We start from the raw sequence: 72,089 nt of genomic DNA, 5'->3' as shown, positions 1-72,089 counted from the left end.
AAAACCTGAAGGATTGAATCGGGGAAAGAGTGCACCATTGTGAATGGATCATTTTTCTTTCAATTTTCCTTCTCCACCTCAGAACTCGTTATATTTCTTTTTTATATGGATTTTACAAGAGAGTGAAAAAAAATCCTTTGTATGAACTCGCAATCTACCAAGCTCTTTCCCTTCAGACTCTATCTAGAAGAATGAAAATCAGCCCTGAGCAGCTCAGCACAAGCCAGTGTCATCTTCAAAGAGTGGTGGAGATGCTAGACTTGCACCTTTGAAAGACTTGCAGGTGCCACTCGAGGTCTGTTCCCTCTCACTTCCTTTCTCTAGACTTCTTACTTTATCCTGGGTGGTCCCAACCCTAATCCAAACCATGCTCAAGTCCCCCAAGGCAGCCTGCAGTTGTCTCACAACAATCAATGAGATGTGGACAATGGTAAATCCTGAAGAGACTAGTCTCACCGCACCAGCATGAGCCACTGCTTCAACACCAGTTTTCCTTTTCTCTGCCTAGAACATGCTGCTGAGGCCAGGAAGAGTAGGAAAGAGGACTAGAGACAGTAGCTGAAGACACAGAAGCTAAAGAGACACCATGGCAGGCATCCTCTAAGACTGAGAGGACAGACATCAGTATAGAAAAGCCACCTTGAATCCCTAGCTACAGATGCTACAAGATGCTTATCATTACTGTTTCTATATGCACAGATAGCACAGGTCCTATTAGAGCAATATTCCTCCTTTCCTCATGAGGAGATACAAAGGTTTTAAGCTTGATGATATCTGAGAAAGACAAATGTCTCACCTCTTCTCTCCCTCTCTCTCTCTCTCTCTCTCTCTCTCTCTCTCTCTCTCTCCCTCTCACATCAAGCAAGTGCATTTACTGGGAAAGAAGATCTTGTGTAGCACCTCCAGAGCATGGTCAAAACATGGTATTAAACTTGGGCTTGATGGTTCTATTAATCTATTTTTGTCCAGAACGGTTAAGGGAGAAAATCACCCACGGCTGCACTTTTGGAGCTGTGTCTCTTCAAAGTCATCTTTGCAGACAAATAGCAGGACTTACTTTCCTAAAGCTGTTCCTAAGCTTCACCTCTTTCTTTTCTTTTCCTTTTTTTCTCCCATTTCTATAACTTTACCTCTACTTATCATATGTCAAAGAAAGTACCAGCGATTAAAAGCTTACTGTGAAGAACATCATGAAGTTGCATAACATAGACTTCAGGAGTGTACAAGTTTATGAATGACAGCAAACCAGGCAGAGTGAATGGATCTGCTCTCTTTTATCCCCTTCCTCAGAAGAAAAATATAAGCAATATTTTTATCTCAATAAGTCTTAAGTATAACAGTTAAAAAGGAAGTACTGTTTGAGAGGATAAGGAAGTAGGATTAGAAGCTAGCCTGGTCAATATAGTGAGTTCCAGGATAGTTTGGGTTGCATAAAGAGACCCTGTCAAAAGACATATAGAGAGAGGTAGAGTGGTGCAGGACAATTGTCTATATTCTGTCAATTATGTTTTAAATAAATACTGGTTGGCCAGTAGCCAGGCAGAAAGTATAGGCAGGACAACCAGACAGGAAGTAAAGGTGGGTCAATGAGAACAGGAGAATTCTGAGAAAAGGGAAGCTCCCTCTGCAGTCCTGTCCAGACACAGAAGAAGAAGGATGTGACGGCCTCACTGAAAAAGGTATAGAGCCATGTGGTTAAAATATACTAAAATAATGGGTTAATATGTTATGAGTTAATAAGAAGCCTGAGCTAATGGGCCAATCTGTTCATAACCTAATGTAGACCTCTGTGTGATTTCTTTGGGACTTAATGACTGCAGGAACCAGGCAGGATAGAAACCTCAGACAATAGTAGAGAGAGGGGAGGAAAGGAAGAAATGAAGAAATGAAGGAAGGGAGGGAGGGAAAGAAGGAGGGAAGGAAGGAAAGTATAAGGAAGGAAGAAAGGAAGGAAGGAAGGAAGGAAGGAAGGAAGGAAGGAAGGAAGGAAGGAAGGAAGGAAGGAAGGGAAAAAAGAAAGTAACTAACTAAATGGAATGGAGGTATTGGCTCTGTCTCCCCTTCTGCCCTTCTGTTTGTTCTGGGTAACTAAATATAAAACCACTGTAACTTGAAGAGTCCAGTTACCAGCCAGTGAGTGGGGAATGTGATGTGAGTTTTGTTTCAACCATATTCCAGCACAGAGATATGAGGGTTTCTAAACTAAATTGATATTAATTTATCTCACTATGGTTTTGCCAACTCTACACTTGAAAATACGTAAGTTCATTTATATATCTCTACAATACAAGAGGGAGAAAATTCAATTTACTTATTACATGTTATGAAAGATGCCTTAGCAATTGAACTAAAATAATCTGAAAAAAATCTAACAACTTCTTAGCCTTCCTAATAATCACTCCCTCCACATCCTCCAAGGAAACCTAGACTATCACTCCTGGCACTGGGCTCATCTATATTTTTATAGCTGTGTATGAGACAGCTGACTGGGGTCACAAGAGGCACAGTGTCTGGTCATTGTGTGTTCTCATACATAATAATCATATTCTCTAGAATCCGCCCATATCACTCTTCTTTTCATTCTAGAGCTGTGAACAATGTCCTAACTCCATTATTCTACCTTTTCCTAAAACTGTGTAAGAGATGAGCTTTTTGATTTTCTATTTAATTGACAGAGCATCATAGGACAATGATAGAAATTAATGACAGGCTACAAGCTATCACAGTCTATGCAGGCATTTATCCTCCAGCTACCATCATGTTCAGTGATCAATCTTGTCACCTGCCCTGTGGCCTTGTTTCCCCACCCCCTTTTTGTCATGCAGTGTATTGACTGTTCTGTCATATGGTATGGATCTAGCTGTATTTTCTGTTGATGACTTCAGAATCTGAATCTTCCACTACCACCTTACAATCAAGTTACAAGTCAATAGTTTGAGCATCTCATTAGTTATCTTTCTGTGGGGGTTTGGGGGCTAATCTCTCACCATTCAATCAATATGTAAAAGGCTGAGTCCCTAGACTAGCTTTGTTCTACATCATGCCATGTCTGCCAATGACACCACAATCTTCTGAGTCATGCGCACTTGAACATTTCAAGTCATTTTTGAAAGAGATAAAGTATAAGTGTTCTATTTTTGCCAAAACATATATTCTATAAATCAAAAAAAAAACCCAGGTTTTCTCTTGAGGATTTCTGTCAGGCAATTCTTCACAGTAACATTTATGTTGATTGTGCCCTCCCTTCCCTCACCCCAATGACTCCTCCTCATGCTAAAGCTAAACAAAGATCCAAAATTGAGGGGTGTTTATGAGTTTCTTGTTTGTTTGCTTGCTTGCTGTTTTGTTTTGTCATTAAGGTTATTCAGTCTCTGTGGCAATACTTGGCTCAATACTGCAATATAACAATTATCAGACATTATACAAATGAATGCACATGGCTGTGCCCAGAAAAACCATCTTTACAAACAGGAGTTTGTCGGGCACTGACCCATGACCATATCTCTGTACTGTCCCGGACACTATGCAGTGGGGTCACCAGCCTACCTCTAAAGAAGTCCCGCCTCACATTGCTCCATCTGTAAAGAACCATTGATATATCAGTATTTTTCAGACTGTGTTTCCAATATATTGTTTTTTTATGTTGAATCACCACTCTCCAAACAAATATAATATAAATGTCTGGTTTGTCATGTATATATGCCTTCAAATCTGGCCCAACTCAGCATCCATATTTCTTATAAAATTGGGATGATAGAAGGGGCTGATCCCCAGACCTAACTAATTATAGGGAAGCACTCTATTATTGAACTCTATCCCCTGTCCTCTGTTTTATTGTTATTACTTTTAGGAAGAGAACTTCACCTGTGGAGGGGTGAGGGAGATCAATACAGAAGGAAAAGAGGAAGAGTGACAAATAACACCAAGCTTTTTTGATAAAACCTCAAAAAATCAAAACTGGACACAATGCAAAGATGAACTTCTAAGAAACGGAGAGCTCGCCTTTCTCGGGGTTGAAACCCTTAACTTGTTATCCAATACCAAGTAGTAAACCACGAGACCATCAATATAAAAACAAAAATCAACTCAGTAGATTTTGTCTACATATGTGTCCATACAGAGAGATAATGGTAGGTATAGATGCAATAATAATAATTTTTAAAAAATGAGGCTATGAATTTTGGAGTAAAGGAGGACATGGAAAAATCTGGTAGGAGGAGACTTGGGAGGGTCTGGATGGAGGAAAGGGAAGACGGAAAGTTCTGTGATCATATTTTAATGTGAACTGGGTAAATAAGAGTTTAAATTAAATTTTATTTTTTATAAGTCAGTGAATCGATGTATACTATTTTAGGTTGAATGAATCCCTCCCCAACACTTTGAACCTTTTTTTTCTTATTCTGCCCTATTCCTTTTCCATTTACTTTTCCAAGACTGCTACACTTCTACTTTAATAATGTGTGTGTGCATGTCTGTGTGATTTTTTATAATATACAAAATTTGGTAACCATAAATGAGATAAAACATTCAATGTTTCTCTCTCTGAGACTGGCTTAATTCACTCACTATTATTGCCTTCAGTCACATCCATTTTCCTTCAAACAACATACTCACACTTCTTTATGACCTGAATTCTCTTTACATTGTCTTTTTATCTTGAGGCACAGTCTCTCTAAGTTTCCCAAGCTGGATTTGAATTCATTCTGTATCCCTGGCTGACCTTAAGTTTGGAGTTCTCCTGCCTCGGTATCCTGAGTAGCTCCTTCACCCCTGGTTCAGCTTGGCCCTTTTGTGCTTTCCTCTCTGGTGTAAGAAGCAGCAATGTTTTACCACACTGTGAAAAGATTGCCCCATTCACTCATTTACCTCCTCTATTTATGTTGTGATTCTGTTTTGTCTTTCTTTCCTCCACCCCATCCAGTTTGTTGCACAAAGCAGCATCTACCTTTTTCTATGGAATTTTGCTATCAAACTCACTTATTTGTTCAGCAAAGAGTTTCAGAGAGAACAGAAACAGGAATGTATGATTCTTGACCTACAGGTCAGTGAAACACCCACATAGAAAGCAGCACCTAGTGTAAAGCTAAGGCCAAGGCAGGCTTGAGGTTTCCATCTGTTTTTATTCCAACTCTCTTTAAATTATAATACACTGTGAAATGAACTGCTTTAAAGCCTCAAACTTTATGTGTTCCATAATGTATTATGTCAAATACAAATTCATACTTTAATATGTATATATACACCGACTTTCTGGTATGTTCAAAGGTCTGTAGATATATGCAAACTTTATGCATTTGCTACCATTCCGTGTGGATGAACTGTCTCCCTAAGTATGCCCTGTAGAGTTCCTAAGTACAAAAAAAAACAAGCCATCTATTTCCCCCAGAGAACTGAAACCGTTTGACTCTACAATGCCTAACTACCTGCTCTTACGACTGGGAGCACCTGTGTCAACATGCCTTTTCCATCTGTCCCAAGATATTCGAGCCTGAGCAAGAGAATAAGCCTGCACTATTTGTTTCAGAAAATTCCTAAAGACGACTATGTGCAAGTCAACAGTCTCATAGCCAAGCAAACAGCTTCGTTCTTAAGACCATACAGACCCCCTCACCTGGGCAAATAACTGGCTTAAGAAGCAAAAGTTTATCACACTCTGTTTTCCCATTCTCCCCTTTCTCTACTCCTCCAATAGAAAACCATTTTTTTTCCTTATTTATTTATTTAAAGAATTTCCACTTCCTCCCCTCCTCCCAATACCCTCCCACTCCCCCCACTCCCTCTTCTCCTCCCTCACCATTCCCAAGAGCAGTCAGGGTTTCCTGCCCTGTGGGAAATCCAAGTTCCTCCCCCCTCCCTCCAGGTCCAGGAAGGTGAGCATCCAAACAGACCAGGATCCCAAAAAGCCAGTCCATGCAGACGAAACAAGACCCAGTGCCATTGTCAACGGCTTCTCAGTCAGCCCCCATGTCAGCCACATTCAGAGAATCCGGTTTGATCACATGCTCGTTCAGTCCAAGTCCAGCTGGCCTTGGTGAGCTCTCATTCGATCAGTCCCCTTGTATCAGTGGGTGAACGCACCCTTTGCGGTCCTGACTTCCTTTTTCATGTTCTCCTTCCTTCTGCTATTCATTTGAACCTTGGGGGCTCAGTCCAGTGCTCCAATGTGGGTCTCCGTCTCTATCTCCATATGTCCTCGGATGAAGGTTCCCTCTGGTTCTGCTTTCCTTGCTCGCGATCTCCCTCCCTCTGCTTCTCATTTGGACCTAGGGAGTTAAACCAGTTGTGGTGACGCACGCCGGTAGGATTTGCTGAAGGAGGTAGAGGCAGGAGGATCACGAGAAAACCATTTTCTTATACTACTTGTGTAGTCTGACTCAGTTCCTGTCTTGAAAATCCTACTAAAACTACCAGAGGCCATACACAAAGACATGGCAAGTTCTTTTGTGATCTCCTGCCACAATCAATTTCTCATTTGATCTACTCCTATGACAAATTTCTTCCCTGATAGCTTCCTATAGGAAACGTTTTGGTATTGGCTTTCTTGCTGTCTTTGTTTGTCTGCCTAATGCTGTAGGGTATCGGTTGTTAATTGTTTTTTATTACTTGATTGTTTTGTTGATTTATTTGTTGACTCTAAGTTGGTTGATTGTTGGTTGGTTCGTTGGTTGGTTGGTTGGTTGGTTAGTGGATGGCTGTCACTTGGTTGGTTTGTTGAATTGTTGGTTGACTCTTGGTTGGTTTGTGGCAGTTGATGCTTGCTTGCTTGGGGACTGAACACAGGACCTTGCACATGCTAAGTGAGGGCTGTACCACTGAACTCCAAGCTGAGGTTATAATTTAGTTTTTAACCTCTGACTAGACTTTCCCTTCATGAACAACTGAGGAAGCCCTTATATCAATTACTTCCTTACTATATTTTTGTGTTCCTGGTCATTGGCCACCTACCAAAATGGCCGCATAGTCAGGGACCAAAACACTAACAACAGGATTCTTTCTTAGAGTTAAAAAAAACTGTTCAAAATACTCATAATACAAAGAACCCACAAAATCTATCTGATTCTGTACCTTTGCCTATATCGTATATCAGAGTCCTAGCTTACTGCTACTCTGCCTGATAAACCTCTGTTTCACAGCTCCAATTGTTGAAAACTGTTTGAAAATAATGATCTTGGAAGTTAGCTCAGTCCATATAGTGCTTGTCATGGGAAAGGATCAGAGTTCCATGTTCAATATCTATTAAAAAAAAAGCAAGGCACAGTGGTACATATTTGATACCCAGCAGTCAGGAGGCAGAAACAAGTAGATCCCAAGGGATCTTTGTTCTAACTAATAAGTCCTATGTCTCAATGACAGACTTTGTCTCTAAAGCAACATGGACACCTCCTGTGAAGTGACCCCAAAATTCTCCTCTGCCCTCCACAGTCACATGCACACATGTGTATGGAGGTGAACATGCACCTCCATACACAAACATGCACATGGATTATGCACATTCATTCACACAAACTCACTGAAGTGTCCTGCTATTAAAGGATCTTTCAATTTTATAAAACACCCACAATCAGAGATCTGTCAAAGAGGTGTCCTTCCTGTCTGCAATAAGCATGACAGAGTTAGCTATGCTCATCGACAGACTATTGTAAGGCTTTATCTAGGACTTAAGGCCAGCAAATCTTCCCTCCCTATTGTATTGCTCAGTGTGGGAAATTGACGGGCATTGGATTTGTACATCTTATCTTGGTTCTTGTCCTGAGAGATCCACTCTTTCCTCTGTAAAAGAGATAAACCATCCTGGAATTTCTAAGCTCTCCATCCCTTATTTAACATAGGGGTAGATTATTCATCGCAGACCTAGTCCTGACAAAAACAATAAGACACTTTGAAAATATATTTAAGGTACTACTGAGTAGTTCTCAAATTAAGAAGCTTAAGACAACATGAGAGCACCAAGAACACATCCATCCCCTGACTAGACATGGAAGGGAGTGGGAGATGCTGTGCCTAGCACTTTGGACGAAGCTAGCTTTGTTGTGTGCTTTCCCACATGCTGTGTGGATCTAGTCATCCCTTGTTTCTTGAAGCCCGGCTCATCAGAACTGATTAGAAAATGAAGGAAATGACTCTCAGGGGAGAGCTGTGGCTTCTTTTTGTCCGAGTGGGCATCATTATCTCTTGTGAACATTCAGGGCCCTTTTCTTTGATGAGGCAGCTGCCCTACCTCAGCACCATGACTGAAGCTTCACACTCTAGCCATATGTAAGTATTACCATCACCCAGTTAACAGATGGGATACACCAGGTGAAATGGAGGTCCTAAGAGCAACTGAAGGTGTACCAAAGCTTTTCTTTTGTCTGCACCTCCTGCCGCACTCAGAATAATATTTAAAGACAACCTTGCAGCTCATACTGTCTGCAGAATGAAGCAATGCATCTCACATCATGTGTTTAGGATCACTCCCTCTCACATTATGTGATCAGGATCTCCCCAGGAATTCAGAAAGCCCAGCTTCCTAGCAGTCATTTGTGAAGTTTAACTCAGGCTTCTTTCTAGAGGTGGTTGCCCTCCTTGAGTTGGCTGTCTTCCTTGAGTTGGTTTTCTTCAACCCTTTTTTGTTGTCCTTTCCCCCCCCCCGTTATTATTCTCTCATAAATCACATACCAACCTCAGTTTCTTCTCCCTCCTCAGCACCTCGCACTCCACTATATCCATTCCTTTATTTCTCTTCAGATAAGAGCAAGCCTAGAGAAGGAAACACGTTTCTGTTTCCAGAGACTTACTCTGAATCCTTGATTTTCATCTTTGCTTTGCTTTCCTTGTATCCCTAATGGGAAGTGATAACAGAACACTCATCGAAAGATATGTTTATACAGATGAGGCCACATTTCCAATGCACAACCTATATTTTAGATACAATATTTATTTTTGTGTGTATGAGGATTGCATGAATCTCTGTATACAGTGCCCATGGGGGCTGGAAGAGAGCAACAGATCCTGGAGTCCTCTACCAGAGGAGCAATTCCCTTAACTGCTGAGGAATCTCTCCAGACCCATGAGGTGTAGCATAATTTTTTAGCCAGACATATTGTTCGATAGAAGTAATTAAGAACAAAAAGGACACAAACAGAACATAAACACCTTTGGTTGGTTGCTTCAATACCTTTAGGCAATATCCATCTGAAGCTCACCTTCATCCACGATCATAATATAGGAAGTACGTTGAATCGGAGGCTCCATCAGTAATTGAAATTCACCCATGTGTGATGCTAATGTTTTCAGATTCCGGAATTCTTGTCCAAACATTGAACATGTCTCCATTAAAATGTGACTAATAGTTACAAAGGAATGAGGTCATTTTTCAATGCTGAAAAAGTTCACTCAAAGGGGCATATTTCCACACTTGGGGAACAATAGAACAGGAAAATGCAAATCACTAAAACAGGCTGACATCTTCATAGAAAGGAGAACATTTTCCATAACTTCACATGAAAAGGTATCTTCTCATTTGAAAGCAGCATTGTGGGTTTAAAGTGACCTCTGCCCTCTTTATCGTGGGCACATAACCCCGTTCCCATTCTAGAGGCTGGGGACCCTTAAATAGGAACTTCCAGGACTGTTGAGACCACAGGGAGCCTCCCTCCTTCTAAGCAGAGTTTCACTCTCTGCATCAACTATTTTATCATCATCGGCACCTGAGGGCATCTGTACCGTCACTGGATTTTGAAGCTATTTATTCTCCTCTCATCTCCCAACATGAATTATTGGTTAGCCTTGAGGATAAGTTCAATGCACAGGCAAAATGATCAATATAAATTTAATAATATAAGCAAAAATAAATTTATTGTGTGAGTGGGGAGGTATCCATGTGCTATGACATATCTGTAGAAGTCATAAGACACCTGGTGCAAGTCAGTGCTCTCCTTTCACCACGGGGTTCCTGGGTATCCAAGTCAAGTATCAACCTTGGCAGCAGGTAGCTTTATTCACCCAGTCAACTCAATAGCCCAAAAGACACAGTCAAAAAAAAATACTTAAGAACAATTTAGTGATTTTCTTGCATATATCTGTATTTTGATTATCACAGAAACTGAAGAAAGCTGTGGTCTTCTCTTTTCCCTCTAACCACTCTTACAGTATGGAGTTCAACTTATAGTCACTCCGGAGAAGCCCACGAAGGCCTGGGACATGTGCCCTCTCTGCTGCTTCACCAAGATCTTTGCAATGGGGCTCTGATTTTAGGATGGTATAAGGTGGGCATAAAACATGGTTTAAATATCACCAAGTATTTTTCTAGGCAAATGATACTGAAAACATGACAGCTCAAAATAAATGTGGAGCTTGAGAAATGGTTCAGTGGTTAAGAGTACCGGCTGCTTCCAGAGGACACAGATTCAGTTCCCAGCATACACAGTGCAGCTCACAAGCATCTGAAACTACAGTTCCTGAGGATCCAATGCCCTCTACTGCCCTCTCACAGGCCCTCTCACAGGCCCTCTCACAGGCCCATATACAGTACACAAGCATATATATAAGGCACTCACATATACAAATAAAATAAATATTTTGTTTTAAATGAACAAAACAGAATGTATGTGTTTCTTATGTTCTGTTTTAGCTTTCTACCTATCTGTCAATTATAGAGACAGGCAATTATTGGCATGGTACAAGTCCTTGTGGATGGGGCTGGAAACGTTAAGAAATTACAATTTTACATAGATGCTTAAAACATTTATGCAAGAGTAGAATGCTGTTATAATCACCAGGTGATAGCAGGTTTTCATCATTAAAGTTTATCTTCAATTTTTTATCTTATAGTTTATTTATAACCAAAGGGACCTTCTTTGCTTGTGGAATGACATATCTATATGATTTATTTGTGTTGAAGGTCAAAGACTTTATTTGATGCTAATAAATAAAATTATTAAGTAAGCACAAATTCTTACTAACCACTTATTTGTTTATTGATTACTTCTGAGCACTGTAGATAGATTGAAGCACATATTGAATGTATATTATATCAATTGCTTTTGCATTTCACTTATTATTTTACCTAGCAGAAATATTAGGAAGGAAAAGGTTTATTTTTTACTCACTGACTCAGAGGGTTTTGTCTATCATGGAAGTCTGGGGAGCAGCTCATGATGGTAGGAACATGTCTGGTGTGTTCATATCCATACAGACGGAGAAACAGAGAGTGGAGTAGGGATCATGGGCTAGTACAGACTTCAAAAAAAAACTACCCTTTGTGACCCATCTCAGCCAGTCAGGTCTTGCCCCTGAAGATCTATAGCCTCCCAAGATGTCACCGCCAGTTAAGCAAGACATATTCAAAACAAGAGCCTGTGGGAGACATTTTAGGTTCAAATCATAAAATTATATCTTATAGTAACTTTTTCACCAAATTATTTTCCTTATGAAAAAATTAAATTTATATCATTCCAATATTCACTTTACCTTTCCAAAAATAGAAATTTAAGTCTTAAAGTTAATCCTAAACATCTCTCATTCTGAATACTTGTATTTTCCTGACTCATCTGGGAAGCCCTCACTTGGCAATGTGCTTGCTGGCAACTTTCCTTTGGAGCTATATCTCACATGTTAGAATTTCTTCAGAAGTTCCCAAATTAAAATACCTCAATTCAAATTCATTTCCTACGATGGCCAGCAAGACACACCAGTGTATCATCACCTCTTGCCCACTCCTAACAAAAGGCGGCACAAACAGGATGTCTTGCTTCACTGTAAGCTAGAATGGATTCGGAAGTCTGTAGCCTGACTTAACACTGGAAATGAGCCTCGGTTTCATTTTTAAGTGTTCCTCGCTCCTTTTCATGAGGTACTTTTTAATACACTTACAAACCTATCTTGAAGTTGAGGACCTTATAATAAACACCAACCCCAGATTTCAACTCAGATTCTTCTGCTATAGCTAGAGGTTACTTTAGAAGCCTGGAACAGCCAGACAGCAGAGCATGGAAGTCAGATGCTCCAACTGAGGAACTTGCTGAGTCCTCTTGTTTTGTGTCGAAGGAAACTGTGTCCTCATTACCATGAGATCCTGTTGAGTTTGAATAGGACTTAGTTCGGCTGCTCTCGGTTTCACTTGAGGTAGCCTTACTCTGCTACTTAACTCCTTTCTCTGTTCTCCATGCTATAGCCTGGAAAACTACTCCCCAAATTGGAGAATGCCAAATGCATCAAAACTTGGCTCCCTCCCAGGTGGCAAAAATTGTTAGAGTCAGAGGACCAGGGCAAACTGTCTGCTGTAACATGTCTCCTACACATAAAAAGGAAGCTGTACCCCCTAAAACTTCAACTGACATGCCAATGTGAATGGAGGAGTTAATTCTAGCAAGGCTTTCCTTCTAGATGAAGAGCTGAGAAAGGGAAAATCAGTCTTCTCCTAGAATGAACCCTGATAGATTAGCCAGTTCCCAAAGGTCATCTCTAAATACATATGAGCAACACCCACTGAACTCAGCAAGTTGTATTTATAAATATATATGTGTATATCACAATATTAAGAGACCATGACAAATAAGAGACCATGAATTTGAAGACTTGGGAAGGGATACAGAAGAGGGGGGAATAATGTAAATACAGTACTCCTATATGAAAATTAAAAAAAAATGCCTTTATAAAAAGACTAAAAAATGCATATCACCACAGAACCTTCATATGGCGGTGGATGGAGATAGAGACAGAGACACATATTGGAACACTGGACTTAACTCCCTAGGCCCAAATGAGAAGCAGAGGGAGGGAGATCGTGAGCAAGGAAAGCAAAATCAGAGGGGGCCTTCATCTGACAATGGATGGAGGTAGAGATGGAGACCCACATTGGAGCACTGGAAGTCAGGACCGCGAAGGGTGCGTTCACCCACTGATACAAGGGGACTGATTGAATGAGAGCTCACGAAGGCCAGCTGGACTGTGACTGAACAAGCATGAGATCAAACCGGACTCTGAATGTGGTTGACATGGGGGCTGACTGAGCCCCCAAGGTCCAAATGAAGACTGAGAAGCCATTGACAATGGCATGGCACTGGGTCTTGTTTCGTCTGCATGGACTGGCTTTTTGGGATCTTGGCCTGTTTGGATGCTCACCTTCCTGGACCTGGAGGGAGGGGGAAGGAACTTGGATTTCTCACAGGGCAGGAAACCCTGACTGCTCTGGGGAATGGTGAGGGAGGAGGAGAGGGAGTGGGAGGAGTGGGGGAAGCGGGAGGGTATTGGGAGGAGAGGAGGAAGTGGAAAGAGTGTTTTCGGATACTTGAATAAACAAGTCTAATGGAAAAAAAAAAGAATGTTTAAGCCATTTTCAGGAGAAAGCCACAATCCACAATATGTCTTGGCCAATCCCTGAAGTGAAAGAATTCTTTTAGCAACCAAAGACAGAAACAGGAGGATGATCATTATCATTTTTTACTTTGTTCACTGTAACATAATTAGCTGCTTATTTCTTAAATTCCTTGTGTTGATAAACCACATCTTATTTAGTGGGTTATTTCTGGTCTCTTTCAGCTAACTTGTAAAGGATCTCGGGGATGAAAGACAAGACTAATGCTGCCTCCATTGTCTGGGGTTTTTAGACTGATAATGTTGAATAAATTTGACTTAGAAGGAAACATAAATAAATAAAAAAATAAAAAAATAAAAAGACTGAAAAATGTTAGACCTTTCCGGTGTGTGTGTGTGAGAGAGAGAGTCTGTCTGTACGCATATATGTCTGAGTGCATGTGTGTTCAAACTCAGTCTCTACAATCCAAAATTCATCCATCTACACTCACATCTAGCAAGATTCATTAGTTCCCCCCAATGCTTGTGTAACCTGCTTGTGTAAAATGCCAAACACCCGAGTTGTCTAAACCTTCCTCCATCCTGGTGAATTCATAGTGCCTTCCTCTTCAGTTCTCAGAAGGTGTGTATGATGTTGCATGCTTTCTTCAGGTCTTTCTAGGCTACACTGGTCCAACTGTACTGCAAAATTGAATCGGCCAGTCGGGAAAGCCCCCATGTCAATGTTACACACGCTAAGCTTCCTTACCAGACACCTTCTTTCTGGGGAAGTTATTCTGGGAGCAAAGATGAGCCCAAGATTGCAGTAATGAGTTGGACAGTAGAGAAGAGGCTGAGGCTGTTCCAGAGACAGTGGACAGTGAGTGCCATCAGTGCATAGTAATGACCACAAGCTCAAGTGCTCTGATAGTCAATGAGTGGGGTGTATCATCCGTGAGTAGCATAGTCACTTCAGTCAACATTTCACCCAGAATCCTTCCAATCAATCTACCTGGTTTGTCAAGGTAATGGACAAAATGTGAGAAAATGAACAAGTCACTTGTGGAGGCACTTTTCCTCTAAGCTTCTTGTTTTGTGATAATTTTTGCCTTTTCTCTGTATTAATCGTGTCACATAGAACAAATGCATGTATAATAGAAATAATATCAACTAGCTTTTCAGGCTAGTGCAGATCCTTCAAGTTGTCATCCTGGTGAACAGATGTCTTCATCTTTTTCTCATAACCAGTGCCATATCTTGCATAGTCAGCAAAAGCACTGGGCCATTGCCCTTCCCTGACAAGGGAACTACTTGCTTACTGAGTAAATGGCTGGCCCTGAATGGGGCGCTTGGTAGCCATTTGTCTTTTGACAGCAAGTGGAATGGCATCCAAAGTTCTCTAAGTGAAAACACTTATAAATCAGAATTAAGTTCCAGACTAATTCTCGAGCAGCACCATATAAGAAAGGCCAACACTCCATTAAGTGAGAAAAAAAAAAGCATGCAATCCTCCAATACCTAGAAAGCCATTTAAACTTCTCCACAATAAGTTGCCTGTGGGATTATTCCATTTTACCTTGATCTCAGATGACAACGTTTGCCTTTTCTACACATTAATTACTGCTGGAGTTTCCTCTTCTCTGTGACAGCAAATAGCTCATTAAACGATCAATTCCAGCACCCTACCACTTATCTCATTGGAGGCATTTAAAACAATTAGCTCATCTATTTGTTCCCTTTAAAGAATACCACACATGGCTCCCCGTGTCTGTTTGGAGGAATTATAGTGAAAAGTGCCAACTGTGGGAAATAAAGAGCAGCGTAGCACATAATGGGGTAAATTTCACAGCCAACAAAGGCTAGACCTGAGGGAAACCTTGGATGACTCCAATATCCTCCCCAAAATCTCCCTCCCAGGTGCAGGATACAAGAAAACCAAGAAGAAAAGGGCTAGAAAAGCCACATTTTCCCTAATAAGGTACAGCCGGTTCTCTTGTTCAGCATTTAAAGCTGTAATTCCATTCAGTATCATCTTGGAAGGATAATGAACCATGAAAATGGGCATCGAGAAAAACAAAAAGAACTTTTGTAATTGAAAAGGAACATGAAGGCTAAGTACCGTTGAGTTCTGGAGTCTCCTCCATCCCATTTGGGTCTGTTGAAATGGTTCTGAGATAATCCAACCATTCTAAATGAAGCTTCTGTTGACAAGGGCAAGCATTTTGGGTGTACCCTGAGATAGTTTTAAATCTTTTATTTTTATTTATTTTATTCTATTTTATCTTTGATAATTGCTCTTTTCTACACACAAGGCTGCACACAAAGCACGTAGTTTCATGGGATACATGTAGGAGGAAACATCCACCTTAAAATTGGCTTTCTTTCCGAGCCTTTAATTGCTAAGGGACCTATATAATTCGCCTTGCCTGAAAAACCTCACATTTTCTTGGTCTCATTGATGTCAAAGTTAAAAGCTTCTATTTCTCCTTCCAGGTCAGTCCATCATCTGCAAACACCTCTAAAGGGGACACTGGCACACTGCAATTCATTTTTTAAGTTATAGAGAAGATTGCTCTGGGGAAAAAAGATGCTTACAAAGTTTGAAAGGGTTTTCCAAGGAAGAAGAAAGATGTATTGTGAGAAATCTGAGAACCAAATAAAGGCCAGGCTTCCTGGTAAAATGTCTCCACAGAATGACGGAGGATGTTCTAGAGAGGCTGCTCCGTCTCACATTATTTCTTCCCCAAAGCCAGGACCATCACCTTTTGGAATCCTGGATGATTTTAGAATTCAAATAATTCTAAAAATCAAAATATACTGAGCAATCTTCAGCCTAATATCCAAACTATTTGTTAATGTTCCAAATGGCAAATGAGAAGTCGCTGAGACCAAGAGGAGGGGCAAAAACAAACAACAGAAAACAACAACAGTCTCTAAACTCCAGGAGGCAAAGAGAATGTGAAGGTAAATCTAAGTCATATCATCCTCTTGACTTAAGTTTCTGTAACGACAAAAGTGCTTTTTAGACAGGTTTTCATGTAATCAAGGCTGATTTCAAACTCACTGACCAGCTTAAAATGGCATTGAATATCTAAATCTTCATTCTTCTGCCTCTGAATGCTGGGATTAGAGTCATGTACCACATGTCCAGTTCATATAATTCTGGCGATGGAACTCAAACTGAGCACGCTAGACAAGCACTCTACAAACTGAGCTATAGCTCTAATCTTGAGGTTTTTTGGTTTTTTTTGTTTTTTCTTTTTTGGTTTTTTGAGACAGGGCTTCTCTGTAGTTTTGGAAGATTCTTATAACCTTTAAAAGCAGAAATATGACTTGTCTCCAGGTTTTTCTATGTATCAGTCTTCAAACTAGAGCATAAACTAAAAATGGGCGCTTCTTATGTTGGTCATCAATGTCTTGGCTGTGGCAACGGGGCAGGAAGAGATGAACTGAACAGATATATCAGTGTCAAACTGCACTTGAATTTTCTTCAATGTCTGTCTATTTGACACAGAAAAGTCCCTGAACCCTCCTAATGTTTGACTGTTTAATCTTAAGCTTTTAGATCTGATCACAGTATATAAAGAGCTGAGAAAGCACCAAGTTTCGAGGCGATGTTTCTGAGAGAACACAGCACGGAGTTGCCTGAATGAAGGTGATTTGGGAAATGCATTCCTCCTTCCGATACTTGAAAACGGAACACTGTTCTATACCACCTTCCCTACCGGCCACAGTTAGTTATCTCGGTCTCTGACTAAGGTTATGCAGAAGCAGGTAGGATCAAGGCAAAGGCCTTAAACTCCTCAGTAGATTCCTGAGGAGATTCATGCTGCCTAGGACTTTAGCTTAAAGCTATCAGTTCTCAGTTAGATGAGAAATTGGGAGATGTGATTTGGAGATATTTCAGATGAATAGAGTCATGGGAGGTGTGGGTGTGTTCCTCTAATAAAATCAGAATCTTCTTCATAAGCATTTGAGTTGTCCACTATGCCAAGTTAGTTTTGTAGTGTTTGAGTGTCTGTTCTATATTTGTGTTTCTATTTCAACGTTTTTTGACTACCCATTTTTAATGCTTTTCATTAGAGATTAAAAATAATAACTCTTGTTTTTAAATTTTCTACCTTTTAAACCACAAGAATAAACCATTCCCTTCTTAGGATTTGTTTGTGTGTGAGTGTGTGAGTGTGTGTGTGTTGGGGGATGTATGCGTGTCTGTGTGTGTGCTTTTGGAAGACAGACGTCCATCTCCCATATCATTTTTGAAGTGTTATCTACTTTGGATTTTGAGTCAGGTGTCTCTCAGTAAACTGAAACTCACCAAATAGTTTAGACTGGCTGCCAAGCAAGGCTCAAAGATTGTCCTTTCTCTGCCTTCCCAGATGTGGAATATAAGCATGTACTCCTGAGCCTTTTTAATACTTAATTTTATCATTTCTTTGTATATAAGGAAGAAAGGAGTATGAGTATATGTTTGCCAGCGGAGATGCCTGATTAAGGCTTCAATTTATGTGCATTTAGAGCAGACAGTTGTAAACTATTTAATGTGGATGCTGGAGACCACTTGGACCCTCTGCAAGTACAGCAAGCTTTCCTATCCAGAGTCACCACTCCAGCCCCAGCGAACTTTCTGATGTGGACTCTGGACCAAATTCAAGCCCTGATGCTTGTAATCCAAGCAGTTTATTGACTATCTCCCAAGATTAGGCTAATTTTTAATTTAAGAGTATACTCACCAACACCCTCCCCCCCCCGCCACACACACACAAAAGGCTCAGGGAACATCACTAAAGAGAAAGTGGAAACAATATGAAAAGCTAAAAATAGAAGAAATGTCACCAATATGTTATTAACTAGGCTTATGACCTTAAACAATTACTTATTCTCTGTAAGATAGTATCCTCTTATCATTTTTGTAATGATAAGAACTTTATTCATTTATGTGAGCCATATGAAATTATAAATTGAAAAATTAGGAAATTTTGAGTTATATTAAATTTAAATAAACTTATTGAATTTAAGAAACTAACTTGGTTAGGAAATATATAGAAAGGAAATTTTGGGGTAAAAATTCCTAATTAATTTTTCTTTTATTAAAAATACATTTTATCATACACAGTATATTCTGATTGCAGTTTACCCTCCCTCTATTCCTCCTACCTGACACCTCCCCTCCAATCCATATCTTTTCTGTCTCTCCTTAGAAAACAAACATCTAAGGAATAACAATAAAATAAGTAAAAGCAAAAATGGAAATTTGACAAAACAACCAAAAGAAAAAAGAAAAAAAAGTCACAGGAATAGCACAAAAAATGAATGTAGATACAAAAACCCACACATTTGCACTCTCAGGAATCCCATAAAATCACCAAACTGGATTATTTTTGTTTTAGTTTTTATCATTAGTTATGTTTTATTTCATCCTAAAGATAGTCTTAATGAATCAGGAAAAATAAATAAATACTCAAATAAATGAGCTGTACATAGGAGTTTAGATTTGAAGCAAAAGAGTTCAATTATGAAACATGAAAATATCTGAATTGTCTCTTGGTAACAAAATTATGGTAAGTTATTCATTAAAATACATGAGATTAAAATGATAATCTTTTGATTTCATTGCTTTAGTAGTTTTCAAGAAAAGAAAATTTTTAAAAACAACATTTAAGTTAGTTTAAATGTAAAATGGTTACCAGGGAAACCATTTTTATATCTTTAACATTATTGGATATAGAAATCTTTAGATTGTACTGTTAAAGGTATATAGATGCTCAATAGAAACAATAATTGTTGAAAATTAGCTTCTTATCATTTTTGACATTTTATTGTCTCTTTGTGGATGACACATCATGCATCCTGATCCCATTCATCTCCCTGTCCCTTTGTACCTGATCTCTGCCCTTGCAACCTCCACCTGAAAATGAAATTAAATTTAAAAAACAAAAACAAAAAACAAACAGACAAACAAAAATCTCATTGTGGAAGCTGAAGTGTGGCACAGTGAGTCACTTAAGTGGGAGATCTGACCTAGCCGGCTGTAGCATGTGTCATCATCTCGAAAATAACATTTAAAATATTTTTTTTATTCTTGAACATTTCATACACACATACAATTAAATATACTTGCCACATTTTCTCCCTTCAGTTCTCTCCTCATTGCCCTCAATAAGACCATCCTAACTTCATGTCTTTATACATACGTAACTTTTTCAGTCTAGTTAGGGCTGCACATGAGTAAGTGATTGGTTAAGTCAATAATAGATTGGACAAGAATCCAGCTTTTCTGACCATACAATCTGCACCCACTCTCTAACAAGAACAGGATAGACGGCCTTTATTTTTTGCTTTCTATGGTGAACATATACTTCAGCCATTTCTACAGATTTGACCCATCAGCTTATGAAAGGACTATTTCCCAAACTGAAATTTTCCATTCCTACTGATATTTTTATTTTAAACTGTGACAACAAACACCTTTACAATCTTTTGTTCTTTCTATGCATAATTCAGATGGGTGACTCAGGACTAGCTTCTGACCTCTAGACAAATAACATACTTTTTTTTTCTTCCCCACAGTGCTGTCTGCATATCTTTGCCATTGGTTTCCAGCCATTGGAACATCCAGATCTGGAAATAACTCTATTCTGATTTGGCCAATTACAACTCCACTTTCTTCTGCTTATCATTCTCATGTGCGCCACCAGACATGACTCTGGCTAGCTGCGATGTAATGAACTGACTCCTGAGGAACTGCTGGGAAAGACGCTGCGTTGAGGCTCCCTCATCCCCCATTACAACTTATCATCCTGGAAGCCTTCTAAAACCCAACTCTTTTTTATAAGCATTAGAAAAAAATGATGTTAATAAGACTGGAAAAATCCCACAAGTGCCTGTCTACCAAGTCCCAACTCAAAGATTAGCATCTTTCTTTCCACCAATTTATTTTTAGAACTGTACTTTTCCAATGTGTTGTTAGCCAAAGACTGAGAACAGCGGGGTTAATGCTGCACATGGCAGAGCTAGCCCATCTGTTCAGGTTTCTATCCAACCATGTCATTTTATGAGCTCTCTCTAGGAGACTTTTGGTTATCCAATTTGTAGTACTCTCTAATATAAACAGCCTGGTATCACTTGAGAAGCTCAGCGAGCCAAGCCAAATGATGTGAAATTGCTAACAGCAAGTACATTTAAATTAGAAATGTTTCAAAGTGCATGTGTTATACATAATTCTCTCCTCTTAACATTTTGGGACACAGGTAATGCAGGTCTATAATGGGAAATGTTGGAAATAAGAATAAACAGAAGAAATGTATATACATATTAATAAATTCATTTATAAATATATGTACTTACATATATATTATATATACATACATATATACATACATACATTCCTTGGTCCATTTCCCTGAAAAAGCATTGTCAGCACATTGGTACATACATTCCCAGGTTTGTATCATTCTTATGTAGGACTCAATGAGAACCAAACCTGCTGTACATAATATTTTCGGTAAGTTGATTTCGAACTCTTGACCCAAGGTAGGCATTTTTCTCTCTAAGCGTATGCCTGTCATTAATGCTGGATATGCTCATGCCACATCTACAGTCAGGAATTTTAAATTTTGAATTTTAAATACAATGCAAGTGTTGGATAGCCTTCTTAATACGTGCAAGTTACTATCCCCACTACAAATGAAATTTTCCTCAAGAAAGATTAAATAGGAATAGCTCTCGAAACTTAAGCTCAAATACCTCCTGGGCAGTGTCTACCACTGAGGAATAAAGTGTGTACTAAGTACACATCTTGATTTAAAGATGAATACACGAATTGGCATGTGGATGCTTCAACACAGCTAATTAGACCAACCATGCCATCCCTTCCTTAACCTCACGCACACGCACATCTGCTTTGGGACCCTTCCGAGCTCGCGAGCTCTCCTACCACAGGAGTAGTGGGCTGTGAGGGTGAGAACTCTGAAGGAAAGCCACGTCTGAGAAGACAGATTGTGTGGCGGACGTGCAAACAGACAAGACACAGTAGAAGGTAAAATCACAAGGCAGGTTCTCTCCTTGATATGAAGGCTTATTACAGTTGTATTTACCTACAGTCAGAAGACAGGGAGTAAAACGCAACCAGGTCCTGGAGGACCATATTTCCCATTTCTGCACAAACCTCTTAAGTCCAGGCCACACAGATATGAAATTAGTTCTAAAAAAAAAGTATTAAAAGCTTTTTCCTCTGACAAGAAACATTTAATTAGAGCAGCACAGATAGAAAGCCTGCGGCAATCCTCTCTCTAATCTACACAGAGGTCCATTTTTTGATGGAAATATTTGTGCTGATTTCACAGTGACTTCCTGGAAAAAGTTGACATATTTCATGGTCATTTCATGGACTGGAAAAAATGTACACACAGTGATTTAATTATGATTTCATAATAAAATCTCAGTTTCCAAAAAGCTGTGTCTGTGTGTCAAGATGGAGGCGGTCTCATCTGTTACATCAGTGTGATTTACATTTCCAGTAAGCAGCTTCCATTGGGCCTGCTTGGATCAACTACCACTCACCCTTCAAAGACAGGCTACCCCATTCGAAAAACATTAGAGGCATGACCAGCAACAATTGTGGGCAGAGGAAGCACTAGTCACTGCCGTCTGTTACCCTGTTAACTGCCATCCTCTATTCTCAATAAATGAAAACAAAAGTGAAGAAATTGTGGACAGAAATATATGAGCCACATGATAGGAGAAGAAGGGCTCAGCAATTAAGAGATCTTAGATCCTGCAGAGGAACCATACTTGGTTGCCAGCACCCACACTAGTTGTCTTTCCATCTAAAATGAAGGATCTGATGCTTCTGTACTACACACACACACACACACACACACACACACAAACACACATACACAATGAAAATAAAGTAAATCATTAATAAGAAGAAGGACCGTTAAAGGCATTATTTTTTTTAATCATATCTGAAATTTTCTTGTAAGGTGGACTCTTGGGACAGGCAACCGGCAAGGGCTAGTTTTCCCTAGATCTTAAATACTGTGTCAACTCCTACAAGTGTGGGAATCCAAATGCAGGAGCAATCACTGGGTACCTGTAATTAGCAGATACATTCCCTAGTCAGGTCTTTCTCTAACAATTTGGCCTAAAGCACTGGTCCCCTGCATGCTGTATGCATACTAAGATAGAGGGTTATTTCTTTACAGAGTCAGAGAGTCCTGTGCCTTCTGAGCAAACAAAAACATTGAAGAAGAAAGTGAGACTTGCTATCAAATAAAAGAGTAAAATGTAAGATAATAAGAGAATGTCCCCTAGAAAATGCCAAGTCTGATATACAGAACATATGTCTCGCTAGGAACCCAAATAAACTCATAAGCAAGGTGTCATTCTTGTTAGTGTTTGAGATTGCTCTGTTTGCTGCCCGGGAAAGTCATCCTGATGCATCTTTCACCAGTCAGTCCCTTGAGGAGTAACCTTAACTTCGCAGTGATTTTTATTCTTCTATGGTATAGGCATTTATCACTACAAATGCCCCCTTAAGCGTGGTCTTGCTTCATCCGTTAACTTCAATTGCATTGTTTCCGGTTTTTTCAAGGTAAATTTTCTTTTCCTAGTTTCATCTGTGACCCATTGGTAGTTGAAGAGCATAACATTTTATGTCTATACATTTGTGAATTTTCTCATATTGCTGCTTTGATTTCTAATTGTATTTTGTTTTTGTCTAAAAAGATACGTGTCAAGATTTTAAACCTACAGGGCCAGTTAGGGCACCCTCTCCACTATTGCTTAGGGGCTGGGGTCATCCTTATGGATTCCTGGGAATTTCTCTAGTGCCAGGTTTCTTGCTAGCTTCATAAAGGCTCTCTCAATCAAGACATCTCTTTCCTTGCTCTCCATCTCTGTCCTTCCCCCATGTTGACTATCCCATTCTCTCAAGTACTTCTCCCCTTCATCCTCCTCACTCTTTTACATTCTCCCTTCTTCCTCAAGCCCCATGCTCTGATTTTCTCAGGAGATCTTGTCTATTTGCACTTCCCAGGGGCATCTCTATGTTACTCTTAGGGTTTTCCTTGTTATTATCCTGTAGTCACATTAAGGACTATCTTAAATGTCACCATAGAACCTTCATACAGCAACTGATGGAAGCAGAGAGCCACAGCAGAGCACTGGGTTGAGCTCCCAAAGTCCAGTCGATGAGTGGGAGGAATAGGAATATGAGCAAAAAGGTCAAGACCATGACGAAGATACCCACTGAAATAACTTACCTGAGTTAATGGGAGCTCACCAACTCTAACTGGACAGGGAAGAAATCATCATAAGACCAAACTAGGCCCTCTGAATGTGGGTGACAGATTTATGGCTGGGGCAGACTTCAGGGCCACTGACAGGTGGCACCAGGATTTATCCCCACTGCTTGTACTGACTTTTTGGAACCCATTCTCTTTGGAGGGATACCTTTCTCAGCCTAGATATAGAAGGGAGAACCTTGAACCTTCCCCCAAAGCAATATGTCTTATCTTCTCTGAGGAGTGGATGGGAGCTGGGGGAGGTAGAGAGTGAAAGGAGGGGAGGGATTGGGAAATGAGATTGGTATGTAAAATAAAAGATGATTTTAAACCTATTAAATTCGTTAAATTTGTTTGATGGTATAACACATAACCTATTCTGGATAATACTTCGCTCCATGTATATTTAAAAGTGGGTATTCTAGGATGAAGTGATGGATCAATGGTTAAGAACATTGACTGTCTCCCAGAGAATGGGAGTTCGAATCCCAACACATACAGGGCAGCTAACAACCATCTGTAACTACAGCTCCAGGGAACCCGATACCCTCCTCTTGTTTCTCCCAGCAAGATACAAAGACATACATACATGTATACAAAACACCCATCCACAAAAAGTAAAAATAAATAAATCTAAACTATTTTAAGAGAATGGGTAGCCAGCTGCTATTGAATGGAATGTTCTGCACATATTCACGACAGGTCCGTAGTCTAGGGTGAATGTCGAGTCTGTTTATTTATTTTATGGGTGTATAGTCAACTATTGAAAATAGTAACTTGAGGTTCTTAATTTTATATTACTGAATTCTTGTCATCAAAATGTTTAGAAATTATGTTATGAATTTATTTTCCCTGATATTGCTTACATTTAAATGTACAACCATCTCATCTTTTTGGTGAATCTACTCCTTCATTTGCACTTCTTTTGAAATGCTTTTATATTTTATGCAGCTATTGACATAAAGCCTGTTGTGTGATGATGATCTAGTTTTGCTCACGTTCATTGCCCATTTACAAGAAATATCTTTTATTGCTTCCCAACTTGACTCTTGATGTGTTTTCACTTGTTAACCAAGTATCTTGAAAGGGGCATTCTGGGAAGTATAAGAAGGAAAACAAACAAAACCCAAGCTAACAAAGAGAAGAAAATATCTAAGACTGGACAAGAAATAAATGAAATAGCTGGCAAGAAAAAAGTCAATAAAACTGAGAGTGGTTGATTTTGAAATAATAAGAAAAACCAATAATATACCTTAATCATAAAATGAAAATAAAAGCAAACTACTAAAATAAAATTAAATGTGGTCCTCTTATTCCCGATGATGATATAATACAAAGGATGATAGGAGATTCCTAGGAACAATCAAATGCATTGGATAACTCCAGACACAACAACCTACATTGTTGGATCTTGAAATAGAAAATCTGAACAATCAACTAATGTAAACATTGAGACAGCAACAAGAAGCCTCTGTCGCAAGGAATGGTTGAGTTTCACAATAGTAAAATAGACCATGAATTTTCACAAAGGACATTCACAGCACTAAGCTGTGGAATAGACAAAGGCAAAAAGTCTCTAATTTTTTTTTAAAAATGTGATGTTTTTCCTGGATGGTTCAACGCAGAAATCAATGAACTTTATATGTCACGATTAATAAAATAAACAATAAAATTATGGTGTCATTGCAATAGATACAGGAGCATAAAACGAAAACATTTGACACAATCCCTCCACTCTGAACACATCGGGTATGAAGAAAGTGTCCCTGAACATAATAAAGACCACATATGGTACACCCTTGACTGACACCACTGCTTAAGACGAATATTTAGTGTTTCCTCTAGGAAGAAGGGTGCCTACTCTCACTGCCTTTTTTCTAAGTTCTTTATGGACTGGAGGGATGGCCCTGAAATTAAGCACTTGTGGACCTGGGTTCAGTTTCTAGCATCCACATGCAGCACAGATACCATTGAACTTGCTGGAGGAGCTCCAAGGAGGTCTGTTTAAAGATGTTGGAACTCTGGTCCCTGTTGTGTCTCAGAAGGGATGAAGGAGGCTGCAGCAGTAGCAGGTGCTTCCCACAGGGTACCGGAGTGACAGTGGCTGCTTTTACATGTGGTCCTAATCTACTCCCACCCCAGCCATGACGTCAACAAAACTCGAATTCCATGTGATACAATCCTTCTTCTGTCATTCACAGGTACAGCATGCATGTGGGTGCGTGTGCACGTTGTGTGTATATGTATGTGTATATGAAGGCAAATACATATCATAAAATAAAATAAATATTCATTTTTTAAAACACTGCAGTGGTGTTTCATGGATAATGCACTTTTTTAAATATGAGAATCAATACAGGCAAAAAATAATTTTGGTAGTCTTGTATTTTTTTAATGCATGGCGAGGATGCACAGGTACTGTATGTTTAAAGATGGACAAAGGACATAGTGAATGGACCACAACTCAGTAAGTCAAATCTATCTATCTCTAGCCATACTTCCCAGGGCAAGTTCATCCTTTGTTTCCCATAGATACTCCCTAGAGCATGGCTTTCCATGATCCTCATCTTATCATTGGAATAATTAGATATGTGAAATTTTGAAAATTCCTAGCCCATAATTTTTTTTGTATTTTTATATGACATTTTACCTTTCGTCGGTGAAAAGAGATGAACCTATACTACAAGCATCACACTGATAGATATTCAAGGCCTGATGCCTAACAGGAGAAAAACACAACTCCATATACGGGATAATACTGGACTTGGCTTTAAGTTGAATTAAAAACATACATATGTCGCCTATGGATATTTGTGTGAATGTTAAGATTTAAAAATAAATGGGGACAGAAAGGACACAACAAACTCATGATACTCTTCAGCTGACTAAAAGGAAAGTGTTGGTGAGCTGATTTAAAGGTGATTTTCAGCACAATTTTAGATCTTCAAACCATATGCGGGTGAATGTCTTCCACTTTCCAAACATCAAACAGATAATTTGTGAGAAAAGGCAGTTTCCATGCAAAAAAAAATGCATTTACTAAAGTTGTTTCTTCCCAGCATTCTGTACTTTTATTTAAGAATAAGTCTTTCTGGCCACCAGAGATCTCTCTAACTTATCAAGTGTCTATGAAATCGATGGGAGGCAGGTGTTTAAAGGGTGAAAGCTGGCATTCTGTTGTCCACTTCTAATAGTGATGAAACATCAAGTGTCTTTTGCTTTGGTTTATCAAAACAAGGAAATAAAGAGAAGACCAGCTCTGAATTAAGCTTGAAATAAAGAACCACTCCTAACAGCTTAATTTTTAACTTTACCTTTAAAATATGTATGTGTCATGTGTGTATGTGTATACACACAAGTACATATGTGTGTATCAATGTGGACACACCCACAGAGGTCACATTTGATGTCCTGTTCTATCGCTCTTTATCTTATTCTCCCGTGATATCTCTCATGATATCTCTCCCTATGATATCTCTAACGAGTCTAGAGTTAGTCTGGCCAGAACCCCAGGGATCCTTTCTCTCCACTCTGCACAACATTGTGGTTACAGGTGCACTCAGTGCTACACCCAGGGTGGTTGCTTGTTTATGCTTGTGTTTGTTTGCTTTGTGTTTGTTTGTTTTTAACATGGGTATTGGGAACTCATACTTAGGTTCTCCTGCTTGTTCAACAAACAGTCTTACCCCCTGCACCATATTGCCATCCAGAATGAAGCTGTGAAGAGTTTGTTTCGTCTTTAATACTGTGAATAGATGGTCTGGTGTCTTACTCATTGAATTATATCTGTTACCATCCAAGTCGTGTTTCCTGAGCAGGAGACCCACAGATCAGAACAGAGACTATAATAGACACTACTTAGGGTGCTTTGCAGAAGACATGGACAGTGATGGATGCTGGGGTTTGATGAAGAGAAACTCCAAATTTAGGACAGTGAATCAGGTGGTAGCCATGCCTGAGCTTGCTATATTAAAGGCACAGAAGGTAGCCAAATTAGTGAGGGGGAAGAGGAGGAGAGGGCAGCAGAGGAAAGAAGGGGAGGACAAAGAGGAGAGAAGGGAAAGAAGAAAAAGGAGGGAAGCGGGGGAGAAAATGAACAGGAGTGGGACAGGGAGAGGAGAGGGAAGCATGGAAGAAGAGCGTGAAAAGGGGAGAAAAGAAATAATTGGGTTGACAAAGTTGACTTCTGCAACATTTCGCCAATGATGTCCATCTTTGCTTTTCTTTGTTTAACAAACTTTTGAATTTACACATACATAGAATACACAAATAGATTTGCCCTTTTTATTTATTTCGTTTCTCAGTCTCAAACAGAATTTTTTCTTATGAAAAGTACCTTATTTTGTTATCCTGTTAAACACACCACACCACGCACAAATATTACTGACTTCCCACCTCTTCCTAAGCAGTGGCATACACTGAATTTTCATACATCAAAATTAGATTCAAAAGATTAAAATCTGTCTTGGTGAAACATGTCTCAATAAATATTCTGTAGAATGACCGGGTGTTATTTCACAAAACCCATGATGGGTTGATTTTCTTACGGTGATATGAAAGATTCATACTTCTTTTGTGGCATGGTGTTCCTGGGTGTGGCTCAGGTTGTTTACTAGACTGGCATAAAGACTTGTGCTGCCAACATTCATCCTTCTTGTCTCATCCTGAAATGTTCATAACTGGATCTGCAAACTGCATGGGTTCATTTCCACTTTGCTGTAAATTACTCTCAACAGACAGGCACTTCATTTAAAACTAACCAAATAAAAAATGATGTTTTTCATTAAATATTTGGATGAAGACAGCCCCTTTCAGTGACATAATGATAAGAGACAGAGTCAAAATACAAAATGGCAGCACAACAGCAGACTATTCGTAGCAGCTGAGATGTTAGCAATATTGTCCTGGTTAACGTTCACTATCTCAACTGAGACGCTGCCGAGATCAGATTGGCCCGTGCACATGTCTGTGGGGATATTGTCTTAAGTGCTAGTTGATGTATAAGGGCTCAGCCAACTTTGGGCAGCACCATTCCCTGGGAAAGTACTAAGCCTTTATTATTTATTATTTATTATTTAAAAGCACGAGCCAGTGAGCAGACCAACAAGCAGAGTTCTCCAGGTTTTCTGCTTCAAGTTTCTGCTGAAGTTTCTTCCCTGACTTCCTCAATAATACCCTGTAACCTGGAAGTGAAAGCCAGACAAGCCTTCTCTTCTTCTCAGCAGCATTTGCTTTATCTCAGCATCAGAAGTCAAACTATAACAGGAAGCCTGTGTTAAAGTAGGAGGTGCAAAGGAGTCTCCGAACTTTCTAGAGATCAGGAGCTGCTAAAGTTGGGTTAGAAATGACAGTTTAAGTTCTGTTACACACGGACTTGAAAAGGGACTAGAAATGATGTCATCTGGAAGCGTCTATGAGGAGTTGTTATGAATGTAGTACACTATTTTTTGTGACCTCACATCTGCATCTGGCTCCTATCTGCCACAGAAGGGATGAGAGTCAGCTTTCCCAGAGCAGGGAGCTCAGCTACCAACTCTAGGAGAACATATCCGAAAGCACAGAACTCAACAAGGCCCTGTCATGGCCATAAATCCCAACAGGGGTCTTAGGTGTCCCTGACAGTTATGTGAACAGAAAGAATTCAGCCATTCTACCTAAAAAGTGAAGAACCGGTTTAATGCTGGAACAGTCTGAATCTGCCATCACAAAGAGCCTCACACTGTTGGACCATGAACAAAATTCTGATTGAATTGTTTATATTCTTATAATAGCAAAACAAAAAGTGTCAAGGAGATGGCAGAGAATAATTAACTATGATCACCTTATTTATTTTTTATGAGCAAAATCTTTTTATTTTGGTGTTTCTAGGGCATCTGGCAAAGTTATATACATCTTAAAATATGCAAGCCTCTCATAACGTCTCATTTGTTTATTTATTTTTAATTTAAAATTTGTTTTTCATACAATTTATTTTGATCATATTCTTTTCCCCTTTCAATCCCTTCTAGATCCGTTCCACACCCCTAACCAACCAGCTTCATATTCTTTTTTTTTTCTCAAAAAAGAGAAAAAGAAGTATCTCCCCCGTCACTTCCCTGCATCATACTCTGAGTCTGCCTGTATTTCAAAGCAACTTTTTATCCTGACTCACATTCAGTGTGTATGTTCTATGATCACCTTGTCTTGCACTCAATCATTTAAAATATAATGCTCAATAATTTAAAATATAATGGGCTCTCTCTATTTCCACTTCAAAGAGACCTTTCTAAGATCAAAGCTTTTGTCTTTTCATATGACTCTGCTTTATCAGTGGGCATCTATCTACTGGATCAGTTATACTTTTTATTGAAGTTTTCATCTTAACTTTTGTGTGTTTATGGGAGTGTGAGTGGATGAGTGGGCTGTGTGTGTGTATGGTATGCATGCCTGTATGTACCTAAAAGTACATGCCTAGGCAGGTACGCAGAATTCAGAAGAGGATATTAAGTGTCTTGCTCTGTCATTCATAATATTCCCATGAGACAGGGTCTCTCACTGATCCTGGAGCTAGGATGGCAGACACTAAACTCCAGTGATCTTCCTGTCTCTGTCTCTGGACAGATTAGCGATTCCAGACATGTGCTACCATAGCCACTTTACTTGGGTTCTGGGGATTTGAACTCAGGTCTATACAGTTGCAGAACAAGCACTCCTATCCTCTGAACCATCTCTGAAGCACCACAGTCACATTCTTGAAGCGCTTTGCTTCCTAGGAAAGGTCAACATCAATGTCTAGCTTGACATCACTGTCTTGAGGGAAGACTCTGTACTCTAAGCTATGTGTGATTTTGACCCCAAGCTACAGATGCAATGCTTACACGAAGGCACAGTGAGAGCAATTTACTAGGTCATGGAGAATACATCACATCATAAAATGACCAAGTAATTTGCATTCACATATATAATCTGTCATTAACAAAGCTGTTTATTTGTTTTTATTTTGTGCATGGATGTTAATACTTTAAACCAATGGTTCTCAGCCTGTGGGTTATAATTTTTTTGGGAGAGGGTCAAAGAACCTTTTCACAGGGGATGCCTAAGATCATTGGAAAATCACCAATATTTGCATTGAGATTCATAACAGTTGCATACCTATAGTTAGGAAGTAGCAATGGAATAATTTCATGGTTAATAGACCACCATAACACGAGGAACTGTATTAAAGGGTCACAGTGTTAGGAAGTTTGGGTAACACTTCTTTAAACACTTTTTTCAATCAAGGAAAGCTGCAAAGAAGCAAGCAGAATACAACCAGAAATGACAGTCAGCTAATACCTCTGTGTGTGTGTGTGTGTGTGTGTGTGTGTGTGTGTGTGTGTGTGTGTGTGTGTTTTAACAACAATCATTCTGATTAGTCACTGATCCTACAATAGCTGTAAAATAATCTAAATATTCACTTTCTGGTTTTTATAAACATCTCTATAAGTAGTACTATACAAACAGGGTTGGCAAATGGAAGACTTACAAATGTGAATCAACTCACGAAAAGCTCTCTCAGTGTTTTGGTTGAGTTTTGTTTCAGAGAAAGTTCACTCTACCACAGGTTTCTCAGGAATGGCTGCTTCAGGGATCAGAAAATGTTTAACCCCCATCCCTACCCCTCTATGTACCAAATGCCCACTCCACTTCCCAGCAGTCTAACAGTGTGCCAACTTTGCGAAGCATCCCTGAAGAGCAAAGTCTGTCCTCGTTGAAAGTCACTGACTTCCAGGTATTGGCTACTCTCAAAACTGATCATCATCTGCTTACGTTTCTGTTTGGAAGACAGACAGACATACTGAAATCTGGCCTTTTGTTAGTTTGCATGTGTTTAAGCTTTGTTGCAGTCTTCCATGGCTCTCTGAGGTGAGAAAAAAAGCAAACAAAATGGTAATAAATCAAATATTGTGAACTGATAAGTGCAAATTCTAAACTGGTGGTATTGATACAGGGCTTTGAAAGACCAAAGTGGAGCTCCTGATATAAACTACAGTGACAGAAAACTTTATCACGACATTGGAGTTGAGCACAGTGGTCTGAGGAGAAGGGAACAGATAGCAGGAAATAAAACAATGACAATGGAGGAAAAGAAAACAGGCTCCGGGAACAGACATCTTAAGAGGAAAGCAGGATACTGGAAACATCACAGTTCTATGTGACAGAAGTATAAGTGGTTGGGTTCACAGGAAGCAAGGGAAAGGCCAGCATCAAATCCCAGCAGGTCTTCAAGCAGGAAGAAACACTCAGGAAGAGGTGAGAATTTTATGGATAGCTTTGGTTAAACCCAGGGTTGTTGCTTTCAACTTACATTAGAAAAAACATCACCCTAGCTTCCAGGTCAGAAACAAACTCAAGAGGGCAAACGAGTGTCCTGAATGAACGACAAGGCTGTGGCTGTGGTATAGGTGAGGAAGGTGGTTACAAATGTGTCCTGAATGAATGACAAGGCCATGACTGTGTTATAGGCGAGGGAAGGTGGCTACCTTGCAGAAATGTATGCCATAGGGAGGAGGGAGAGAGAAATTCAGAAAATGTTTAGGCAGTAAAACTGACAAAATTTATAATAATGATGCCTACACTTTGTGTTGCTGAGCTATGCACATTCGGTGCCAGAAAGATCTGCTCAATGAAGCAAGCCCAGCACTCTATTATCCCAAGCACATCTACCCAAAGGGAGACCCTGTATTAGCTTGTCCTTCTGTTGAGTGTGTCGCTGGCGTAGTTTTGCAGCTTTAGAGGAACTTTCCACAATGGAGATTGTGATAACAACTGAATTTGTGTCAACTGCTTGTTATTATTTGTCATGGTTGTCGAATGATGGCTGGCCAGATGTTGATGAAATGTATGCCAAGTAAGTAGATCTTTTCTCAAAACCTGCAAAAGATTAGCGGGAGTAAGAAAGTAGGCATTTAACTTGCTGGCAGACAAGGAACAATATGCATCACAAACTTAAAACTTTCATTCCATTGACTTAAGAAACACCATCAGGACCTTTATCCTTAAGCTATGCTGTGGTCCAAATGTAAAATGTCCCATAAAACAAGCTTATGGTTTTGTGTACTGGGGTCCTAAGTTGTCATGTGGTTTGGAGGATGTGGAATCTTCAGGTAGAGGAGTCGAGCTGGAACAGTGGGTCACTGTGAAGTGTCAGGGTAAGACATAGACTTTATGGTTTTAGTCTGGCCACATTTCCTGCCTGTTTTCTTCTTCCTGTTCCACTTAGACATGCAGAGATAAATGGAGTCAGAGCCACAAGTCCCAACAACGAGAGACTGCCACCATGTCTACCCTGTCACAACAGACAGCATCTCACACTGTGAGTCACAATACATCCCTCTTTGTGTAAGTTGCTTCTTGTTATGTGTTTGCAATACAAGATAACATATAGAGAAGTTTTGAGGCCTTCATTCCAGTAAATCTGGAGTTCTGGGTTGTGGGAATGATCCTCAGACCTTGAAAAAAAAAAAGAACATTTTTCTTTGAGCCAAGAGTTAATCACATCCACTCTTTGGAATATCAGCCAATCGTTTAGAACTTCATTTTCAAGATAGAGTTAAAGATAGGTTTGGAGAGATGGCTCAACAGTTATGAAAGCATATACCTCTGCCATTAAACCTAAAATTGCTTCCCAGAACCCATGCCCACAGTTACTATAGCTCCAGTGGATCTGATGCTCTTTCCTAATCTCCACATCAATTACACACCTGTGACATGTATACACATCAATATATATGCACATAAATAGAAATAAAACAAATGGTTTATTTTACAATGATACTGAGGATTCATTGAGCAGAAATCCTACCATAACTTTAATCCTCATATATATGACAAAGGATAAGTAAGAATTCTGCCCACGATTGTTGTGAGTTTGTGTGTGTGTGGTGTGTGTGTAGGAAACTCCAACTGTCTTCTAATTTCTCACGCCATTGGCAATCTTTCCAATATTGAGCAAAATTTCATAGGCTTTTAAGTTTGTACACAGTTGTTGCCAAAAGTGTTCAACCATTGATGTTTTTAAAAAGAAAATAAGTGAATGAGAAGACAGGATTTGTCTTTCATTTCCAGCATTCTTTAATCATCAGAAATCATAAAAACACTAGAAATTTTTTTAACAACATAACATGCTTCCAAAAAATTTGTCTAGTTTAAGAAGGATCTAAGTCTATCAGGTTGAAAGTGGACAGATTGATGTTGATGTCTTTAATCCATTTGGACTTGAGTTTTGCGCATGGTGATAGATATGGATCTACTTTCATTCTTCTACAGGTTGACATCCAGTTATGCCAGCACCATTTGTTAAAGATGCTTTCCTTCTTCCATTGTATACCTTTAGCTCCCTTGTCGAAAATTAGGTGTTCATAGGTTTGTGGGTTAGTATCCGGGTCTTCTATTCGATTCCATAGGTCGACTTCTCTGTTCTTATGCCAATACCAAACTGTTTTCAATACTGTAGCTCTGTAATAGAGTTTGAAGTCAGGGATGGTAATACCTCCAGAAGTTCCTTTATTGTATAAGATTGTTTTGGCTATCCTGGGTTTTTTGTTTTGCCATATAAACTTGATTATTGTTCTCTCAAGGTCTGTGAAGAAGTTTGATGGGATTTTGATGGGGATTGCATTGAATCTATAGATTGCTTTTGGTAGAATTGCCATTTTTACTATGTTGATTCTCCCAATCCAAGAGCAGGGGAGGTCTTTCCATTTTCTGGTATCCTCCTCAATTTCTTTCTTCAAAGGCTTAAAGTTCTTGTCAAGTAGGTCTTTCACTTTCTTGGTTAGAGTAACCCCAAGATATTTTAAGCTATTTGTGGCTATCGTGAAAGGTGAAGTTTCTCTGATTTCCCTCTCCGCTTCTTTATCCTTTGTGTATAGGAGGGCCACTGATTTTTTGGAGTTGATCTTGTATCCTGCCACGTTACTAAAGGTGTTTATCAGCTGTAGGAGTTATTTGGTAGAGTTTTTGGGGTCTCTTATGTACACTATCATATCGTCAGCAAATAACGAAAGTTTAACTTCATCCTTTCCAATTCGAATCCCCTTGATCTCCTTATGTTGTCTTATTGCTATTGCTAGAACTTCAAGCACTATATTGAAGAGGTATGGAGAGAGTGGACAGCCTTGTCGTGTTCCTGGAGGCGGGATTCCCTGAATGTGGCTGACCTGAAGTCTTTCTAAAAAGCCATTGACAATGACTATGGGACTTGTTTCCTCTGCATATTCTGGATTTTTGGGGATCCAGTGTGTTTGGATACTCACCTTCCTGGACCTGGAGGGAGCGGGGAGGAACTTGAACTACCCACAGGGCAGGAAACCCGGACTGCTTTTAGGGATGGAGAGGGAAGAGGAGAGGGAGTGGGGGGAGTGGGAGGGTGTTGGGAGGAGGGGCGAAAATGGAAACTTTTATATTTTATAAACTTAAAAAAAAAGAAGAAGAATCTAAGTCATATGTTTAAGTGCTTAATTGAAACTTTGAGTGTCAATAGACTTATCATTGGAAAAAAATGTAACCTACCTCCTTCTAATGAATATTTCAGAGAGACGTATGCATTAATTCTTTTTTTTCAGTACAGTCCACTGTTCTTCTAAGATGAAATATAAGATGATCTTGGGATTAGTCAACCTTTATTTTTCTAAAATTGATTTTATTGAGCTCCCCTCCCTGCCTCTCCCTTCCCCTTCAAGCCTCTTCTATAGTCCCCATGCTCCCAATTTACTCAGAAGATCTTGTCTTTTACTACTTCCCATGTAGATTAGATCCATGTATGTCTTTCTTAAGATCCTCATTGTTGTCTAGGTCCTCTGGGATTGTGATTTGTGGGCTGGTTTTCTTTGCTTTATGTTTAAAAACCACTTATGAGTGAGTACATATGATAATTGTCTTTCTGGGTCTGGTTTACCTCACTCAAAATGATGTTTTCTAGCTCCATCCATTTGCCCGCAAAATTCAAGATGTCATTATTTTCCTCCCTCGACCGAGTAATGAATAAAGAAAATGTACATTTACATAATGGAGTACCACACAGCAATTAACCTTTCATAAGATGTCTTACAGTATTCAAAACTAGTACTATAACAAATCATAGTGAATCAGACAGTAAAGACATGGTCTTGTTGATTTTCTCAAAGTTCTGTTGTACACACATACATACAACACACACACACACACATTCATACATACACATACAACACACACAAACACTCATATACACACATATAGGCATAAACACACAGATAAACAAAACATTTCTAAATGTCTACATTACTTTTTTCTAACAGTCACAACAGTTGGAATATAAGAAAGTGGGGGGACTCGGGGGAGCGGGAGGGTATTGGGAGGAGGGGAGGAAGTGGAAAGAGTGTTTTCGGATACTTGAATAAACAAATCTAACGGAAAAAGAAAAACAAAACTGATTCCACAAAGTTGTCCTCTGACCACCATATATGTACTGTGGTATATGTGCCTGTTCACAGATGTCATAGATACACACAGACACATGCACTCACATAACAATACTAAAAAATAAAATCTAGAAAAGAGAAAAAAAAGAGTATTCATAACGATGCTTTGACTCTGTAGTCCATTAACATAACTAGACCCAGAATGCCTTTGGCAGTTGAGTGCCTATGCTGGAGCCAATTATTTCTCACTTCTGTATTTCAACCACTTATATTCTTACTGCATTTAACTTTCCCAATTGTGTGATTGCAGTCCTACATGCATGTGTGAGTGTGTGTGTGTGTGTGTGTGTGTGTGTGTGTGTGTGTGTGTGTGTGTATGTGTGTGTATCTGTATGGAGCTGGGATCTGGCCTATAGAAAAGAAACTTTTGGCACACCAGTCTACTCTCCTCAAACTTATTATAGTTTCTATACCAATGCAAGAGAGAGAGAGAGAGAGAGAGAGAGAGAGAGAGAGAGAGAATGAATGAATGAATGAATGTAGAAATGTAATACAAACTAGCATCAGTTTACATAAATATTAGGGTTGAATGTTCAAATATCCCACCATCCATAAGCTACAGCTCTAGAAAAATCAGCTGTGTGGTTTATAGGCCTGTATGTCAGGAGGTTAATGAATGTAGATTCCATCAAGAGTATAATAGAGGCCTAGGAAAATGAACACTTAAAGCAAGAGAAGAATGATAACCAAGATCACAGCCAGGAATGGGGAAGGTATCTCACCTTCTCTAATTCAGGTGGTAAAGAACTTGATGAGACAATTCAGTGCACATGGGGAGCACCTTTTGTTTAATTCAGCACACCAGTTCAAATGCTAATCTTTGGGTTATTCCCCTAACACAGAAATTCTGAAATATTCTTTTAAACAGATTTCTAGGCATCTCTGTGTCCATTCAAATAGAAAAATAAAATGAACCACCATAGTGCTTCTTCAACAGTTCAGTCTATTTATGAGTGTCTGACAATTGTATTGATCATTTGGATGGTGTTGTTGAAATTCTTGTATTACGGCATTTTCACTGGGTTGATGCATCACTTAATTATAATCTCCAAGGATTCATGAGACTTCCAGAACAGAAAAGATGTTTTAAATTCAAATGTATGATTTACATAGATTATGTCATGTTAATAAAAGAGTACTCCATCACAAAAAAAGAAAAAAAAAGAAATTATATGCTATATTCTGCTTAGATATTAGACAATATATATCTTATTTTAGCTCTCTCTTTAAGGATTATTATGAACCAATATAATATGCAAAGTTAATAGAAAAATATTATCTCTTAAATCGCTATCTAGATAACACCATTAATGATTTATAAGATGATCATTTTGCTTGTCTGGTAATGGGCATTTATAGGGAGAGATATTTGAAATACCAAAGAAGATCTAGTCAAAATTAAATTATTTATAAAGTTAATTTCTGAGAAGAAATATTACATATCACACACCGATGAAAACACAGTGCTTAATAAACAGTTTCATGACACTATAGATTGGCTAAGGTCCAGAAAAGACACTTATTTGTTGTATTCATTTATTTATTTGAGAGGGACAAATACCATAACATGCAAGTGGGAGTCAGAAGACAACTTTCAGGAGCTGAATCCTTCTCCTTCCACCATGTGAGTACTGAAGATCAAACTTGGCTTAGTTCGACATGCTTGTTTAACCATTCAGTTGTCTTGCTGGACCAAAGTCAGCAGTCAAGCAGCTAAAATACATGCCTCAAACTCCATTCATTCTGCCTGAATTATACCTGTCAGAAATATTTTGACAGCAGATCAACCAAGGGGAGGGGAACAATTTCTAAGCTGATGTGATAACCATCAGAGCAATGCGTGAAATCTTCCTGCTACAACTGAATTCAACCTGGCTCCATTTCCTTGCAGAGTCTCGGGATCCACCACATGCTGCCACCACCCGGTAACGTCCCATAGTGATAGACTCTCTGTTGTCACCCGAATAAGGAAAAACTGACCTTCCTGGGCTTTTTCTGAGGACTAAGCAGGTTTCTTTCCCTAAGTTCAGTGGCAGTCTCCCCAGTTATGTACCAGTACCCACAAAAGAATTAAAAGTAGCACAACATGACCTTTTTTTCACATTAAAAAAATGTGAGATTTTTTTAAAGACAAATCTCACATGTGACCGGATGCTCATCTGTGGCCTGATGCTCTCCGATGTTCACGCTAGCCTGAGTTGTGCCAGTCCTCAGGGCTCAGCCCCCAGTGCTAGATGAGAGGAAAGGGTCTTCCACATCCCTCAAGATGTTTGCTTCAACTTTGTTGTTCTTGTTGCTCTTGAAGATTAATTTAATGAATAAAGAGAATGGTCTGTCAAAGTAGCCATGAAGAGCCAAAAATGGTGGCACAGACCTTTAAATCCAGCACTTAGAAGGCAGAGGCAGGCAGATCTCTTTGTGGTCCAGGCAAATTTGATCTACATAACAAGACCTTGTCTCAAACTGACAACATGTAGCCATTATAATAATTGCTTTCTACAACAAAACTACAATTATGAGGTCAATATTAAATTCTCTGAAATAGACTCATTTTATAGGATGAGATGGGATTAATTAAACATTTTAAGGCTTTTTTTTACTAAGCCAGTTGTGGTTATACACACCCATGATAACAGCACTGAAGGGGACAAGGCAGGAAGGTCCCAAGTTCAAGTGCATGGTAAGGCTCAGGTACATAGTGACACTTTGTCTGAAAAAAATGATATAATGAGAAGAAGAGAAGAGGAGGGGACATGGGAGGAGAGGGGAAGGCAGGGGAGGGAGAAAAAAGAAAGAAAAATGCCTCTTGACACAATGACTAAAAGTATAACTTGAAACTTAAAGAGAAATATGAGTATTAGAAATGCTTTCTATGTAATAAACAGCTCAGTTTCTGATGGTGGAAGATAAGTCATTTAATGGAGAATTAAATTGTTGGAAATTTCACATATAGCCTCTACAATCAATTTCCATGGATGAACTTGAAGCACTTTAAGTTGTAATCATATTAGCAACATATAATTAAGAAGTTTCTCAATTGAGCTTAAGATGCGTTTTATTAATTAAAGAAACGGCTAGCTGGCTGACTTACAAGTGAATGAGAAAGTCTCTTTTGGAATGAAGAAAGACAGATGACAGAGAGAGAGAGGAAGAATATACTGAAAACAAAGAGAACTGTGTAACTGAGAAATCCCACCCCCCAGAGTTGGTGGAGACATAGTCAAATTCTCCTGATGTGATGTCTTCTGACATCACATTCTGCAGTTTCTCCAAAACTGGCAACAAAGAGTAATAGAAACTTAAGCAAAATGACAAGAATTAGGGCTGGCTACATTGAGTACCAGGGGAAAAAAAGAGACTAATTACGATCATACAAGGGACAAGAGGAGGGCTTCTGAGAAGACAAACTAGGAAGGGGCTCTGAAATCTAATAATACCTCATCCTTGGGGATGGAGGGATGGCTCGGTGTTTAGAGAACTGCCACTCTTATGGAGGACCTGAATTCAGTTCTGCAGCTCATTCCATGCCACTGGCCTTCTTCAGCATCTGCACTCATGTGCGCCTACATAACTACACACAGTCGCCTGCCCATACACATAGTTAAAACGAATAAAATTGCCTCCCTATTTCGCAGATGAAGCCATGCCGCTTACATTCAGTTCTTGCTGTAAACCTAGAACAGTGGTGAGGGATGGAAATCCAGTCCCTCCTTTCAGAACCCATGCTAGGCGGCAGTTATCTCAGATGATGGGTGTGATGAGGTACAGTTAACTAATCTCAGTCTTGTAGCTCTAATAAGTACAAAAGCCCAGACTGCAGTCAATGCCATCAGGTCATTGGCCTGCTCTCCTCTGGCCCTAAACTCCAAAGATGCTGGGAAGCAGTTGGCCCAGGTCAACATTTTCTTGTATTTGCTGTGAAGGCTGAAGCGAGGCTTCCGTGAGAAGAATTTCAAGGGCAATCATTGGGAGTATTCTTGAGGACTCAATCTTAAAGAAAATTGAGTTACCATTGTACAAAAGTGCAGAAGGAGAAAATCCTGAAAAATAGCTAGTTTGGGGAAAAGAATTCTTCCCTTGTAATAAAGGATCAGAGGGTAGAAGTCTGAAAAATTGAACATCTTATGTTCTGATACCTCTCAAGTTTCTAAGAGGAAGTCTGGGTGATGCTTCTCCCATCCATCCTCTAAGCACCATCTCGTTACCATCATTCCCTGCAGTAAACCCACGGAGAGTCTAGCTCAACCCCACGCGATCCTGTTTCAGCCAGCTGCGGCTCTTATTATGAAATAATACAGGTTGCGTAGTTCAAAGAGATTAGTTTTTCATGGTTCTGGAAACAACAAAGGCCTAGATCAAGGTTCGGGGAAGTATAGATGTCATTTAAGAACTTCTTTCCTGGGAAGGCCTTAGGAGACTCTTGCCATAATCTCATAAGAAATTTTCTTTGTGAATGAGGAATGAAAAAGAGTAAAATGGAGGAGTGTGTGTGTGTGTGTGTGTGTGTGTGTGTGTGTGTGTGAGAGAGAGAGAGAGAGAGAGAGAGAGAGAGAGAGAGAGAGAGAGAGAAGAAGAAGAAGAGGAGGAGGAGGAAAGCAGGAAAAAAGCAGAAAGAAGAGAGGGAAGGTTGTAGAACAGGAGAGAGAGAACCAGCTACCAATCTTAGAACATCAGGGCCCCACCCTTATTATCTCATTTAACATTATCGTCTAAAGTGAGCATCTCCAAATAAAGCCCCATTAAGCATTAGGCCTCCAACATATGGGTTCTGAGGAGACACCATTCAGTCTATATTCTTTATATACACAGGATTTCTGTTTTCTGTTCATACACTCCTGGGAACAGAATTGCCAACATCAAAATACCTTACAGAGAAATCTTCAATATAAAGTGAATAATGTTAATTAAAAACTCATATTCTGAAATAAAGAGGGGCTTCAAACTGTTACTCAGAGAGAAATGCATTACAGCCTCTCTCCCTGTGGTTACCAGAACCAATAAAATCAAAATGAAATGAGGAAAATAGCAAAGGCTATTTCTCTCCTTAAAATACAGGAGCATTCTAAAAGACTAAAAATGGGGACAAAATAGTTATTAATCCCACTTTAAAATTCATTCCAGGAAATAGAGATATTGGCAGGAGTCATTCCCATCTACCTCCTGAACAAGAGTAAAGGACAAGTCTGGCCCATGAAGCTGATGAGATCCCTAAAGGAAAACATGTAGGTCTCTGATTTCTGCTCCGTAACCACACTTTCAGGAACAATCGCAGAGATCTAACCATTTTATAGCATAATCAAATTTATATAAAGATGACTTTGTCCCTTTCTATACACAGATTCTTCTACCACTGAATATCAGTAGCAGCAAAAAGGAATCTAGACGTGGACACAAATAACCAAAGGCAAAGCTGGCTCAAGGTAGCCTAATGCCCTGTGTGAGTCTCTCACTGAAGAAACAACACAATAAAGATATGGAAATAGTCCTATCGTTTCTATTGCTGTGATAAACACTGTGACCTTAGACAACTTAGAAAAGGGTGTGTTTCTGCTTAATTCCCACATCACAGAAAGTCGCTAAGGAAAATCAAGATAGTAACCAAAGACAGGAACTGATGCAGAGGTCAGGAAGGGATACTTACTGAATTACTCCTCATGGCTTGCTCAGTCTTTTTCTTGTAGAATCCAGGACTACCTTCCCAAGGGTAGCACCCACAGTGGGTCACACACTCCCACATCAATCATTAATCAAAAATAAAATAAAACAAAAATCCACTCTATAGACTTGCTTAAAGATCAATCTTATGAACTCATTTCTCAATTAAGATTTCCTCTTCACTGGGTGTACCCATCATAGTCTTGACCTCTTTGCTCATTCCCCCCACTCTTCATCTGGACTTTGGGAGCTCAATTCAGTGCTCTGATGTGGATCTCTGCCTCTGTCTCCATCAGTTGCTGGATGTTCTATGGTTATTGTTCTATGGTGATATTTAAGATAGTCAACAGTCTGACTAACAGGGCAAGGTCAGTTCAGGCACCATCTTCTCTATTGCTAAGGGTCTTAGCTGGGATTGTACAGGCTTTTTGTTAACCTATTCTCTTTGGATGGATATCTTGCTCAGTCTAGATATAGTAGGGAGGGCCTTGGACCTTCCCTAAAGCAATGTACCTTGCCCTCTCAGAAGAGTGGATGGGGGTGTGAGGTGGTAAGCAGAAGGAAAAGGAGGAGTGGAGTAAGTGGGAACTTGGATTGGTATGTGTAATGAAAGAAGATAGTTTATTTTCTATTTAAAAAATAATAATGAGAAAGATTTCCTCTTCACAGGTGTGTCTCTAGTTTTTGTCAAGTTGACACAAAACTAGTCAACACATAAAGTTTTACAGTTCCACAAGTTGACTGGCACAGCTCTCAGTGATTTAACCCAAGACACTGTAGTAAAGCTACAAACATCCCCCTGTGAAGGATCTGTGGGAAACAGTTTCCTTACCTTGGAACTTTTAAGGACTAATCACATTTCTGAACCCTTGGTCACCTCCTCTGTTTTCAAACTAGCAATTGCCCTCCAAGATCATCTTACAGAGCATCACATCAACCTTCCCTTCCAAGATTTCTTCCACTGCTAACATAATATCTACAATGGATCTACTCAAGATAGCCTTCCTACTTTCAAAGTAGCAAAGCAATAAATCTTAATTTCTTTTGTCTAGTAGTTTAACATACTTCCATGTTCTGGGGCTTAGGATGTGAACATCTTTGGGATAGGACAGCATTATTCCTATCATAATATTTAATCCAATTCAAAATAAAAACTAAATAAAACACTTAGGTTGTGACTGTATGACACGCTCCATCCAGAGTATGCACACACTTCTCTGGTTGAATAATAAACATTAAGTGTGATGTACCCTGATTACCATACAAGACAGAAATCTAGATGCATCCTAGTGGAACTAAATAATTTCAAGGAAAATTATGCACAAATCATTGAACACAACTCAGGCAAATGAGAAGCAGACAAATAGCAGCACGGAGGCTCTGGGAACAATCCGATAAAACAACTGTTCTTTATATTATAATTTATCTCTTTTTGTTGATGTACAATCCTCATGCATGGTGATGTGATTTACAGACACTTTCAGTCAAAAACATGTGAAACTTCTGGTTAGGAAGCCAAACAGAAATCACTTCATACCAGCAATTATTTGCACTCAGGGAAATAAAGGAATCTTGAATATTTTGTCTCTCCGTCAACTCATTCTCTGGTCACAGAATCAAAATGATCACAACCCCCCTCCCCCAGAGAACTCTTCTTTTCCTTCAGACCCATGAGCTCTACCGCTGGACTAGGTTTGCAGCTATGACCATCTCCACAGCTTCACTAAACAAACTAGGCTAAAAGGTGTCTACCATATAAGCTACAAAAGCTTCCCCAACTAGTTCCTCTGGGCAGTGAGTGACAGTTAATGCAGAAACTCATAATGGACCAAAATGCAGAGAATAATTGCCTGCAGAGTTCTCTGTAATGAACAGAACATAACATCACATCTCCTCCCCACAGGACTCAGGGACCATCTCAGAGGAGAAGGAAGAAAGACTCTATGAGGCAGAGGTCATGGAGGACCAGAGTAAAACATTGACCTCCAGATATGACAGAACCAGTGCATTCATGAGCTCACAGCTGCTGTGGTTGCCTGCACCTGACCTGCAGAAGATCAAGGCAATCTGCATGTGAGCATAGAAGGAAGCAGAGCCCATGAGTCTGCAATCTACACGTGAGCATAGAAGGGAGTGGAGCTCATGAGCCTGCAATCTACACATGAGCACAGAAGGGACCAGTGCTCATGAGCCTTCAATCTATAAGTGAACATAGAAGACAGAGGAGCTCATGAGTCTGCAGTCTACACATGAGCACAGAAGAGAGCAGTGTTCATGACCCTGCAATCTTCACATGAACATAGAAGGGAGAGGAGCTCATGAGCCTGCAGTCTTCACATGAACATAGAAGATGACCACACTTTGTGGATGGCCCCACATCCAGGAGCAGACAGCAGCACAAATCCTTTATGAGATGCATAGCCAGCAGAGATTCTTTCCCATTTTTTAAGTTGTTTCAGTAATTGATATCTGTAGACACTTTTCAATTTAAGCAATTTCATTTATCAGTTCTTGATTTTATTTCCTGGGAATCCTTTTCAGAAAGTCCCTACCTGTGCCTATGTCTTACAGTGTTCTGACTCTGTTCTCTAAAAACTTACTAATACAAGGGTCAATATGATGATGCAGATCAGGAAGTAGGTGTGGGCTCAGGATAATGAAGAACTGGAGAAAGGGCTTGGGTCAGGAATCTGTTGTATAACAAAACATACTTTAATAACTGCATTCACTTTTGTTTTCGATAATATTTAAAATATGAAATAAGAGCTTAAATAAACAAAAAATAATGTGTAACTAAACAGATTGAAAAGGAAAGGTCTGAATAACTCAGCAGACAAAGGTGCTTGCTACCAAGTCAGTCTAAGTTTGATCCCCTGGACACCCTTGCAGGAAAGAAAACATTCCTGCAAGATGTCCTCTGACCTCCACATGTCTGCAAGGCATAAGCATGAGCATGCACACACACACACACACACACACAAATAAATAAAAGTGATCACTTTTTAGGAAGGAAAGTTATAGACAGAACTTTAAACACAAAAATAATTAAAATATAAAACGTTTTAAATAAAGTAAAAAATATTTCCACAATATCATAAAACATATAAAAGTCCTATAATAGCACTGAAGGTTCTGGACTCCTCTCAGAATGAACAATAGGCAAACTTTGCCACATTTTAGCATAAAGCCCCAAAGATCACAGAACTTACTGCTTTGCATAAAATTTCAAAGTTTATGAATTCTTCCCAGAAAACATACCTTAATTTATGAACCTCAGAGGAAGAATTTCTGTTCTGGTGAAAGAAAATGAGCCACAGTTCACACCTGGAATTAAGTAGTGTCTTCTTATGCTATAAATAAGACATTAAAAAATAGAAACACCTAAGTGTAGAACCATCCACACAAAGGGTTGGAAGTTCACTGTAAAGAATTTCGTAGATATCAGACTGTAGGGAAAGACATGTGTACATGGCGGGTGGGGGCAGGCAGGGGACAGTTATTGGAATTAGACAACAGTCAGCCTGATAGTCTCTCTGCACAATTAGAAACTGGTGTGAAATAGGAGAGGCTACAGCAGCTTTGCACCGAGCCCAGCAGTTTCATGCCCCTCTTGCCTCCCTACTGACGTGGGCATGCCTGAATGTGGGGGTGTGGATGCTCTGGCAGAAGCCGGAGGAGGACATCAGGTTCCTACTCTATGTGTCTCTGCTTTATTCCTTAGCACAGAATCTCCCACAGAACCAAGAGCTGGGCTGGCTGCCAGCAAGCTTCATTGCTTCCCCCTGATTCTATCTCCGACAGTGAGCAGGTTACAGCTCCTTGCAAGACCACGCCAGAGTTCTATTTTTAGGAGAATGCTGGAGATTCAAACTCAGGTACTCATGCCTGTACAGCAACCACTCCTAGCCACTGGGCCCTCTCTGTGGCGTCAGGACACTCTGTCACATACGCAGTAATCCCAGTGACTTCGGGATGCTCCATGCTCTGAAACTCCAACTAAGGATCGATAAGCTATGGGAGAGAGGCGGGGTGGAATAGGTTCAGGAAGGAACTTTGCTGATTTTATCAGTGGGGCTTTTCTGGAAACACTTTGGAAAAGAAAGTGTGGATGAAAGAATGAACCTGAGTTGCCATGTAGGGTGTAAATGAGCTCAATCCCTAGGGGGTTTCCTTCCAGAATCTGTGAGGCTACAGACAGATTCATCCAGTACTTTTCTTTTTCTTTCTTGTCTTATTTTTCCTAGTGGGAATTTAAATTTTTAATCCAAATGTATTTTAATTGTCACGTAGTAATTGATATATTTGTGGGGTACAGTATGGGGTTTGAATGCCTTGTGCAATAGTATCTCACAATCAAATATGGGTGACTGACAGACCTGTTATCTTGGCCAGGAATCACTTCTTTATGTTTAGAAATTCCATTTTTGACAGCTTTAAAAATAAAGACATTTGTTAGTTCAATAAAACATAGTCTCATGGGTTCCAAGTTGGCCTCAGACTCACTGTGGTTTTAGACTTTGTGATCTTCCTGCCTCCACCTACTGAGTGCTGGGATTGCAGGCCTGTGTTACCATGCCTGGCTTATGATGCTGGCTCTCAAACCCAAGGCTTCGAACATCCTAGGAAAGCACTGGGCCAACTGGCCCACATTCCTCTCTTTCTATTTTTGTGACCTGTATTTAAACTTTTCTTATCTTGGAATGCTAGAGCTATTGTTATGGTTAGGGTATAAAGTGATGTGCACACATGTTGTGAGTGCATGAGTGTGTGTGTGTGTGTGTGTGTGTGTGTGTGTGTGTGTGTGTGTGTCGATTACTCAGAGACAGATTTTTAAAAGGGAAGTCCTACCTATCCTGACTCCGTTATCCCTGAGGATTCTGAGGACAGAAAAGCATAATTTATTTCACATGGATTTGATCCAAAGAAAGAGACGTTGACTAATTTCCGTACTCAAAAGACAGTGGGGAGAAAACTAATGACCTCGATGAGTGACTTTGAGCATCTGAAATCAGATATTAAGACAGAGTGGTGCAACCGTGGTTCATCAGAAGATGCGTCAGAGAGAGGTCCAACTGCTCGCTCATATCTGCCATGATGGATGATAAACTGTAAGCACCAGCAGCACAGCAAAGAAAGAATCATGGACATCTCATTCCAGGCTGAATCCTAGTACACAGCACAGAGTGAGGACTGTAATGGACGCTCGATATTTAAATGAATGAGAATCTGCTAATAGCTAAGCCATATCCCTGGATGTATGCTTGAATATCAGGTGTGGAGACTCAGGTCTTCTCCCCATTTTAGGTCTGAGCTTGTTTTCCTTTGTATGAGCAGGACACAACAGCTCTCTATTGACCCTGTCCTGTGAACTGTGGATAGAAACTCAGGTCAAGGCTGGAGCTGAGTAGCTACGCTAGCTCACAGCAAACCCTGGGGAACATAGATGCTGTTGACACCTGACTTATCCTGTCTTGTTTAGAAAAAGTAGCACATGCCGTAGGCATGGGGACAGCCAGATGTAGCTGAGGAGCAACTGACTCAGTTGCCCACTTTGTAGCTGCTGAGCTCAGTCCTGACTGCAGGCAAATCCCCAAATCAAGTCACACCAGTTTGATAACAGCACCTCAGTGTAAAGTGCTAAATCCCATCATCTCACATGGAAGGACAGCAAAGAGGAGAAGCTGGCTTGGGTTTCCATCCAGGACTGGGTCCTTGCTTGACCTGAGACAAACATTGTTGTCTGTTTGCTTGGAATAGTTCAGTTAATACTTAATGGCTCTGATTCAGTGCTAACGGTGCCTTTCAGCAACTGTCGCAGCTGTGAAAGTCTGAGGACCTGAGTTCAGATTCCCTGAATCCACGTCGAGCCAAGCACAGGAATACCCATCCATATCCCTAGAGCTCCTCCCCCAAGAAGGGGAGACAGGATAATCCCAGAAGCTCTTGGGTGAGCTAGCCTGGCATGTACAGGCACAGTGAGCAAGAGATGTTGTCTCAAACAAGATAGAGTGAGGGCCAGCACCTGAGGTTATCCTCTGACTTCCACATGCATGCACACACACACACACACACACACACACACACACACACACACACACATGCACAATCACATATGAGCATACCAAACACACATACGCAGAGATAACTTTTAAAGTTTCAATTTAAGTGATGTTTTATGGAATGCTTTGAATATAATTCTTTCTACTAATTTACAAAATATATTGGACTCCTAAAACCCAGTACCTCAAAATGTACTTTTCCTTGGATATAAGATCTTTATAGAGTTAATGGCACTGAAACAGTCTGTTCCTATGACCCTAGCTTAACATGACTTATGTCCTTTGGTTTATTTTGGTGAGAGAGAGAGACAGAGACAGAGACAGAAATAGAGAGACAGAGAACATATATACTTGATTCATAGACTCAGCAAGCCATGTGGACCTGAATCTCTCACTATGTAGCCCCAGAGTGGACTCAAAGATGTCCATCCTCCTGCCACTTTCCTTAAGTGCTGAGATCCCAAGCACAGAACACCATTCTTGCTCTCATTAATATTCTTACAAAAGGGAGACAGTGAACATGGCTAAAATGCCAAGGTAAAGAGACAAAGGAATGGTGGCCATGTGTATCCCAAGAAGGGAAGCCTGGAACTGACTCTGATCCCAAGTCCCAGATGTCAGTCCTCTTGGCATCTTGAAATCTAATTTCAAGACCCCAAAACTGTAATGTAGTTATGCTGTTTGGATCACTTTGTCTGGAGCTTACGGAAAATTAGTGTTCTCTGCTCCCCCCCTCCCCCAAAAAACCCCACAGGAAGGTCCAGCTCCAGAGCTGTAGAGTTTGAGAGTTAGGAACCACTCAGAGATGTCTACAGTTTATTTTTTAGGACTCTTGTTCATATTATTTTTAATTACATGAAAGATAATTAAGCCATAATTGTACGTGGTTTAATTGACAATTCATGAACATATATGTTTGTGGAGTATAGTATTCATATTTTAATATATGTGTATGATGTAGAATGGTTAAATTAATTAACATAGTCATCATCTCATTTACCTATCATTTTTAAGATGTTATTTTTATTTTTAACTATGTGTATGTGGAGGTGGATGCATGGATGCAGATGCCCTCAGAGACCAGAACAGGGCATTGGTCATGAAACTGGAGTTACAGACAGTTGTGAGCTACCTGATGTGAGAACAGAACTTGAGTCTTCTAAAAGAACAATAAATGACCTTAACTGCTCAATCATCTCTCGAGTCCAGTCTACCGTTTCTTTGGTGAGACGCTTGGAAGTTCGCCTAGCTATTTTGAAATATGTATTATTATTTTATAAGACTTTATCTTTCTGTTTTATGTATGTATATGTGTGTTCCTCTACGTGTGTGCACACATGTGACACATGTGTGCAAGTGTCTGCAGAGACCAGAAGACAGCGTCAGATCCCCTGAAGCTGGAGTTTCAGGTAGTTATGAATGGTCCAAAGTGTGTGCTAGGAACTGTATGCAGATCATCTGGAAGAGCAACAAGTGCTTTGAACCACTGAACAATCTTTTCAGTCCAGAAATATCCATTGTTACTGATTACAGTCACCCTGTCCGTGCAATGGATATAAAAATTGATCACACTACCTCAGCGTCTGTACCTTCTGACCAGCAGCTCAGAGTCCCTCCTTCTACCCAGCTTCTAAGACTGCCCAGCTCTGCAACCACCATTTCTATTTCTGGTGGTTCAACTTCATTAGATTCCACAGATAAGTAATAGCTGGCATTTTCATTTCTGTGTCTGCTTTATTTCACTTAGCCCAATTTCTCCAGGATTGTCTCCATCCAAATGCCCTCTTTTGCTAAGGAATATGCCTTCACTGTTCATTTATCCATCCATCCGCTGATGGACACCTACCATTTACAACTTGTCTCTTGGTCTATTTTTAATAATGCTGAAATGAACAGAGGAATACAGTTACCCCTTCAAGAGTACTCAGACTTAAAATTTAAAGTTTAAAGGATAAGAAAGTTTCTTCTTACATTTTAGGGATCACAGTGTTTGGTTTTCTTAAGAGCTACTTTTCTGTTTATGTCTTGCTTTCCCCTAAGTCAGCTCTTCTCTCGATGGATGTGTGATGTGTTCTTTAACTACCCTGCAGGCATCAGGAAAAAAAAAAACCGAAGTTACCTTGATCTGTCTGCTCCTTTATACTTTCAAATTATTTCTGGTAGATTCTAGCTTGGTAATAATTGCAAGAAGCCAAAGGAAGGAAGTGATACACATCTTAGTAATCCTCAGCTTGGATTTAAGTAGGATCTGGGTCTAGGCAGAGAAACTATTGAAGCTTAATGTAGAAGATAACTGTTAACCTTGTCTTCCAGCAATTCTATTTTCTTTTTAATGCATGCTTCCCTCCCTCTGTGTCACGCTGTTGCTGGTGCAACTGTCAATCACACTGTCTGTCTCTCCAGCCTTAGAAATGGACATGGAGTGTATTATTCAGCAGGGAAAACAATAACAGCAAAAGCAAACAAAGAAAAATGAAGTGCTAACACATACTACGACGTGGATAAATCTGGAAAACAGTATGAGAGTAAGAAAAACAGACACACAAGGTCACATTTTGTATGATTCCCTTTGTATGAAATATAAATCTATAAGAATGGAAAGCAGAGCAATAATTATGAGGAATAGGGAGAGTGTCAGACAGAAATGCTTAATGGGTGCGGGGTGTTTGGAGTCACGTGGAGCTGGTGGTAAATACCACACTGTGGAAATAATAAAGACCACAGAACTGTGTAAAGTTGACAAAGTTTAGGTTGCTCAAATTTTACTTCAATTAAGTTTTTAAAATACTCTTGTAATTTATCACTACTGAGAAATGATTTTTAAAGATTCTGGAAGGAGGTGTATTGCAGTGTAAATATGGAGGTTGGAGGAAAACCTTGCGGGAGTCCGATCTCTCACTACGTGGGTTCTAGGGGTTCAGTGACTTGCCAAAGGACATAGGTGAATACTACAGACCTAGAATGCAGACACTAGATAAGTAGGGTTGGATAGAGGCACATCCTAGCTTCTTTTACATTCTGCTCAAAGCCTTAACGAATAACTAAGCAGTGGGGACATGGTCTCATAAGAAACAGATGCCCTGCTACTTCTTAAGGAAATGAGAGATAGATAGTTTGTATCTAATTGTCGCATGACTCGACTTTCTTACCTACTCTTTGCTCACATAAAGGTCTTCATCCATAAACAAGAGTTTCATATTCTGGTTATTAAAAACAAACAGAAAATTAATACACATCTAAGAACAGTATCTAGTTCTTGGTAAGAGTTTATTCTTGATTACTGCAACACGGGGTGTTCATAGCAAAAAGTCCTGCACTGTTTTCTAGATTTTTCATTCGGATTAACCATGTCTTCCCAAGATGGTTCAGTATTCTTTCTTCTCTGTGGACTTCCATCCTATGTCTTGAGTTACTATCTGTATTGGTTACCTGTTTTGTTGGGAAAAAATACCACGACTGGAGTTATTTAAGGAAAAAGAGTTTATTTGGGAAAGATCTATAATAGTGGAGGAAGAAGGCACGGCAAGCAGAAGCCATAGCAGGAAGCTGGGAGTTGACCTCTTTATCCAAGAACATCATGCAGAGGAGAGTAAGTTGAAAGGGAGGTGAAGCTATGAACTTTCAAGGCCCACTTCCAGTGACGTACTTCCTCCCTCAAGCCTCTAGTGCTTAAAGATTCCATAATATCCCTTGACAATGCCACAAACAGGGTACCAAGTGTTCAGACACATGAACCTGTGCGGAATAGTTAGAGTCAACATGGCAGCCTAGAATCTTCCAGGAAAAGTAGAAATTGAGGGATTTCCCAGATCAGGCAGCCTATGAGCATGTCTGTGGGAGATTTACTTTTTGGGCCGGGGGGTGGGGATTTGATATAAGATGACCATGCACTTCTTGTGCAGGAGTTCTGAGATTTGAAGAAGGCTAGCAAAACATAAGCTTATACGGAGGGAGCAAACACCACTTCTGCTTTGTGTCTGCTTCAAGTTCCTGCTTGAGTCCTTGCCATGACTTTCCTTATTGATAGATTGGATCAAATAAACCATCTATTTCCCGAAGTTTAATTGGCTCACCATCTTTCACAGCACCAGAATGAAGCTGTTCATTACCAACAGACAATATCCGTCAAAAATACTAACTGGAAAACTGCAGAAATATGCAGCTTAGGCAGCTTAACTCATGCCATTTTGAATAAGATGTGTTTTGTAACTCCCTCTCACCCAGTGTGTTACCTGCCTGTTACTCACTTAATAACAACCTCAGTTATCAGACTGTCAAGGTACTTGGGTCCCAGTAATCCTTATCTTACTGAGTAGTACCTCCAGGGCACATGAAGGATGTTGAAGGTGTTATTGGAAAGCCCTTAAGAAAAAATAAAGAGTAGTTCCTGACTTAATAAGGATAGATAGATCTTGTACATGAGGTGACTAAAATTTACAACATAGTAAGCTATGCTCAGAAAGACTGTGTGTAACTTCTTATCACAGGAAAAATAGTTTCACAATTATTTATTATCTCTTACTCTGATGAAATTATAGTGTTATTAAAAGTGAGGATGGCTCTTTTGCTCTTCAGTCTTTCAAAGCCTTATAACTTGATGGAGGAGGGTTAACTGTCTATGTGTTACTTTCATTGGTTAATAAAGAAACTGCGTTGGCTTTTGATAGGACAACAACTTAGATAGGTGGAGTAGACAGAACAAAATACTGGGAGGAAAAAGACAATGAGGCAGACGCCATGACTCTCCTCTCCAAGACAGCTGCAGGTTAAAATCCTCCTAGTAAGCCACCACCTCGTGGTGCTACACAGATTATTAGAAATAGGTTAGATCAATATACAAGAGTTAGCTAATAAGAGGCTACAAATAATGGACCAAACAGTGTTTAAAAAAATAGTTTCCGTGTAATTATTTCAGGGGTAAAGCTAGCTGGGAGGTGGGCGGCGAGAAGCGGCCCGCCATTCATTCTACAATAACTAGCTGTAAACACCAAACATGTAGTTAACAAGTGCACAGGATCTGATGTCTTCCCGCACATCTACCGTGCTTCCTAAGGTAAAGGCTTCTGTGATTGAGATTGCTGTGACAGGAGGTGATGTAACCTGACTCTCAGTTTATTTCTGCATCTCCTCCACCTTTGTTAGCTCTCACACGTAAAGGACAGGTCTTGTGAGCCACAGGGCAGGACCAGTGTTCCTCTGATCCTATTTCTCCCTTGTCTTTTTTTTTCCATAGCTCGTTAACTATATTACCAACAGGGTTGCCTTACTGTCTGCTGCATGGTGGATAATTTTAGATAAAACAAGGCAGGTGCACGCTTCTCCATTCCTTCTACCCTTCCTTTCAACCCTCTTTCCCCTCAGATCTCAGCAGACAGTGGGTGAGTCCTGAGAGTCAAGCCCCTGTTCTTTGAGTTATGAAAGGCTGTGAGTCAAGTCCTGAAAATGGAAAGCAGTATCTTAAACCATTTTGCCTTAGCTAACCTATCCAATCAGTTTTCTTTTATAACCCCATCCGGTTCAATTCAACAAATATACATTACAAGCATAGACATATAAACCTAAATCTTTTACATGTCTTTATTCAGAATCTTTAATGAAAAACCCCACAGCACAGAACATCTTACAGAGTGATGCACTGAGTTAGGCAAAGCACCAAGTAAACAAAGCCCAACGGATTAAGCACTAACCAAAGAGCTAACACAGAAGTACATTGAGGTCACGCCTAAGAAAGCAACCATTAATTATGCTCAGGAGTATACTATCTTTTCTAAATTACTTTACTTTTCCATGATGTTCTTGTTTGTTTGTTTGTTTGTTTTGTTTTGAGATGAGGTCTATTGTCCAGGTTTGCCTCAAACTAGCTACATAGCTGTCGGATGAATTTGAACTTCTGACCCTCCTACCTCCGCCTTCTGAGTGCTGGGATTGCTGGCGTTTCAGATAGCAGCCATCTAAGCAGTGCTGGGGTGGAACCTGAACTGAGGACTTTCTGCCTGCTAACCAACTGAGCTACATCCACAGAACTCAAATGATTTGACTTTTGACCCAAAATGAAGCAATACAGTTGTGCATATTAGTAGGTTGGGCATAGAGGTACTTGAATTCAAATATTCAAAATAGCTTCTAATTGCTTTCTAAAGTAAAAAGAATAGGACTAAGTCTGTAACTCTGTGGTAAAGCACTTGCCTAATATACGTGAAACCCTAGGTTCGATCCCTGTCAGTAAAAAAATAAAAATAAAAACAAACAAAATGAAATATATAGTACATAAGTGCAGTCAATAGTCCTTTACTGTGCAATAACACACAGGAAGTTCTTTCTCTTTTCAAACTCTTAAGTAGGTGATCATGGGTCAACCTGTCTCTACCCCCTGCTCCCTACCCGGCATCTGGTAAACACTTTTTTATACTCTAAACTTCTATGAGATTGAATTCTTTAGAGTCTACAATTGAGCAGGGTGAACGGCACCTGCCCATTTCTGAATCTGGCTTGTTCAACATAATGCTCTGCCTTTCTATTCATCTTGTTACAAATGAAAGGATTTCATGTTTATGGTTGGATGGTTTCCATTGTTCTTCTGCTCTTTGTCTTCTTTCCAGGAGCACTTGGCCTTTTTTATATCACAGGAGTGAGAGTCACTCAAGTGAGGTGAGGTCTCCTTATGACTCAGTTTGCATTTTCCTGAGGATTACTGGTGCTGAGCTTCTTTTTTTTAGATCTGTGATCTATTTGCCTGTCTGCCTTTGAAAGCTATTTATTTATCTTTCAGTCCTGTTTGGAATTTGGCTATTTCTTATTTTATCATTGCACTTCAGTATTGCTTACACATTCTGGATTAATTAATTCATGATCAAGTCTAAAGCTTGCAAAATTTTTCTGCCATGAAATTATAGGACAACTCATCACTCTGTGAATCATTTCCTTTACTGAAAAGAACTTTTTAATATAATTCTACTTCCGTATTTTTCCTTAGTTTCTTATAGTTTTAGGATCTTGTCCATAAACAAGTCTGCCTAGTCTAGGGTCTGTATATCTTCCCCCCCCCCTCCATTTTTTCCATAGAATTTTCAATTTCAGTTATAGGGGTAGGGACTGAATCCATTTTGAGTTGATTTGTGTAACTGGAGAGAGGTTCCATCCTTCCACATCCAAATATCTAGTTTCTCCCAGCGCTATTTGCTGAGAGGCTCATCCTTTTTCCTATGTGTGCTCTGAATACTCTCATCGGGACTCTGCTGGTGATCTATGTGCGGAGCTCGCCGAGGCATTCCAGCCCACTCCATTGGTCTGTGCTTCTATTTTTTATGCCGATCCCATGCAGTTTGATTTCTACAGCAACTCAATTTGCTTATATGTCAGGGAGTGTATTTGTTACAATGTACTGCAAGCCCACTGAAAGGGGCTGACATGAAATTACCCTTCAGGTAAGATTTATTAGGAGAAAGACAGACTAGTGAACATGGCAGCCATGATCAGGCCTTGAAGAGGCAGAACATCAGGAGAGACCGTCAATGTGTATATCATGACAGGGTGTTTGAAGGGAGAGAACCTCTATTTCCCAGATGATCAGAGGAAATACAAGATGATGACCATAGACAGCCATAAGAGACTCCAAACGGAGATGTACAGGCCTCTGGGTGCTAAGGTTCCCCGTCAGGAGCAAGGGGTGAAAAGCATATTTCATACCATGTGACAGAACAGGGCCTAGCTAACAGGCCAGGAGTTGTGGTCACAGGCACTAGGTGGGATAATGAGCTTCTTCTGTAGCCGTAAGAGGGAGGGAAGGGATACCCATAATACAGCAGGGCGTTCTATAAACTCTCCTTTTCAAAGAAACAGCATGCTTCCAGGTGGGGCTTGACCTGACTTTGGGGAGAGGGAAAGGGCACCGAGTGAGTCTGTAATGTACCCTGCTATGTTCCTTTTGCTCAAGATGGCTTTGACTCGTCTGGAATTTTTGTGCAGGAGTCGCCACAAATTTAGGGTTGTTTCTAGTTTGGTAATAAATAACTTTTAGATTTTAATAAAGAATTATCTGTCTTCTTTTGGAGTACATTTAATGATCCTGCAGTCATCAGTTTTAATTGTCATATTAGCACAATCAAGAATCACCTGGGGAAAAAGTCTCAGTGAAGGACTCTGTGGAGGGGTTGAGTCCTGGGTGTGTTTCTCAATGAAGGACTGTGTAGACAGGTTGGGTTGTGGGCATGTCTCTCAATAAGAGACTGTGTAGACAGTTTGGGTTGCGGGTATGTCTGTGAGACATATGAAACATGATCATAAAGTAGTTCCTTGGCCCCCAAGACGGCTGCTAAGCTGGGTCACTCTTGAGTCTCACAAAGCCTGATACAGCCTTGTGGATGTTTTCAGCCCAAGCCATAGCAGGAGGTAATTTTGGGAAATACATGACTCAGTCAGTGAGATCATGTTATCATCTTCAAGTTCATGAATCCTTCTCTTGGATCAGTCTGATTACTGATGCTGTCACAGTTTTAATTTTGCTTACTGTATGTTTCAGCTCAGAGATTTTCAATTTGGTTTTTTAATTGCTTCCATCATTTCTCTGCATTTCCTCTGTCTATGAGCTCTGGTCAGGGTAAATTCTCACTCCTTACCTACTCTGCTTCCCAAGGCTGCTGAATGGCCATGAAGGGGAAACAAGGACAGCATCCCTCCAGCTGAAGTAGTCAAGTGATTCATTCTGGCTTGGAAGAAAGTAAGCAGAAGCTGCATCGTGGAGCTCTTTGCAGCTCTGGGCTTGACTTAAGTAGGCTCAGGACTACCTTCCATGTCTGTCGCTTGGACTTTTCATACTCCCAAGGGGAAAAATCTGTCCCAACACTGCTTAGTCTTAGAAAGGGGTGATCTAGGCAGTTCCTTCCTTCCTTCCAGATTTCTCTTCTGGTCCTTTTACTTTTACTATAGGAAACCAAAACCCTTACAAGCTCCTGAGATCTTGCAAGGATATTTTTGTGCCTCAGGAGAGGAAACTACTGAAGGATCAATCTTACTAGGCACCTTCTGGTGTGCCCTCTTTAAGAAAATAAGAATGACCTATAAATTTGTGCTGCTCTTTCAAATTTGAGCATAGAAGCTTCTTTTTGCAGTAGGTTGTAGATGATGCAGAGACTCGTAGTTAGTCAAAAGGCAGAGCATAAATAGCCGGGTGCTCATCTGTGGATAAATTATCTGTACCAACCTCCCACCATGTAAGTCTCAGGGAACTTCATAAAAAATGGGTGCAGAAAGAATGTAAGAGCTGGAAGATGAAGAGGAAGGCTGGGAAATGTTGATGTCTGAACACTGAGTTGATGCTGCACACGAGACCTATGCAGAATCAAGCCTGTTGAAAATTCCAGAATGGATAGGGGAGTGCCCCCATCCTCTATCAGAGGAACTATTTACTGTTGGTACCTGCTGGGAGAGGGAGAGTCAGTCTCTTTGGGGCATGAGTCTACTGGTGAATTTCTTCTGACCCAGTGCATGGCTACACACTCATGCACATATGGACAGCACTAATTGGACACAGAGTTACTAATAACAGTATAAAAAGAGAACACAGAATTGAGAGGAATTGAGGGGAATATAGGTTTGGGGACAGTAAAGGTTGGAGGGAAGCAGTGGTGGATGGATATTATCACTATGCGTTAAATAAATGCATGAAACTTTCAAATGCTAAAATATTGTTAAAAGGCTGTGGGCCCTCCCCTCAAGCAAATAGAAGGAGGTTCAAAAATGGTTGGAAATGAAGAGGATGTGTTGGGGACACGTCCTGCTAGTCTTTTGTTATTTCAATATAAGCTAGAGTCGTCTGAAGGAAGAGAGACTCAATTGAGAAAATGTTTCCTTAAGGTCATCTGTAGGTCATTTTCTTAATTAATATTGAAGAGGGAGGGTCCAGCCCATTGTGGGTGTTACTATTCCTGACCTGATGGTCCTGGGTTCTATAGGAAAGCAGCTGAGCAAGAAAGCCAGGCAGGACATGTCAGTAAGCTCCTGCTTCTAGGCTTCTGCCCTCTTTGAGTTCCTGTTCTGACTTCTTTTAATGATGAACTGTGATGTGTAAGTGTAAACCAAATAAACCCTGTCCTCCCACGCTGTTTTGGCCCTGGCATTTTAATCACAGTAAAAAATTGGTGCCAGGATTGTAGGGTATGGCCTTATGGCCTTAACATATGTAACTATCTGGGTTTTTTTTTTCTGAGGTGGGAGAGTGGGAGAGTTGCAGAACTTTGGAATTTTGGTTGGAAAAGCCATTGAGCATTTAAGAGAAATTTGGAGGGTGGATGCCTGGCTTGTGAAGTTTCAGAGGAAGGTTTGAGAGGCAGAGACTCTATCAGGACCATTGCACATTTTTGAATTAAGACTCTGCAGTTCCTGTCATCTGGGGTTGAAGAGTTAGCCACGATTAACAAGACACCAACAACGTGTTATTAGAACAATTGATATTGGTTAGCTGGAGCAGAGAAACTAGGAATGCTTAAAAAGAGACCATTATCACTGAGGTGAAATCTTCTGGAAATTGTTTTCTCAGAGGTAGCACAAGAAACTGTGCTGCAAAGGTGTCCAAGTTACAGCTGAATTTGGTAGTGTAAGAGTCACCCAGAAAGTGCCAGTTTTGAGGACATGAAGGGATCATGGAAAGCAGCAGAGACTTGGCACTGTGAGAGACCAGGAGGGGCCTTTGGTGAAGGTGCAGCCTCGGTAATAGTTGAAGGCTCAGTGTTGAAGGGGTCATGCAGAGAAGTTGAGGCTTGGCACCCTGAAAAGAGCACAAACGAGACTATTGGTGAAAGTGCAGTCCACTTCCAGCAGAAAACCTCCACCTGCCATCCAAATTCATAGGATGACCTCCAAGAACAGCAGCAGCAGCCATGGAGTGCAGCCAGCCAGAGCTGCAAATACAAGCTTTGTGTGCTGCAGAAGGCGGCGCCAGAGGCTTGACCCAAGCCCCTGTTAGAGGAGCCAAGAAGATAATCCAAGGTATTGAGCATTGAGTTATTTACACAGTTGGAGTTTGGCTTTGCTTTGATTTTATTGTGAATGTGACCTGGTTCTTTCCACTTGAAAGGGAAAGTATTTAACTTATTATTTTATAGGAGCCCTCAGTTGAGACACACTAGATTTTCAAAGAACCCAGCTATTTTAAAGGAGATTCAATTTTAAGAGTGTGTGGTTTTTTGTTCTGTTTTTGTTTCTGTTTTTCGAGACAGAGTTTCTCTGTGTCACAGTCCTGGCTGTCCTGGAACTCACTTTGTAGACTGGGCTGGTCTTGAATTTACACACACTTGCCTGCCTCTGCCTCCCAAGTATTAGGATTAAAGTCATGCACCACCCCCGCCCAGCAACTGTATGAATTTGTAAAGACTGTGGGACTTTTAAAATTTGGAATGCTCATAATGTAATGTAATGCTAATCTGTGATCTTGGGGTGAATAAGAAAGTAAAGGCCAAATTGTGATATGTTTGTGTGTCAAGATGACAAGGAGGCAGGAAGTGATGACAAGGTGTGGAAAATGATGGGACTGTGAGGCCTGAATAGCACGTACCTCATAGCTTCACCTCAATATTTCCCACCTGCTAACCAAGAGAAAATGCTGTCAGGTTCTCAATGTTCTCAATATACTTCATCAAAAATCTGATGTTTACTCTCAAAACTGGGAGGAGTCAAATACTACCATTCCATTGTAATAGTTGACCACTTCTATTGTTTTTCCTTTAAAGAACAAATAATATGCCTCCAAACAACAGTTAATATTCACTGATATAGGATTCCCCTCGGTACAGAATATGTTTTATTGCCATTGGTTAACAAAGAAGCTGCTTTCTGCCAATGGCTTAGCAGAGGAAATCCGGGAGGAAAAATCCAGAGATGAAGAGAGAGTGTAGGCAGGGTAGAAGAGATGCCATGTAGCCGCTGAAGGAAACAGACACCAAATGGAATTTTACCAGTAGGCCACAGCCACATGACAACACACAGATTAATAGGAATTGATTAATTTAAGATGTAAGAGTTATTTCATAAAAGGCCTAAGCTATTGGCCCAGCAGTGTTGCAATTAATATAGTTTCTGTGTGATTATTTTGAGTCTGGGCAGCCGGGAAATGAACAAGCAGTCTCCGACTACAACTTACCAGTATATATGTGTTCTATAAACAATATTGACCATGTAGTGTGTCCCACTTTAAACTAAACACACACATATACACACAAACAAGTGATATATGTAATATACAACATTATACAGTATAATGTCCTTGTATGAAATGTACATAAACATGTATGATATAATGTTTGTGTGTATCTAATAAATATACATGTGATTAAATACACAATACAAAATGAATTCAAAATATGTAAACATGATAGTTAGTATTCACTACAGGCTTGGCAGAGTCTAAAGTCTCCTGAGAGATAGGTCTCTGCACATTCCTATGGAGGTTATCTTCCTTATATTATTTACTGTGTGAAGGACTACTGACCAAGATCATGACCTGGGCAGAGGATCCTGAACTAAACAGCATGGAGAAAGACAGCTGAGCATTAGCTCCCATTTCACCTCTCTCTGGGCTCCTATGGATGTCGCTTGTTAGCCATTACGAACTGTGCCCTGTAACTGGCAGCCAGGGTAAGACATTCTTCCTCTCTTAAGTTGTTCTTATCAGAGTATTTTATTACAGCAGTGGGCAGTGGGAGAAGAAATAAGACAATAGTGACTTTCACATATTATGCAATGCGCTGGATTAGCACATAACCTATACCATGTTTCTAATAGTAGAAAGCTTTCTGTGTGCCTCTGAGAGCCCGAAGCATTCTTTGGCAACTTGATTTTCTACCCCAGTATCCTATGCTTTGAAACTGTGTATTTGGAGCTGAAGAGATGTCTCCGCGGGTAAAGATCCTACAGCTCTTTCAGAGAACAGGTACAGTTTCTAAAACCCACGTGGTGGCTCATATCCACCTGTAACTCCAATTCCAGGGAACCCAACTCCCTTTCCTGACCTCCCCAGACGCCTGCATGCATACGAGGTACATAAACTCACAATGGAAACACAAATACGTAGCCACAAAATAAGTCTTAAAAAAAAACAGAAAGAATTCAAGAAGCAAGTTGAAACAACGGCCCATAGTGACTCATTAATGGCACATAATGGTATTTTTTTCAGTCTAGATGTTCTGACAGTCCCCCCCACTTCAACACAGGTGAATTTGAGTTTAAATCTTATCTAGATGAAAAAATATATAATCCTAATTTTCTTTATCTATATATAATATAATACACACATGTCAGTACCGCAATACTGAGCATTAAGTGATATTTATAAGATTATAAATACGCTGGTTTTTTTTCAAGAAAAGCTTTTTATAAGATTGAGTTCACCAGATGTGCTTTGATCTTTTGAGCCAAATACTTTAATAACACAAGAGAAGGAAAGAAATAGGTCATGCGTGATAAAAAAAAAAAAAAAAGAGTGAGTGAGGAATTAACCAGTCTCCTGAAGGAGGTGAACTGTCTTAGCTGGTATATCTGCTTATCTCTCATTAGGAATGTATCATGGTGCATACAATTCCCGTCATTAATTGCCTGCCTGATTTTTTTTGTTTGTTTCCTTGCTTTGCTTCCTCCACTTGCAGCAAAAATAAGCATTTGTCATCTGAACTTAATGCACATGGAAGCCTGTATCTTTCTGAAAGTGTACTGAGCTTTTTTTTATTTTCTTTAATTCATAGCCAGTATAATGAAAATCTCTACCCACTATTAAAGAAAGTTATGTTCCCTTGGCCTGGATTCCTGGCCAAGTTTAACTGTACAAAGCACAGAAAAAGGGTGACAAATCTCATTGGAATTTTGTCTTAATGGAATTTGATATCATAGCCATATCTTAGTATGATGAAATTTTCTGTAAGGTTTTATATTCCATATTTTAAAAATGATTCTCTGGGAATGTTTTATGTGTATTGAACTGCACCAACAAATGTACTCTGTGTGTGTATGTATGCATGTGTGTGCGTGTGTGTGTGCAAACTAAATATTTTATGTTTATGCTTTCAAAACAAGTCTGAGAGTATCACAGGGAGAACTCATAACAATTACAAGAAATTTATTTTGGCCATTATAAAAAACAACAATCTTTTCCTTCCCCACAGTGATGACTGAATGTGTTCCATGAAATATTCTCAATCTCCCAGCTTATCAGAAAGCTTGTTTGTATTCTAAGCTAATGTACATGGTGATGCAGATACCCTTTTTTCATTGTAGGATTTAATAATTTACTCATAATCCTTAATCAAAACAGACACTACCTCAATGGGATTTCATTACAAACTGTACTCCTCTTCCCATTCACCTAGACAAATATTTTTTTTAATGGCAGGAGCAGATAGATGCAGTAGAAAGAATTTGAGAAACATCACCCTAAATCACAGAGTTATGCTGCAAATTACAAGTCAAGAAATGATAAACATAGCATGATGGGAAGCCAGGGCTTTATCAATACCCATCAAAAGGTCTTAAAATGATGCATGCCTGAATTTCCTGAAGGGATTCCACTGCTAGAGGCTTCCTTTAAGGATATATCCCACATACAGGAATATGGAGGTCACCTTGTATAGTGGTTGTTTCTCTGTTTTTGTTTCATGTGTGCGTGTGTATGTGTATGTGTGTGTGTTGTATGAGATATCTGAGAAGACTTAGAAGACAGAGCCTTGGTTGAAGAATTGTCTCCATTTGATTGGACTCTAAGAAAGCCTGTGGAGCATTTTCTTAATTGATAGAGAGGACTTGACCTTCTGTGGGTGGTGGCATCCTTAGACATGGGGCCCTGTTCTATACAGGAAAATTAGGTGAGCACTCTAGCAGGTGGTGTCTGCTTCCGTTCCTGCCTCCAAGTACCTGCCTTGAGCTCTTGCCCTGACTTCCTCTGTGATGGACTGAGAAGAAGCAGCAAATCCTTTCCTTGCCGAGTCACACTTGGTGATAGTATTGATCACAGCAGCAGAAAGCAATATGGAATAATATGAATGTATCTATTACCATGGTTTATTGACAATAGGACTCTTTAAAGTCTTCATTTAGATTGTTAAAGAAAACATTATTCATAAATAAAAATTCTAATCAGTATTTGTATGGATGTAATAGAAAGTTTGACCAAAGATTGATGTCAGGGGATCTGACATCGTCTTCTGGACTCTAGAAGCACTGCACACACATGGTGCACATACCTAGATGAAAACCGAACATTCATGCATATACTATAAAAACAAATGTCATTTTTTAGAAAGAACAAATGTAGAAAATTTTTCATTTTTCACTACAAAATACAAAATGATGGTATGCAAATTCATTTTTTTAAAAAAGATACCATCACCTATGGAATCGAATAGAAGACCCGGATATTAACCCACAAACCTATGAACACCTAATTTTCGTCAAGGGAGCTAAAGGTATACAATGGAAGAAGGAAAGCATCTTTAACAAATGGTTCTGGCATAACTGTATGTCAACCTGTAGAAGAATGAAAGTAGATCCATATCTATTGCCATGCACAAAACTCAAGTCCAAATGGATTAAAGACATCAACATTAATCTGTCCACTTTGAACCAGATAGAAGAGAAAGTGGGAAGTAGTCTACAAGATATAGGCACAGGAGACCACTTCCTAAGTAGAACCCCAGTAGCACAGACAATAAGAGAAGCAATGAATAAATGGGACCTACTGAAACTGAGAAGCTTCTGTAAAGCAAAGGACACCGTCAGTAAGACAAAAAGGCTACCTTCAGACTGGGAGAAGATCTTCACCAACCCCTCATCAGACAAAGGTCTGATCTCCAAAATATACAAAGAACTCAAGAAACTAGACACTAAAATTCTAATTAACCCAATTAAAAAATGGGGTACTGAACTGAACAGAGAAAAGGCTAAAAGAATATAGGATATTTTGAAATTTTTGTTTAAAAACTCAAAACTACCCAACAGTAATGCATGGTATTGCATTAAAACATTGCAACATGTGTTTTGTACTAAAGAGACATCTTTGTAGACATTTTACTAAATGCATTTAGTAAAAATGCAGAATTAGTCCCAGGAAGCATGGTCCTATAAGTAATGCTACTTATGACTTATTAAGTCTATGAAGTAAGAAAAGAAATTGATTTATTGCCAAATTGCATTTTTCAAAAGCACAATAAGGTTTGTTCTGTCCTTCTTACATGTAAGCAGACTTCAAGTCAAATCAATGTCAGACTGAAAATTAAGCCTAAAGCAATTCTTCAAATGTTGTCTTTACAGTGGAGAAAGCCACGCTTTACATGAAAACAGGAGCGGAAATTGCAAATGAAGCAATCGATTTATTTCTACATGAATACTGCTTAGAAGATACAAAAAAATGTACACAAATGAAACTAAACTACAAGTGGCCAGCATTTGCAACCCATTTGAAAACTCAGTAAATACCTGAAATTGAAACCAGCAGCAACAGCATGACATAATAAAAAAGCCCTAAATTCTTCTTCCAAGCAGAGGCATCATTGTGATGTTTATTTGCTTTGCTTTGCTTTGTCTTTTAGTACAATAGAAGCTTTCCAGGCTGAGTTTTATGTGGCTGGAGGATCTAGGGTACCAGAAAATCACAGTCATCAAAAATCAACCTGGGACAGTAACTGTAAGTGGGTTATCTTGTGCCAATGAAAAATAAAGATGTAGATTCTCATTGGCAAATGCAAAGTCAAAGAAAACCTTATTAAGAATTGCCAAAAAGCAAGAAATTTAAGGAAAGTGAAAAATAAAGTGTGAGAGAAAGTCCTGAGGGAGGGGGAACTTCCAAAAGTAATGAAAACATGGAACTTCCTTGTCTAGGTTTATTATATAGCTAAGAGAAACTAGACAAACGTTAAGGTAATAGCTCTGAGATCAATCAGTTCTCTTGGCCCTCAGATACAAAGGCAATGGGGGCGTGGGCACGGGCTTTATGTCTGTCTCCTGGTCCAAATGCAGATATGATTCCTATTCCAGTTTCTTTTCTCTGTTGTGTAGAAGGATACTTAAAAGAAATCCCACACTAGCTCAGAATTGAGAAATAGATGGTTATTTATTTAGGGGTAGACTCACAAATCCTAATCCTCTGTTTTAATGGAGACAGAAACTGAAATCCGCCACTGGAACAGAGCAGCCAGAAAAGAGAGTAGACGCATGCTCTAAGGTTTATATAGTATAAGAGGCCACACCCCAGTGTGTGGATAACCGCTAGCTGTAAGACTTCCTACAGCACTGTTGCTACAGTAATACACTATGACCAAAACAATCTTGGGGAAGAAAAGATTTGTTTGGCTTATACTTCTTTCTAATAGTCCGTCATGGAAGGAAGTCAGGGCAGGAACTCAAGCAGGAAATATGAGGAAATAAAAACACAGAATCCATGAAGGAAGGCTGCTTACTGGCTTGCCTCACCCAACTTTCTCATGCTGGTTCCCTCCTCATCTCACCCTCAGCTACCTTTCTAAAAAATCCCAGGCTCGCCTGCCTAGGGATGGTACCATCCACAGTGGGCTGGGCATTCCTACATCAATAATAAATCAAGAAAATGCCCATATTGGTTCCTATAAGCCAGTCTGATGGAGGTAATTCTTGATTGAAGATTCTGCTTCCCAGTGACTCCAGTTTCTGTCAAGTTGATAAAAATGATAGTAATAATACAAATTGATAAGAGAACAAAAGCCAAAAAAGACTCCTCATCCCTTCCAATGTGACAACTCAGCAACTGGAAGGAAGTCTTCGGCTCCTTGCTTCATTCTTGGAAGGGGCAGAAAGACTAGGAGAGGCTTCTTAGACTCTTCAGAGACTTGCCACCAAGACTGGCATAGATCACCTATCTCTTAGCTCTGGAAGGAGATGGTACCAACGCATGGACCCCTGAAAATGAAGACAATGTGTTTTCTCTTCATACAATGAGAGGGGGACTTAAGAAACCATCAGAGGTGTGTGTGTGTGTGTGTGTGTGTGTGTGTCTGTGTGTGTGATTTGTTCATTTGTTTTACTGATATTAGTGTGTCTACTCTCACGTCCATCTGCTGTGTGAGAAACTCTTCAATAATTTTTGGCCTTTAGAAAGGACAATTTAAGACTGTATACCAAAAATCATATTATCCTATGAATCCTATCACCCTTAAATGTCTAATGTCAATCTTACTTTCTGTACTATCCTGAAAAAATACTATCATGCCATATTTGGTATTTTACAACGGGATTAGAATACTCAAGTTTTAAAACAATTCTGTTACACCAAACAACAAAAAAAATAGAAAATGCGTGACATAACAGATCTAACGGGAGATCACCAAGGCCAGTTGGAATGGGACTGATGGAGCATGTGATCAAACCAGACTCTCTGAATGTGACTGATGGTGGAGGCTGACTGAGAAGCCAAGGACAATGGCACTGGGATTTGATTCTACTGCATGGACCGGCTTTGCGGGAGCCTTGTCTGTTTGGATGCTCACCTTTCTGGACTTGGGGGGAGCGGGGAGGACCTTGAACTGCCCATAGGGTAGGGAACCCTGAATACTCTATGGCCTGGAGAAGGAGGGAGACGGAGAGTGGGGGGAGAGGAAGGGAGGGAAGTGGGAGGAGGGGAGGAGGTGGAAATTTTTAATAAAAAAAAAGAAAAGAGCATTCAACATACAACGGTGTAGCAATAGACTGTTGTATGACTTCCTGGGTAGATGTGAGCAAACAGATAGAACATTAATAACTAAACAAACAGAAGATTCCACCCATGTCTAGTTTGAATCGTCATCCTGTTGGGGTTACATCCAGGAGTTTGCTGAGGGGTCACTTCCAGGAGAATGGGTGACTCAAAGGAAGCTGCATGGCTGCAAAGCCCACCCCAGCCTAAGTAACGACTCATGAAAGCTGCATCAGGGAGCTCCCCGAATGTATTTAGGGTGCTTGAGAAAAGTCTTCCCCTTCAGCGATTGTTACTGCTGCGTGCACAATCTCAGGGAGAAGCCTCCAGAATCTTACAAGTTTCAGGAATTTTCACGGACTTAATGTTTTTTATGTCCTGAGTCTTGTCAGTTTCGTTTGCTACTTGGGTCTTTGGAGCCACTTTCCAGGAGAAGAAAATAGCCACACACCATAGGTCAATAATTCTAGATGAAATGTACAAAGCCTATTTAAAGAAAATAGGGGAAATGAGTTAAAGAGTAGATGATTCTGTAATATATGAAAGTTGCTTGCTTTTTAGTGATTTATAAATATGAACAATGTATTTACTGAAGACCGTTCTGGATTAAGGCATTACAGAAGATTTTAATTTTCTTCTAGCTTATATTCTCCTCAATATTTTATCTCCAAAGTATTACTTTGCTAATAATTTTAAAATCAGCTAATCTTGGAGAAAAAAAATCTTGCATGGAAAGCAATGTTTTATCTCCCTTTTCTGCATTCAATACTTAATCTAACATACAGACGTAGTAGTGTCATTTCCCAAACTGACATTAATCAATCCCAACTAAAGTTATTGTGATTACTTTCGTTCAATTTTGGTGGATGTCATCTTCCATCTCTCATAATAAAAACAAGCAATTGAAAGTTATATTTTTGAGCTGTTTGGAAAATATCCAGAAAAATAGACATCCACTTTGTCTTTGAAAATTTTGTCTTACATCCTCAGTATAAATCACTGCCCATCTCAAGCATTGCACAAAGGGAAAGGGAACACCTTGATGAATGTTGTCTGCACTCCACCCTGCAATACATACTTGATTTCAACTCCATCTCTGCCTTGGTTTACTGCAAACCACGTCCAATTTCTCCATGGCTGTTATTATAGAGATATGTCTGTGCCTTTCACCTTCCATAATTTTGCTAGCATTTTAATTACCCACCGCCATCTGTCTACAAATGTAAAAGTTGTTTCTGATTATAATGTAATAAGAAAATACAAATAAGAAGTAGCTCGGTGTGATGCATTTCTCCCTAATAGCCTTCTTTTCACTTTTGACAAATCTATGGCATTCTACAGCTACTGCAGTTGCTTCCTTATAACTGATTCATACATCAGTTATATATTTATTTATCGTTCTTTGATGAAATTTTACATTTACCAAAGAAGAGCATGCTGCAAACTCCCCTTGAAGTTAGAGAAAACTGAGTAATCCCATCTACATCTCATTGGCTTTGAAATAATGAATTTTCATTTTATTCATAAATTCAAATGATTTGATGTAGCATCTAAGTCATGTGCAATTTTTCTCACACTATTGAGCCACGTTCATCAAATCATATGCAAACTATATTGCAGGAGGCTGGGCCCCTATGCTGAGAGTTAAGGTGGGATAGGTATTGATGTGGAACAAAAAAAAAATCCACAAAGTCAAATAATGTTTTCCAAAAACAGCCTGTGCAGATGCATCTCTGGTTCTAGCTTATTTATCTTCCTTGTTCCCGTTCATCAGAGGAAAGCATGCTAAGGTCCTTTGACCCATAAATCTCTTAATATCTTGCCCAGGGAAATGTTGATCTTTCTCTGAAGCTGCCAAATTAGAACTTGTTTGCAGTGATTAGTGGTACTCTCCGTAAACCCTGGAGGAAGGACTAGAAAGTGGAAGGCATGTGGAGCTCTTTTTATACATGCTTTTTTTTTCCAACCCAAGTCAGCGTTATCACAGGAACACATTTGACATGTTTGCTCAGCCCACACTATGACTTATTTAATACTTAAAGAGTGCCTAATATATTAAAATGAGGGGATTATCAAAGATATTGAGATTTCTGGCTATTCTTAAAATGCCAAAGAGCGGGGCACAATAGACTTAGCAAGGCAACGGTGGCCAGGCGGGATTTGACTCACACCTCTCAACACTGAAAGGCCCAATTTACCAGTGTGTCCTCTGGACTCTGTCAGCACCTTTGTTATCTCTCTGGCCACAGTGTACACTAGACTTCTGCGCCCTCAGACACAAGCCTTCTGCTGCCCTCTTACAACGGCTTCCTGAGTGTATTTATAGTAGTGTACTCAGCACGCCTGGCCATCTGAGGAAGTACTATTTGGTCAGTTTTTTAAAGCATCAGTGCTGGCTGAGAACACGAAACTAATAGAGAAGGCAGAGTGATCATTTTGCCTTAAAACTACAAAAAAAAAAAAACCTGACTTTTGAAAAATTCCAGAACTGTCACAGAATCATTTATCTTATCAATATAAATAATACATCTATGCATGTTTCATCAGAAGGGAATCGATGATGATAACTCAGGCCTTTTCTCCACAGCTGATGTTCTTGTCTATGTTTCTTAAAAATGGAAAAATTTTTCCTTCTCATGGGTACACATGAACAGGTTTGCGTATTTAATGCGCACATTGCCTTTCTGACTCCCAAGTAACTAGAATACTTGATATCCCAGCTAAAGCTCCAGGTCTCCTAAGTCCCCGCTAATTCAGTGGTTCTCAACCTGTGGGTCGTGACCACTGTGGAGGTCGAATGACCCTTTCACATTTCACATGGGTCACATATCAAGCATACCACATAAAAGACATTTACATTATGGGTCACAGCATCAGCAAGTTGCAGTTATGAAGTAACAACGAAGTCACAACAGCATGAGGAGCTATATTAAAGTGTCTCAGCATTAGGAAGGTTGAGAACCACGGCTGTCTCCCCTCCCGCTAAACTGAGCCCCAACAGGAAATGATAAACAATATTTATCACATACATTTAGGCGTTTGGGGCCTGGGAGATGGCTCAGTAACTAACAGCACTTGCTGTACAAGCATGACGACCTGAGTTTCAATCCCCAGAATCTGCATAGAATGCCAGGCATGACCTATGATCCCAGCGCTGGGGATGAGGTAGCGACAGAAGGAGGATTGCTTGAACTTGCTGGCTGAGCAGCCAGAATGGGATATGGGGAACAAGACTGCAAGTTCCCAATTCAGTGAGAGATCCTGTCTCAAAAGAACAAGGTGGAAGGAAATAAAGGAAGACATACCTGGTCTTCCTAGGTTCCTGCACACGTATTCAAAGATACATACGTGCCTCCATGTGAGCATGGATGCACACACATACACACACTGAATTGTTTTTCTTGACCCCCCCAAGCCTACTGAATAACCATCTGTAGGAACAAGATTGCAAGGTTGGGCATCTGCCTCCTTAGACCTACATCCTAAGTCAGGAGTGCAATGGTGGTTCATTACCTTGGTCAGGGCACAGGCCCTAAGTGTTCTGTAGACAACCTCAAGGGTAGGAATGTGTGAGGCTGTGTGCAGCAGGACTCAGCACACAGCAGGTATGCATGCCTGGAGTCAGACCACAGGGGCAGCATTCACACACAAGCCTGCCACTCTGTCTCCAAACCGTATGTTTATCCTCGTCAGTGCACTCCCTCAGAAACTGATAGCCACTAGAGGAGACTGCATGACTTCTGGAAAATTTCAACCTGGCCGCTGATAGGCACACGGTAACATCTTCATAGTTAGTAGAAAATGCATTTTCTTTCTGATCTAAAAGCAAACTAATACAAATTTTGGAAAACTCAAAAGTATCTGGAGGAACTTAAAATTCAACGCCAGTCATGATTTTCTTTTTTTTTTTTAAGTAAGTTTTATTAAATTATAAAAGTTTCCATTTCCGCCCCTCTTCCCAACACCCTCCCACTCCCCCCACTCCCTCTCCTCCTCCCTCTTCATCCCTTAGGGCAGTCAGGGTTTCCTGCCCTGTGGGAAGTTCAAGTTCCTCCCCCCCCCCAGGTCCAGGAGGTGAGTGTCCAAACTGACTTGATCCCCAAAATCCAGAATATGTAGAGGAAACAGGTCCCAGTGTCATAGTCAATGGCTTTTCAGAAAGACTCCGGGCCAGCCACATTCAGAGAATCCGGTCAAATTCCGAGAATCTGGTTATATCACTTCCTCCTTCAGTCCCAGTCCAACTGGCCTTGGTAAACTCTCATTAGATCCGTTCCATTGTATCAGTGGGTGATAGCATCCCTCGCAGTACTGATTTCGTTTTTCATGTTCTTCCTCCTTCTGTTCCTCATTTGGACCTCGGGGGGCTCAGTCCGGTGCTCCAATGTGGGTTTCCGACTTTATCGCCGTCCTTCGCCAGATGAAGGATCTATGGTGACAAGCAAAATATACATCAGTATGGTTATGGGCCACGGCCGATTCAGGCACCCTCTCCTCTGTCCAGAGAACAATCTGGGGGATCTCTCCTTGGACCTGGGATCCCATATATAATCAAGTCTCCTGTAAACCCTAAAATGACTCCCTTAGTTGAAAAATATTCTTCCCTGATCCCATATTCATCCTCCCTCCCTCCCCCCATCCCAGGCCAACGAGCTTTCCCTGTTCCTCCCCTACTCCCTTCTCTCTAACCCTCTCCCCTTCCATCAACCCTCCCACCCCCCCATGCACCCGAGGTTACCTGGGACTCTTGTCTATTTCCTACCTCCTGGTGGATAGGTAAATAATCTTCATCAGGTTCATCTTCTTATTTAGCTTCTCTAGGATCACGAATAATAGGCTCAAAGACCTTTAATTATGGTTAGAATCCACTAATGAGTCAATACATACCGTGTTCCTCTTTTTGGGTCTGGCTCACCTCACTCAGTAAAGCGTTTTCTATTTCCATCCATTTGCATGCAAAATTCAAGATGTCATTGTTTTTTACCGCTGAGTAAAACTCTAATGTGTATATGTTCCACACCTTTTTTACCCATTCTTCTATTGAGGGGCACCTAGGCTGTTTCCAGGTTCTGGCTATTACAAATAGTGCTGCTATGAACATAGTAGAACAAATGCTTTTGTAGTATGTTAGGGAATCTTTAGGGTATATTCCCAAGAGTGGAATTGCTGGGTCCTGAGGGAGGTTGACTCCCAGTTTCCTGAGAAACCGCCACACTGATTTCCACAGTGGCTGCACGAGTTTGCATTCCCACCAACAATGGATGAGTGTTCCCCTCACCCCACATCCTCTCCAGCATAGGCTATCGTTGGTGTTTTTGACTTTAGCTATTCTGACAGGTGTAAGATGGTATCTCAAAGTGGTTTTGATTTGCATTTCCCTGATCGCTAAGGAGGTTGAGCATGACCTTAAGTGTCTTCTGGCCATTCGAAGTTCATCTGTTGTGAATTCTCTGTTAAGTTCAGTACCCCATTTTTTAATTGGGTTAATTAGAGATTTAGTGCCTAGTTTCTTGAGTTCTTTGTATATTTTGGAGATCAGTCCTTTGTCTGATGAGGGGTTGGTGAAGATCTTCTCCCAGTCAGAAGGCAGCCTTTTTGTCCTACTGACAGTGTCCTTTGCTTTACAGAAGCTTCTCAGTTTCAGTAGATCCCA

Source organism: Myodes glareolus, chromosome 6, assembly GCF_982192425.1.
Source record: "Myodes glareolus chromosome 6, mMyoGla1.1, whole genome shotgun sequence".
In the NCBI taxonomy this organism is placed as follows: Eukaryota; Metazoa; Chordata; class Mammalia; order Rodentia; family Cricetidae; genus Myodes; species Myodes glareolus.
This window is presented reverse-complemented; position numbering follows the sequence as displayed.